The following is a 72089-nucleotide window of genomic DNA, read 5'->3' on the forward strand; positions in this document are numbered from 1 at the left end:
TAATAAATAAGAGAGGGGGGAAAATGCTTAAAAGCATTGTAAAATAAATATGGAGAAATTCTTCATACAACGTTTGTAACCTGATTTCTATTAACAAATTCAGCTCTCACTAGCTAAACAAATGTCTCAACAAAAGTGAGATATTAATATGAAGTACATAGTAGAGCAATAAACTTAATATTACTGTCAAAGTAGTTGATATGACACAGAAAAACAAATCTACATTGTGTTTGTTGCAGGGGGAAGGGCGGTCCATGTACATATTAATAATACTCATGTTCTTACATGGAGACCAGAGAAAGGCATCACATGTCTTTCTCTTCAACCCCACCATAATGCCATGAGACAGTATTTTTGGCTGTAATGGAAGCTTATTCTCCTGGCTAGGCTGGCTAGCCCACAAGAGCTAACAAATAGCCTGACTGATATCCCACTGCTGTGTATACAGAATCAGGCTTGACTGGTACCTGGGCCCTTGGGATTTGAATACAGATTGTGATGCATGTAAGGAATGTTTGTACTCAACAAGTCATTGCTATAATATTGGAGAAATGCAATAACCATCTCAAACTGTAATAACAATCACAAACATTTGAAATGAAGTCAAATATGTGTCATGCTATTGATATTCTAGAGGTGTTGGGATATGTGAATATGCTGAGATACATGAATTCATAGAAAGGTATCATTAATCACAAACAAATGGAGAGACTATGAGGAGATATGAAAATTTTGAAAAACAATTCTACATTTGATTGTAAATGACCTTGTCTTCAACAGTTCCATTTGTATATTTACTGTTTTCTAAAGTGTCTTACTATCATGTTTACTGTTTTATTAATCCTTTAAAAGCACGTAATCCTTAAAAATCTAAGAATATATAGATATTGTTTATAAATTTTGGCTCCTTTAAAATTGTTTACATGAAACATAATATCTTCATGGGTTGATTCAGTGGTTAAATATTTGTCACCTAAAAATCTAAAAGATAATCTTTGATATTCCTTAATAACAATTATTAAATCATTTGCTTTCTCATCTGGATTCTTTTTCTTTTCTATTAGTTCACCATTGCTTAAACCATACTGTGATCCTCTGATTAAAACTTTATATTCATACAAATAAAATATTAATTATTGATTTCTTTCTAGTTACCTATTCAAAGAAATAAGCACCACATTATATATTCTCTTTGGAAGCCAAATAATATTGTATTTAATAGAAAATGGGGTAACAGGAAGAATTTTGATAATTCATTTAAAATGATGGTGAATCATGTGGTTTTAATGAGTGCTTACTATGTCTCCAAACGTTTACTAGATTTGAAATATTATAGTAATTTTATAACAATTTTTTGCTCACACAAATAAATTCAAATTATTGATATGATATATAAAAAAAGACAGTGTCCATTAAATGTCACATGTTTGGGTATGATATGATTAAAAACTTTGAGTATATTCTCCTATCTAAATTAACATTTGTTTGCCACGTTTGAAACCATCTCCATAAGTACGTTCTTTGATGCTCATCATCCCCTTAAATGTCACTATGCTACCATCTACATAAAAAATGCCAAGCTTGGATACAGGCACAGTCAAAGGCCATACTTTGCCAAGACAGGGTAAGCATGTCTCAATAGTTCCTGCCTTACAAATATGTCTGTCAGATATATTTAGCCAGAAGGCTGAAGATGATGCTCCAACATTTTAGGGAATTTTGGGTGATCATTCAGGAAGCAAACTTTCATCTTCTTATTGGTAAAACTACAAACTTGCACTCCTAGTGTTCTCAGGTAATCAATTTTTTTCCTTCTCCAGTCTCTGATGGAGTTGAAGGCCAGATAATTTAGTTTTATAATTAAGCTTAGCATTTTAGGGCTTAAGATGTTCTTAGGTCTAGATAGATATTTTAAGTTGATAATAACGAGATATGATAGATTTCATTTACACTCAGAATTTTAGATGCACCAATTTAGGAAAGATGTTTTCTTTATGGCTGCCATATACAAATAGCCAAATTACTAAGAATATAACATTTATATCATTCTTGATTGTGTCATATTTTTCCTTGCTGTAGGTAGATTGTTGTATATATATATATACATATGTAATAGTATAAATATAGTTGTAAAAATATTAATAAAAATTAACATTTGTTGTGAGAAAAAGAAGAAAATTTATCCATAAAGTCATTATAACAATTTTTGTCTTTTCCATCTTTTCTCATATTCTCTTCCTATAATATACTTAGTAATTTTTTTAGCATCCTCAATTACGAGGGTATATTAAAAAGGATAATTTTGCCAAATACTTTTCATGAAAATTTTCCCTCTGTTATTTGTAAAAGTGAATTAATTCCTAGACAATTATTTATGAATATAGGGGCAGTCCAGAATAGTACAGGTGTTTGTGAATAATAGTAATGTTGTGAACCAGGAAAATGAAACCAGGATTGAGCACATATTATCCCTTGCTTGTCCCTTCTCATTCCTCCCTCCCTCCCTCTCTCTTTCACCCTATTCCCATCCCCTAGGTCTGTGACAGAATGGGACCTCCTCCCCCACCACGTGGTCACAGCCTATCAAGTCTCATCTTGGTAGCCTTCCTTTGAGTAAATATCATTCTAAAGAAGCTTAAACAGTATTCTCTAAATGTTTTCTTGTGAAATGTACTTACACCATTTTTGTATTCCTTTCTTCACAGGAACTGAATATGATAGACTGAAAATGAATCATAATGGTGAGTATTCCTTGACATTCCATATCCGATACTCCAAAGAAGTTCTTTCAATATCACTTCACTTGAAGTCAAAGTTATTCATAAGTGTGCATATGTGCATGTGTATGTGTGAGAGACAGAGGTAGAGAAGGGGAGAGAGAAAAAGAGAGGGAGAATGGGCTGAATAAAAATAATCAGGATGATATCTGAGATTTTTAAAGGATCAGTGTGAGGCTCATCCTCTGTGACATTATTATTTGGTTATACTCCACCCTTGCTGATCATTTTAATATATGTACATTCTAATATCATGCCTGTGATATTGAAATTATATTAGTTAGCTCTGTGTGTGTGTGTGTGTGTTTGTGTGTGTGTGTGTGTGTGTTGTGATCTAACAGAAAGCACTGATCAGTCTAGGCTACTACTCTACCAAAGAGCTGAAGCATAGAACATGTTATATATTTTAGTATAATTTTAAGTATTTTTAAATTAGCTTTACATTAACTGTCAGTTGATTCTTTTAGCTTTTTGTCAAATAAATAACCTTTAGAAGTGATTGTAATTTTATGTGTTTTAAAACAATTTACATCTACTTAGGTTTATTGAATAATGTGATTTTTAGAACAAACATAATATTTATTTTTCATATGAAAATGTGTTTTGCTTATCTATTTGTTGCTAAAACTTAACTTATTTTTCCATCTTTAGTTAAATATGTTGGCTGCTCAAATAGTTTCTGCATAAAAATTGACAATATGAGTAGTGACAGGTCCTTAAGAATTCATATAAAGTCCTAATATCCATGCAAGGCAGAATTCTAGTGAGCAGGTGGTAAGATAGAACTGTTAAATGTGCATCTTAAATACATTAATAACATCTGGATGAGCAATCTAAAGAAAATTATATCAGATAAAAAAACAAAAAACAAAACAAGCCATTAAGTACACCTTCACTCAAAGGCTGATGATAAGTTTTTTGTGTTTAGTACAAAAAAAGGTCCTTGAGGAAATAAATAAATTATTCTTCAATATAATTTTAATTTTATTTCATTCATTAAAACTGAAAAAATATAATCATTCATATATTTGTATAAAGAGTAATTGCATTTAATCGTTATTTTAGAATTTGATTGGTATGATTTATAATACTTTTTCAACATATTAAAATTAATCAAATTATATTGTCTTGTTTTAAAAAATCCCTAAATATATATTACCGGCCAGCAATGTTTTGATGTTTTCCAAATGCCTAGCTAAATAACTTATCTTCCAAGATATATAATATATTATTAACATATATATATGGTTTTAATTAAAATATTATTATATCCTTTTTCTGTCATCCCTTGTTGCTTCCTATGCCCCCTTACTCTCTTTCAAACATGTGGTCTCTTTTTTTTAATATATATATATATGATATATGTTTTATAAATTAAGTGTTTTATGTATAGAACAATACAATGTATTTATAAATGTGTATTTCTGGAGCAAACCTCTCCATTACTCATTCTTAAAATACAATATAATCTACCCTAAAGAATAGGTTTCAATTTTAGCATTTAAATCATCTGTATTTAGTGAAACGGATTCAGTATTTCATCCCCAACATAACTGCAAATCTTTCTCATCTCTCTTTTATTCCTCATTGCCCAAATGTAATTGACTAAAATAAAATTAGTTCAGCAGATCTTTCCTCAGATTGTTGAAGTCACAAGCATTGATTCCTGACAACATTTTTACAATAATGAAAGATAAAGATCAGCATCATTAGATAATGGAAGATAGCTGTCTTGATATTCTTAGAGAGCTAAATAAATTGAAAGTGGTTATTAAGACTCTCCACATAATAGTTTCTTGAGACCTCATAGAATATATGCTGCGAACTTGGATGCAAACCATTACTTTGCTATTAAACATTCTTATCTTAAATGTTTATAGTTTAACACATTATTTTCTCATTACACACAATATTTATTTTATATACTAGGGTTCAATTGGTTTTCTATCAAAAATGGAACATAAATCACAAATTGCATAGCCAAAAAGTTCATTAAATTAAGTGGAAATAAAAATTTGTATGAATGAAACGTAGTAGACAAAACAATCATTTGTGCTACTATTTAGGAATGGCTATAAACCCAAAATATAAAAATAACTAATATAACTGAATAAAGAATCAATTGAGAGCATGGATAGGAATCAACTACTTTAAATTTTCAGTGTGTTTGCTACAGTTACTCGTGAATTATTTCCTGTATTAACTGTCACCAAATGACATACTCAGTCTAATTCAGACACTGAATTGTGAGTAACCCAAATAGCAACATCCAGGAAGAATTGAACTCTTTTACATGTATGGGCATTGCTGTGGCCTAAATGAAGTGATCTGACACCAGTCAGTCATTAAGTGTTTTGTTTATTCCTAAGTAAAGAGGAAAGCTCAGAAACAGATTATTGTGTGACTATCAAAACAGCTTAAATCTTCAAAGCTCTCATAGTAATGTTGCATATGAATGGTCTTTGAAACGTAATACGAAAATGAAAGGGGATGCTGGAGAGACAACTCAGTGGTAAGAGTACACAGAGTTACTGTAGAAGACCTCAGTTCTGTTGTCAACAAACACCTTTAACTCTGGCTCTAGGAATGCCCAATGTCTCATACCTCCTTGGGTATAAGCACTCGTAATCACATACCCACAGGGAAACTCATACATAATAAATTTGAAAAGTAAAAATAAAAATATCTTTAAAAGTTAAAAAGATATTTGTATACACATTCATACATTTTATGGATGAAAAGACTTTTAATTTAGTTATAGCCACCGATCGAAATTAGTTTGTCCTACAAGAACCAAGTTGAAGTTGTTCACAAATCACAAAATTATTCAGATCCAGAGTCAGAGAAGGCACAATTAGCTAAGTACAGATGAAGATATACTGAAGTTTATTAGGGTCAATAGGACTATTATAAGAAAAATAAATGCAGTGTGACATTGCCATATCAAAATCAGAGTGTGAACTTGACAGCTTCCAGCCAAGCTGTGTAAACAGTGGCTGCGTACTAAATGATGTGTGGAATTTTTGGCATATTTTCAAAACACATTATGGATCTAATGCCTTGACTTTATACTTTTGCATTCAGGGCTATGAGGCAATAGCTTTCTTTTTTAATTATTCCATCTATATTTTTATGATGGTGTGTTAGTTACATTCCCATTTACACCAATACCAGTGAGGGTATCTGTTTCACTAAAAGACGTGGTATTAGACTCCTGCATCATCCCTCTACTTTTAATTTACATATTTTCTTGCTGGACTTGTATGTCATATGTAATTTACTTAAGAAAGTATTTGTAGATCGCCTTTAATTTACTATGCTATCCAGAATGGCCTAGAACTCACAAACTTCCTATATTTGCCTCTCTACTTATAGAAGGAAATTCATTTACAATAACAATACCATTTTTATATAACAGATTCACATTTTTATATTTTCTTTTTGTATAAATTCTACTGTGGTATTTTCATTGAATGATTTAAAATTTTTAACAATTGACACTTCTGTCTTTCTTCGATCACTTTAATGGTAACAAGATTTACAAACCAATGGACTATCTTCTCCTTAGGCATAGAGTAATCCTGTCAAATTTAACTCCTTCAAAATTGGACTCTAGGTCCCAACATACTCTCACCATTCTTCGTCTCATCATTTTGTCACAGCTACTGTGGTTTTTTCTATTGCTAAAGTCATGGCTCAGCAATGACTGTCTTCACTTCTACTTAGAGCTTCACATTCCTACATTCCTATACCTTTACCTGGTGTGTGTATGTGTGTGTGTGTGTGTGTGTGTGTGTGTGTGTGTGTGTGTGTGTGTGAGAGAGAGTGTGTGTGTGTTAAATATCAATATGTATCATTTTGATACAAATATTAATTATAATAATATTTATATAGTGCAATGCTATCATACTATACATTCAAAATGCTAATATAAAATCAAATGATTAAATATGTCTGAAATTAACAATATAGGCTATTCCAGAAAATACAAATTTCACACTTAGTACAGAAACACAAGTATTTGTATGGAGCTAGAGACAATTAATTTGACTGAGTTACCCGAGGCTCAGAATGCCAAAGGTTGCATGTTTTTCCACATTTGTGGATATTAGGTTTTAATCCTCACATACATCTCTTTCATTTGGAATACATACTGAGGTCAAAAAATTAATTAAAGGCCATGAGATTTCAAAGAAGTAAGACAGAATGAATTGCTTATAAAGGAGTAAAATGGAATAATGATACAGAAATGTTTAAGTTGGGTTTGGAATAGGTAAGTGGGAAAAAGATGGGGACATGCAGAAAAAAAAAATAACACTAAAGACCTTTCTAAAACATCATATAGAAAGCTACTTAATTGTGTGCAAATTAACAGTGCCCTCCAGGTACAAAAGGAGAGCTGTAGATATGAAATCATATGAACAAGCCACCTGAAATCTCAAGCTAGATCAAACACTAGTGTGGATATGTATTCCCACCGCTAGCAAAGAAATATTGGAAATGAATTGGTCCTGGGAGAGGGAGAATTGGTTCCTTAAGAGTGTAGTCTCTGATAGATCAATCATAATCCCAGTCAGGCCACACATTCATGAATACAGGGAGAGCAAATGAACATGACAGGTTTCCTTTTTTAAAAGGTACAAAATTGGGTGGGCAGTAATGGGGACATATCTGAGGCAAGATGAGGAAGGAGGTAGATATGCCCAAAACATGCTAACTTCAGACTACTAAAGAACATTGAGGCCAGGCGATGATGGTGCTCACCTTTAATTCCAGCAGTCAGGAGGCAGAGGTTGACAGCTCTCTTTACATTCAAGGCCAGCCTACACTACAAAACTAACCCAATACAGCCAGAGCAACATAGAGAAATTCTGTCTGGAAAAACCATTAGAAAATGTTGAAAGTGGAGGAAACAGCCTAGCAATTGTTCAGCCAATACTAAATGGCAAGTCCTGGCAACATATGCACTCAAGGAAACTTTATAGAGACTGAAAATATTGCATTTATATATTTAGGAACACACATACAAATACACATACACACACACACACACACACACACACACACACAAGAAATGACAATTAATGAAAAAAGAACACCATGAATTTGGAAGAGGAGTATATTGAAGAATTTGGAGAGAGGGAATGAAAAGGAAAATACTTATATTATAATGTCAAAAATTACTTAAATGATTTAAAAATACACATGAGTTATGAAATATTTATCAGGTTAATTTTAACAGAAAATATGAGAATATTTTATATACAATGTCACCATAATGTTTTAAGACATTAACATTTTATGACATATTGTTTTATTCATTATTTTTTTCTATTTTTATATAGCCAATTGGTTAAATATTTATTATATGACAAATAAATTGATCATGAGTAGAAAATAGAGGAGTATGAATTAGAATTTTTGAAATAACATAATTGACATTTATAAATTAATTTTAATATTTCACCTGAAAGAAGGATTCATCACCATAATTTCCTTTATTTACATACAAATGTGTGTCTGGTCTAGAAATTGAGACAGTTATGTAGCTTAAAAAATTTTAAATGCTATCAAATATTTAACCAACTAATTCAGAATATATAAGCCACAATTACCATAAATTAGATGCTAGATCTTACTCTTAAACAATTAACCATCCATTTTTAATGGAATATGTGAAGAAACTTTGCAACTCTTGTATTTGTTAACTGCCACAAAATGAGCTAAAACCTATATGAGAAATACTGGTTAGTTCAATGTTCACTAATAAAAATCAATGAACCACATCAAGTAAATATACAACCAGTAAGTAGAAAAAAGTATTAATTATCATTATGAATTCATTAGTACTTGACAAAATTGAACCTAACAGATTCCCATTTCGATTTATCTTCAGAAGTTATGGATACGGACAAAGAGGATTTTGCTCTGGCCTCTCCATTTGCTTTAATCCCCATTTAAAAACCTACTCTCTCTCTTTTTTAATTTAATTTTATTAATTTATTCAGAATAGAACTCAGTTGTTAACCCATCACTTGTATCTTCCCATTCCTCCCTCCCTCCCACTTTTACCCTAATTCCCTCCCCTAGGTCTAAAACCAAGGGGGACCTCCTCTCCCAGTATAGGTCATAGGCTATCAAGTTTCATCTTGGTAGCCTGCTTATTCTTTCTTTGTGTGCCATCAGGCCTCCCTACCAAGGGGAAGTGGTCAACTATGGAGCACCATAGTTCATGTCAGGGTCAGTGTCCACTCTCCACATAACTGTTGAGAATGTCCTGTCCATTGGGTGAATCAGAGTAGGGGTTTGATGTTTACTACTTGTATTGTCCTTGGTTAGTGCAATAGTTTGAGCAGACACACCTGCGTCCCGATCCACCCATCATGATGTTCTTCTTGTAGAATTCTAGAACCCTTGGGCTCTTTCTATTTCCCATCTCCTATATTTCTCTTACCTAGAGTCCCAGTAGCATGTCCTCACATCTATCCCAATCTTATGGTAAGTGAAGACTTTTGTGGGACATATCTTTTGGGCTAGTGCCCAATTATAAGTGAGTATATACTATGTGAGTCTTTCTGCTTCTGGGTTAACTCACTCAATATGACCATCTCTAGTCCCATCCATTTGTCCACAAATTTTGGTATTTCCTTGTTTTTAATAGCTGAGTAGTATTCCATAGTGTAAATGTCTCACAGTTCCTTTATACATTCTTCAACTGATGTCTCACAGTTTCTTTATACATTCTTCAACTGAGGGACATTTAGGCTGCTTCTAGGTTCTGCATATTATGAATAAGGCTGCTATGAACATGGTTGAGTATATGTCCTGGCTGTGTAGTGGAACATTATCTGGGTATACTCCAAGAGGTAGAATAGCTGGGTCTTCAGGAAGCCCTATTCCCATTTTTCTGAGAAAGTGCCAGATAGTTTTCTAAAGTGGTTGTAGCAGTTTGCATTCCCACCAGCAATGAAGAAGTGTTCCTCTTTGTCCACATCCTCGCCAGCATGTGGACTCTCTTGATTGTTTGATCTTAGCCATTCTTATAGGTGTAAGGTGGAATCACAGAGCCAATTTGATTTGCATTTCTCTGATGACTAAAGACATTGAGTCAAAAATGAATACATACACATATGGTCACTTAATTATTGACAAAGAAGCCAAATCTATTCACTGGAAAAAGAATAGCATATTTGACCAATGGTGCTGGTCTAACTGGATGCCTATGTGTAAAAAAATGCAATTGGATCCATATTTGTCACCATGCACAAAACTCAAATCCAAGTGGATCAAACATAGAACCAGAGATACTAAGTCAGTTAGAAGAAAAAGTGGGGAAGACCCTGGAACATATTGGCACAGGAGACAACTTCCTGAACAGAACACAAACAGCCCAAGCCTTAAGGTCAACAATCAATAAATGGGACCTCATGAGGCTGAGAAGCTTCTGTAAGGCAGGTGACACTGTCAAGAGAACAAAGCGACAGCCTACAGACTGAGAAAAGATCTTCACCAACCCTTCATCTGACAAAGGTCTAATATCCAAAATATATAAAGAACTCAAGAAATTTAACACCACCAAACCAAATAACCCAACTGAGAAATGGGGCTCAGAACTAAACAGAGAATTCTCAACAGAGGAATATCAAATGACTGAGAAACACTTAAAGAAAACATACTCTCTCAAACAAAATAAATCCACAGAATTTCAGCAAAGGAAATTATTTCTAAATTCTTACAGCTGAATCCTGAGAACAGCAAAATTTTGGTGTCTGCAATGGAAATTATGATTCTGACCTAGGTGGATTGAAATGAAACTGAAATCAAGGGTTACCATCTTGACCTGTGGTCTCCTGTGGTCTGTGTGCCTGTTTCCTTCAACACAGTTGTCCCTGTTCTCTTAACATGACTTCTGTGTCCCACCTAATTGTGACTACCCATTGGTCATGAATTAAATCTGTGAAGACAGGGTGTTTAACAGCAACAATTCTGATGATGCCTTTATACTCACTCTTGTATATAAACCAGTGGGGGGAAAATCAGCAAATATCAGCATTCCCAGGGTCTCCACAGTAACCACACTTGTTTACAGTAATGGAGCCAATAATACTAGAGCCCTGCTCTCATAGAACTCAACAGTTACAATCATTTTTAAGATTTCCCCCAACTCTTAACACTAGTTGTATCCAAACCATTAAAAACACAGAGCCTCTGAAATTGTCAGACTTTATCAGAATGAAGTATTGCTTCATTCAACAATTTATATATGAAAGAGATGAGGAAAAACTCTGCTTCATTTTAATGATCACATCTAAAGCAACCAAAGTATCCATGATAGATGAATAGACAGTAACATAGAACATTCGTAAAGTCGAGAGATGTAGCTTGTATTTTGGACTAAGAAAAGGAAATCTATAAAACTTACCACTGTGGTTTAGGTTTTCATGGCTTTACAATTTGTTAAAAAAAAATTTTAAAAATTAACTAAAATAAAATTAAATCTATTCCATCTCACTTTTTTTATTCCTACATGACCATGTCTCTCCCTCGCTTCCAAATTCATGGGATCAGCCCCTTGTTGTCAGAAATATAGTTGGAATAAAATATTATTTTTATTCATCATACACAGATTTTTTTTTTTTTAGTTCTATCACTTGGTTGTATCTGTAAAGCCAGATACTGCTCTGGATAATATGGATATACATTTGATGTCTCAATTTGAAATCCAATGATTAAGTAATATAAAGACTGGAAAAATATCTTACTTCCTCTTTTCATTTTTGCTTAAGTATCTATTCTATTTGCATATAACATTACCAGTTCAAGCATGTGCACAGGTTTAATATTTTTTGTGACAATGGACAGGATTTCAAATGTTTTCTTTTCACTTTTAAATTATTTTTCTTTTGGTTACAAATCAAATCATAGTTTGCAAAATGCAAGGTGAATATGGGACCAGGTTTCCACATTTAATTACAGTTCATGTCACTCACTGACCTCAGAAGTTGAGAAGGATGTTGCATCAGGTAGAGAGGCCTCATTGATTTCACAAAGGCTTCACAGAAATGCTGCACCCTTTCTGGTTTCTCTCCCAAGCACTCCTCGCCTATATTGATTACTTCCTCTCCATTGCAGTACTAAATTGCTATTGTAGAAGCATAATGATGCTGAACATTCGTGGCACAGATGATAGGGTAATGCTTAAAGACTGTGAGCCCTGTTCTTTGTAGATGTACTAATAACCTCTTTAATCATTTCTGTTCAAAATACCACAGTTTCTGAAGCAGAACTGGCTTAATGATAAACTAATATATAGAGCATATCATTTAGCAATTTGAAAAGAAATAATATCAATTATTTTTCCATCCATTACACTGTAGGCCATTTTTTCTAACAATGTTTCTAATAGACCTGAAATAATTCTTGAACACTTGAAGTGGGTACTGTCTTATTTTCCTCAACAATGTTGGCACAGGTAATTATTTATACTTTGTAACACAAAATATATGCTCAATGATCCCTTAAAAAATAAAAAGTGTCTCCAAATTAAGTGTATTTTAAGATTAAAATCATTTTTATATGTAGCAATTGATCTTATGTAAAAGGAACTAAGAAATAATTTGCAAATAAGATCAAGTTGGAAAATAATGAGAGGTTTTTTTTTTGTTTGTTTGTTGTTTTTATTTGTATGGTTAGCTGGTTTTTGCTTTGCTTTTAATGTTTCATCAAAATGTTAGTATCAACTTCCAGACTACAGTGGTATATTCTGACTCAGCAGGATTTATCCTTGACTTTTGGAACTAGCACTCAAGGTCTCATTATTGTGTAGGAGACATATATTGCCTTAACTGTCTCCCTAGATCTGTTTTATTTTGAGTGTGTCTTGCTAGGTAACTTAGCCTATTCTTGAACTCATAATCTGCTTCTTTAGCCTCACAAATGCAGAGTCTCAGACTAATACTACTCTACACAAGTGATAAACTTTTAAAAATGTATTTATTCACTTTACATCTTGGTGTTAGCCTCATCCATCCTCACCTCCGCGTCTCACCTTCCCTACCTCTGCTACATCCCCTCCCATAATCCTAAGAAGAGAGGAGCCCACCTTCCCAATCCCTCCAACCCCCAGGCTCATCATGTCTATCAAAACTTAGTGTTTCCATTGTGGTATATAAAGGCAGTCCTGCCAGAGGGAAGTGATTGAAAGATGGAAAAAGTGAGTTCTTGGTTGGTGCCTCAGTCTCAGCAGGCCCCTTTGGGCCTGGCTTAGTTTGCTCTGTGACTTCTTGTGAGGCTTGTGTCTACTCCATGTCTTCTTCACCTTCCCTGTACTTTTCCACAAGGTTCCCCGTAGATCATCCTATGATTGGCTGTGAGTCTCACCATCTGTCTGGACCCCTGGGCCCAGATATGCCCATCATAATGTTCTTCTTGTAGGTTTCTAGGACCCTCCCTTGCTTCTCTCTCCTAGAGTCCCAATAGGAAGTTTTTTCCTCTGTCCCACTTTATTGGTAAGTGAAGGCTTTTGTGGGACATGCCCCTTGGGCTAGTATGTAGATATAAGTGAGTATATACCATTTGAGTCTTTCTGCTTCTGGGTTAACTCACTCATTATGATCATTTCTAGTTCAATCCATTTGTCCACAAATTTTGGGAATTTCTTGTTTTTAATAGCTGAGTAGTCTTCCATAGTGGAAACTCTCAGAGGCAAATGCTTGACTCCTGTCTGCAAGCAAAACAGAGTATCAGCAATGTCAGAGGTAGTTTCCATAGGGTGGATCTTGGGTTGGGTCTGACAATGTTTGGAACTTCCCTTAATCTCAGCTATATCTGCACTGTCTTTATCCTTGCATATCTTGATGGAGGATTGTCTTTTGGGTCGAAATTTTTGTGGGTGGATTGTGTTCCTCTCCCTCTACTAGTAGACTTGTCTATTTAGAAGTTGTCCTCTTCAGTCCTATGACCCTAGTCACCAGGAGTCTCTGCTGGAGTCCCTCTCATATTCCCCCAGGAGCCTACCATAACTCAGGTTTCCAGCTTGGGACAGATATGCCTCTGCACAGAGTTTCTCTTTTATCTACAGGCCTTTTGTTTTTTGTCCACTCTCCCAGGCTTGCTCTCCTTCTTCATCTCTCTCTATGTTTCCTCTCCTACTTTGTTCCTCCTCTTCAACTACTTCCTCTGTCCATTATATTTCCTATTTTGAGTGAGGAATAAGCATCCTTTCTTGAATCCTTCTTGTTGCTTATCTTCTTTGGATCTGTGCATTGTACTATGCTTCTCTGTAGTATATGGCTAAAATCCATGCATAAGTGAGGACCTAGTATGTGTGCCTTTCTGAGTCTGGATTACTGCACTCAGGATGTGACTTTATAGTTCCATCCATTTGCCTGTAAACTTCAAGATTCCTTTGTTTTCATTAGCTGAGTCCATTTGTCTGATTTTAGCCATTCTGCTAGGAGTATGATGAAATCTGCGTAGTTTTGATTTGCACTTCCCATATGACTAAGGATATTGAACATTTAAGTCCCAGGCCAGTCGAGATTCCCCTTTTTTTTCTGTTTAGCTGTGTACCCTATTTTTAATTGTGTTATTTTGTTTGTCAGGGTTTAATATTTTGAAGTCTTTATATAAATTGTAATCAGGATATATGTGGGAGAAACACCGTGAATCTTGATTCAATGTGTATTTATCAATAAATAGCCTTACATGCTACCATTAAAGACAGTTTATTATGTCTTCACCAAAGCAAGTCCTTAAAAAGAAACCTATAATGCATTAATCTCATACCGTTCTTGAATTTTCAAAGTCATTCACCCTTGAGTTTTTTGTAGAACAGTATTGTTAAAAGAAAGAAAGAATGAACACTTAAGAGTTAGAAAGCTTTTTTCTTGTATTTTAATGGTTTTCATAATGACATAAAATAATTGATTTTCATATACATGAGCACTTTATTTTCAAGTTTGTTCTGTTCCTTTTCTCTTTATTGAAAACAGATGTTTCTCACACATATCCTGATTACAAATTCCCCTCTCTCTTCTTTCATATCTCATCATTATCAATTTACAACATCTATCTACACCTAAAAACATCTTAGCCCCTAAACAACTAAGCTTAATTGTAAGACTAAACTATCTGATCTTCAACTGCAGTAGAGACTTGATAAGAAAAACTTATTTCCTTGAGTAAACTGGAAGTAAAGGTTAGCAGCTGCCAATTTATGATTTTATATATATACATATATATGGTAAAATAGTTAGATAAGGTCTTCAAAAGCCTCAGAGACCCAGAGAATGTGGCATTTAAAGGTGTTTTTTTAAATTATTTTAAAGATTATTTGACAACCAGACAAATCAATTCCTGACAACACACGGTCTACTTCCAAGAAGATAATGAGCATCATAGAACCTCCTCTATGGAGATGGCTTCAAATGTAGTAAACCAGCCACTAGGCAAAATGTCCTCATTTCTGGCACAGACAGAATTCTGCCTAAAAATTGGCAAGCTTGGATGCAGGCAGAGTTGATGGCCAAACTCTGCCTAGACAAGGTAAGCAAGTCTGCCATAATTCCACCCTCACTAATATGTCTGTCAGATATATTGGGCCAGTAGGTTGGAGATGATGCTCCAATGTTATAGAGAGGTTTTGTGACTCTTCAGGCAGCCAACTATTCTGTCATATTTTCATTTTGGAAACTGCTCAACTGCTATGTTTTAAAAATTAATTGATTACAGAGCAGTAGTATTTGGCTTTACCTTAGATCCCTGACTATCTCTTTCAGGATTTTTGTCACCCAAGCAATGCTAGATATGTTCTGTCGCATGGTGTTGGCTTTAAGCAAAATCAGATACTAGTTGGTTATTTCTACAAGCTTTGCACACAGTTACTCTAGCATATCTTGCATGCAGGACACCATTGTGGATCAAGAGGTTTGAGGTTGGCTTGCTGTTTATATTTCTCCCTACGAACTGAGGGAGATGGGACCAAGAGTAGGGGCAAGTTGAAACATGTAGTCTACTGCAGAGATGGGGCTGAGGCTGGGAGTGGTCCTTAATGAAAGCTGGAAGTTAATGATTTTACCTTATAGCTGAGCCACAACCTTGAGAGACAATAGCTCACTGTTGGCTTGGTCAATAAGGACCAACTATTCTGCCAAGAATGAACTTGATATAGATCGCCCCAGTAAGGTGAAGTTCTTTTACTACATCTTCTCATATACATTTGCAGCCAGATGGAGAGCTCTGTGATTCTCAGTGTTTACTGGAGTCAACATGCTCTTGTTGCACTGCAGATGGAATTTAGGTATAAAGCAATGGTGATAAAGAATCAATATACCGATGTCACGATATGTCATAGGCTCAGTATCTGCAAAGTGGTTACCCATTATCTTCTTAATTATATCCAATAGTATGTACCAAATTTAACATATCACAATCTCAAAAATATAGGATAAATTTATTTATATATTAGATCATAGATATCAATAACAATTACTTCCTTTGTTTATAATTTCTTTTTAAAAAAATTTATTAATCTATTAATATTACATCTCAATTGCTATCCCATCCCTTCTATCCTCCCTTTACTCCCTCTCTCCGGCTTTCCCCCTACTCCCCTCCCCATGTTGGTACCCTTGTTTCTAATTTCTGTCTTTAGAAAGAATATAGCATAAACTATAGAATATTTACTATGAATAGATAATTTGTGATCCCTTTTATAAAAAAATAATATAGTATAACTTTTTATTAAGATTCTAAACTAAAGCCTGGAGAGTTCGAGATTGGAAATAGATATAAAAATAATATATCTACATTACCTCTGTAGGATAACAGCATAGTTCAGGATTTGTGTGTTCTATATAAATTGCAACAGATTTAATTGCAAGAATATAATATAAATGTTAGAAAATATATATTCTCAGTAAATTCAAGGTCTTACTAAAATATTCATAATAAATCATCTGGTTATTTTGTCTCCAATTATACTTTATTAATTAAATATATGTATTTTTTCAGTGATCATTAAAATTGTCTCCATTTCCAAATGAGAATAGAGAAACAACATATGCAGAAATCAAGCACATTTAGAATGTGTTTAATAACATTGTCAGAAATAATCAAACTCATTGGCAGTAAGAGACTCTCTGTTAATGTGACAAACTGAGCATGACTTTCTTCACTTTTAATCAGTAGAAATCTTATTGTACACAAATTGAAGTTATCATTAAAACATAATATATTTTTATTTAATATGCTTTAGATCATTATAAAGTTTTCTTTTATTGGCTTTCAGATTCTATTTATCTTTTCTTTTTTGTGTTTCTCTTAATTAATTTATTACCTTTACATCCTGGTTGCAGCCTGCATTCCTATCCTCCCAGTTCCCCCTAAAAAACCCTTTACCCCATTGTCTTCTCTTTTTTCTCCTCAGAGAAGGAAGAAGTTCCCACTATATTTTTACGTTTATTATGTCATTATTTTTGCAACTTGTTGATCAAACCTACACAAAGAACACATAATGTAGCTATATGTAAGTCTGTATGTTTAAATCACAAATAATTAGGATAAATATTTGATATATTTCTGGAATATCTGAACACTATATCATTACGTTCAATGGGTAGATGTTAATAAAATAATCTCAGTATTCTCATGATTTTAGAGATATTTTACATAAATATTTTCCACATTAATAGCATTTTGGAATTTTATAAATTAGAAAAATTAAGTAGCAAGGATTACATTTATCAGTATAAAAAATTTTAGAGTATTGTTTGGTTTTTCAGAACAAAAATCACTTAGCTATTTCCATTCCTAAAATAGAATATGAAATAATCACTTGTGAAAACACCAAGAAATGGGTTTAACTTTTTCATTCAAAACTATTAAAGTGAATATCATGATATACCTTAAAAATGAACTTGTAGATATAATACAAGAAAATAAATTTATGTAATAAGCATTATGAAATATTTTAACACTTGGAAAATTTAGTAAGTTTGTAACTTAAGGGCTGTCTCTGTTTTGAATAAAGTTTAAATAAACATATTTAGAACATAATACTGATCTTCAAAAATCTATCAATTTCTTAAATGTTTGTGATATTATAATATAGAATTTTTAATTTCCCCGTATAAGAATCACAGAATTATATTTAAAATTTTAGTAAAATAATCATTTAAATGAAGTACACTTTGACCTACATATGGCACATAAGAATAACAGAAACAAAACACAATACCTGAACATTAAATTAAGGAGTACTTAACATAGTTCATATTTTATACTGCACATATATTCCCTACAGAGACTAAAACTTGTGTAAGACTGCAGTTCTGCTTAGATTTATTAAGATATTCAATATGTATATACAAATATATAGTTAACAATAATTGAAAACTTGGAGCTGTAGAAAGCTGTAGAAGTAAGTAAAATAAGTTCAGCGGCATCTCACTTTTGACAATGAAATAATAAGAACACTAATAATAATAATAATGATTTAAAATATAGGAAAACGTCATCATTATGTACAACACAGTGAAATATTCTACCGGACAGGAATACAAATTGAATTCACTAAGAAGTATAACAAACTTATGAAGGCTCCACTGCCTAAAGATATAGCATTTTGTTCAGATCTAGTTTCTAAATTCGAGAAAAAAGGAATAGTGGGTAACTTTGTGCCTCTCCATCAGCACTCTTCATAAAATTATTGCTTCCTAATGTCAAAAACAAGATAACTAAGAATAGCACTATTCATAAGTTTCAACCAAGTGTAGTATATCTATTATGTAATAAGTTTATATAATTTCTAATTTATTTTAAAAAGGCTATGACATTAACTTGCAATTATCAATTAATTGTGGTGATTATTAGTTTATTTTCCAAATATCAGAGAACAAAGTAATTAGTTACAGAAATTACTCTCCAAGTGTGGTTTTCTTACTATATCTTTCCCATTTGTTCTGGACAAATATAATAATTTCACCTCTTACAAAACCAGAATGAGCCTACAATGTGTGGTAGTGCTGAAGGGCATACATCACTGAGAGAAAGTTTTGAGAGTTTAAAGATCAATGCTATTTTCAAGTTTACTCCCCCTGCGGTGTGCTTCAGGTTTAGGATGTGAGTTTTCAGTTTGCTGTTCCAGTCAGCAGCTTGCTGCTTTCTCCCTTGATGATGATCAACTCTTAACCCTTGAAATTGTAAATTGCAATAAATTATTCCTTCTATCAGTTGCCTCGGTCATAGTGCTTTATCACACATACAAAAGTAAATAACATATCTATTAATTCCATAGCCATCATCAAACTACTGAAAAAAGCACCTGTGTAGGATTCTATAAGGCCTACATCTGGGCAAGGCCAAAGGAAGGGGCTAAGCGAAGGTTCATGGGCAGAGAAGGATCTTGGGAGAGAGAAGCAGACAGGTACTGGAGGAGTAAGAAGGAGGACTGCCATGAGATAGGAAAGAACTTTTTGGGCCAATAGGAGGAACTCTGAAGTTCCATATGGAAAGAAATGGCCCAGATGAACAACATAAGTATTTTGGGATTAGAAATGGGATGCAGCCAAAATAGAAACTATTAGAAGCAAATGGCATGGGATGAAGACTGGCATTTAATGAAATATGGCTTAGGAGTTAATATCTCCCTTGCCCCAGGTAAAATAAGGCTTTTCTAAAAATATATCAGGTGTCCTTCCTTACTGATTATGTAGCTAGATTAAAGAATAACACCATAACAACTATTACTACTACTGCTACTACTACTACTACTACTACTTATTATTATTATTATTATTATTATTATTATTATTATTTTACTTTATTAAGACATACCTTTAAATTAGCAACAACAGTCAAAGTTGACATAGATTTTAGGCAAAGTGTATGCGCAGATCTGAAGCAAGAGGGATAGAATTCAGCCTCACAGCATGATTTTTATCCTCTTACCCTTTACAATATTTTGTAAGGTAAATTTTCATATAGTATTTTCTTCTTATTAATATCTTGCAAACAGATAAGACTATTAGACCCTCAAATGACACATGTTATTATGACATTTTTATCTTTACCTACATACAGTAGTTTTGATAGAATAGTTCTTCCTATGATAGCTACTGGACTAGCAAAAACAAATATTTGAGATACATTTTAATTTATTCTCGTGAGAGGCAAACACACTATAGAACAGATACTAAAAAAAAAAAAAAAAAAAATCAAAGTATATTTTAACTAACTCACTTCCTTCTTTGTATTCCTCTGATTGGCTATATTCTTCACCAAGTAATTCCTTATCTCTTTGAAAATCATTGATGCTTAAGTTGCTGGCTGCTGTATTTCACTGTTAGAGACAGTTGTAGTGTAAATCAAGCATCAAATAGACTGTAATTCACCCACTTTTTCTCTGTCCTCCTTTTACTGCAAGGTTATATAGATGTCATAGAATTCGTTGATTAACATTCTTTTGGGGTGAGCAATACTTCAGCGCAAACTCATGGAGCTGAACTGAATCAATAAAGTTCTGTTGGTATGAAAATGAACTTTATTGAACCCTACAGAGCAGTGAGCATGAAAAAATTCACTCAGAAAGTGGTTGTTTCTTGTTTAATTTTTTACTTTGAACATCATTACTTGAATGTAATTTTATAATGTCTTTTTCTCATTGGAAAGTAGTTATTACCACTCTGGTATGGACTGGCTATGATTGTGATAACATACAAAATATCTGAGCAATGATACATTTCAAAACTTTTAGTCATCAAGGAGGACAAAGATGGACAGGGTCATTTAAAACTTTATTTTAAGTCAAACTTTTCCCTCTAATCTCTTATGTCAACCTTTTTTCTCTATATTGATTTCTCCTTCCTTACTTCCCACCAGCTTTTTAAAACAGGGTTATTAAATTAGAAATAAGGAAAAAATATTGCTCCAGTTTAATGGTTCCATAAAATGATTTCCAGCACTTTCATTATTGAACTAAAAACAAATGATGAGTTTATATATTCCCCCAAATCTGTGGCTGTGACGATTTATCTGGTCTTTCACTTGTCCATGAAACCATCACTATGAAGCCAAACACAGACAGTTTAATACCTCACTAAAAATATCTGCTCTCTTTAATTTTTAGTTGTTTTGTTGCTGCCTAGACCTGGCAACTATGTTTTGCTGTGCTGGGGAGAAAATTGAAATTCCTGAGAGATATCTACAAACTTACTCTATTAACTAGAGACGAAGGACATTTCTGTAAGTAAATAAATTCCTGTATTTAATATAATTAAACTACCATTTAATATAATTTTATTCAATGTTAAATGGCTCACACTGTAGAAGAACTGCTTTCCTCAACAAAGTGTAAAGAGAAATATCCTGTTCCTAGGTGAATTTTTTTAATAACTTGTACCTTCTCAGAACATCAATGTCTACACACACAGCAGAACCTCTCTTCAAACTACTTCCCTTTTAAATCGTGTATCTTTATTACCTTACAAACTATTATTTTTGTGCCTCATTTATATATCTACAGTTTTATTTTATTCATCCTTATCTATTTCTTTGCCCTATCTTCCTTGCCCTATAACCACTTAAGCCATTAATCTCCTGTATTTTTTTACTGTTATTTAATATGTGTGTGGTGTTTTTATAATTACATTTTATAAAAGGGAGAAGTTCAAATTGTAGGGAAGGAATAAAGAGCAGGTATAATCAAGATACTTTGTATACATGTATTAAACTTCAGAGGAATAAATAAAATATTATTAAGAAAAGAAGATTGAATGTCTCACTCTTTTTTACTGGTAAGTGAGCTTAGTGAATTTAAGTATTATATTGGAAATGTTTTATTTATACATCAAACTTGCAGAAAATAGATTATAAATATTTTTCCACAGACGTACATAGTTACTGTGTGAAGTAAATGAAGTGGTAGTTACATTTTTTGTGGCAACCACCTCACAATGCATTTCATGTGAAAACAAATGGAGTATACTTTAGGTATATGAAAACTCCTTTATCATTTGTACATTTTATATATTTAAATTTTTAATTTACATTCATCATTTTAAATATTCAACTCCTTAAAGTGATGACTGTTAATACTTCAATAAATTCATATACTTTACTGTGTGAATAAAAATACAGTATTCTTTAAAAGAACTAATATAAAAATCATGGATAACATGCAAGTATTTCCTCATAGTTGTATGGCTTAAGGGTTTTGGAGACAGGTTCTGTATAAATCAACACTATTAGAGTGCTGCTTAACTCAGAAGACTGAACTATTACCACTAAAGCCATGATTAGAAGCAACAGTAACATACTTAACTGTCTCTACATAATTAATAAGTGCTTTTTTTGTCTTGACAATAAAATACTTTTTACAAAAACATTTTCAAGATTATACTTTTCTCAAAAATGATAATGGGAGATTTCTGAAATATCTATCTTCTATCTATCTATCTATCTATCTATCTATCTATCTATCTATCTATCTACATGTGCCTGTATATAGTATGTGTGTCCAGAGAAATTTTTATTATATTCTTGAGGGGGCCTCTATCATGTTAATTTGAACATAGTATCTCTCACTAGAATGAGAGCTCAAAGTTGTCTAGGCTCACTGACCTCTGACAGAAAGTACCCATGTATCTTCACTTCAGTGCTTAGATTATAAAAACACACCACCAAGCTATGCTGTCTTTGATTGTTGATAGTGGTGGTAGTTTCAGTGGGCTCAGTGAAGCAAACTCAGGTCCTTAAAGCTTTTAAGGCAAAAAATTAAATACTTTTTAAAGTATGTAAATTTTAGAGTGAGTTAATCCAAAATAGGATTACAGCACGGGGAAGAAAGATAACTCTGTGTAAATTATATCACGTTTGGTAGTAACAATGACCTTATAGTAAAAAATATTTATTTGGACCAATTACAAAATGAACAATTATATAATTCTGTTTTTTAAATTTTGCCAATCTGTCTGAAACAAATTGTACTCAATAATCTGTTTCATTCTCAGTTAGATTTTTGCCATTTTATATTGATATAATCTTAGGAATACTGGTATAAATCTCCAATTTCATGTGAGACATTGTTATCCATTGTAAAATGTCATTTAGTATAAATAGCATCCACAATATTGATGTATATTTTATAATATTTATTTAGTTGCATTTTATAGCAAATTAGTTATTTTATTGTTCTAACTAGAACATATATATGACACAGTTAAATCATTCTTCAAACTCAAATTATTTTTGTCAATACTACATTTAATTTTCCAAGATACTCATTACCATTACTGTCTTATTCCATCTGTCTGCTTAAATAATAAAATCATGATTGTTTCTGTCAGTTTACTTACTCTTCCATCTAACTTTTTCACTCTTTCTTCCAGACATCTACTTTTTTTCTGAATAATAACAATAAATATTTCCAAATCTGAGGATATATATTAATATCACACAATTGAAAGAAATAAAAATGGAATATTTGATGCTTGAGAAAAAATAAAAATAAGAAAAGGATGCTTTCTTTATACATCATTTGAAAAAATGTAAGCAAACAAAGATTAAAATGTCAAGTAATCTCATCAACATAATCTTAAAATGAATCTCTGTGTTTATTTCTATTCCTTTTTATTTGAGATTTCTCCTTAAAATCATTAGTGAAATGGAAAAGTTGAAGAAAACATGAGCTAGACAATATTGAGCAAGTGCCAAGCAAGGGAAGAAGCCCAGGATTTCTTGCATGCAACTCACTAAAAAGAAATTATCATAACTTGAGTATCAGCCCAATGTTACTAAATAGCCAAGTGATTTGTTTCTAAGTGGTAAAATTTCTACTCTATTAACTCAATTATTACAATGTATTTTATTAGTCAAGATTAATTTTAGAGGCATTTATTCAGAGACTGTAGGTAAATGGGTAATGGAAAATGCTATTGCAAATGATGCAAATATTTGGAGGATTTCTACTTATTTAGACGTGTTCCTGATAGGATTGTACAATCAAAATTCTTGAGATATATTTTGTTACTTGGTTTGCTTATATTAACAATGGAGATAAGAGGATAAATTACTGATAATATCCATATATTAAGATTATTTTAGACAACAGAGTAACACATGCAAATGAAATAATTATGGATAATTATTTGTAAAAGAAATCATTTTAAATATAAACATAAACTACATTTCCTATCATTTATTTACTGTTTACTTTTTAATTTGCAATGAAATTTTATAAACCATTTAACAATAAATGGACTCTCACAATTTTAACAGCATGCTTCTGGTATTCTATATCTTCTCTGAAGTGGGAATTGTGGCACTACCAAAAATAATGCAGATAACTACCTTTTTGTTTTTGGTTGAAAATATTTCTCAGCCTGTATTTATAATAAAAATGTTACTGGTACTGCAAATTAATAACAAGTTTATGTTATAGTATGCATCAAATATTAAGTAAGTTGTGCCAGTCCACGATGAGGTTTATTAAGTAAATACATTTGACTTACAGTTCTAAGAAACAATGAGAAAAGAAGATTCAGGACATTGCCTGAAAAATACTAATTTATTCTCAATTGCTAATTGAGATTCAAGTATTGCCGATATTCAATAAGATTTGTCTCATAATAGGTATTAATTGTGTTTCAAATGAAAGTAGACAAAAGGAAATGAAAATTCTCTCAATTTTACTGCATCTATAGATAAATTAAAGAACAACAAAAATTGGCATAAAAGCATATATAGGGACTAGAATAACAATTAGAGGTTTTTTCTACAATTTATACGTATTTTAGTCTTCCCATTTTGCTTGACTGTTTTGATGGCTAATATTATCATCTATAACAGAATCTAGAACAATATAGGAAACAGAGTTCTAGGTGTGCATGTCAGGCTGTGTCTAGATCAGGAACAACTCTACACATGGGCAGCAGGTCAGTAAGCCTTGCTCTTTTCCTGCAAAGAATGTCAAAGTCACCATGAGTCATGCTCTGCTAGCACTGTGCCCGAACAGTGTGAACAGCATCCAGCTATAGGCACTACTGGTGGTCTATAGCTTCAATATGGAGGAAGGAATCAACTTTTCCTCCCCTGACCTGCTTTTATCAGGATATTTTACTCAAATAATGCGAAGAGGAACTGAGATAATTTCATTTACTTTCTTTTATTATTTGAGATTTTATGCCAATTACAACATTTTTAAAGCTATGGAATGCTCAAGTATTGAGTTCTATATGCATAAACATGAGTATGTGAAAGGTAGAGTGTGAGGGGCCAGAGTAAAACAGTCAGAGCTTTGCACAGAGAAGGCAAGTTTCCTGTCGCTGATCAGTATTGAAAAATCTTGGAATTTTCTGTTTCTTTCTCTCACCAGAATCCATAGGACATGAGTAAATGAATAGCTGAGGTATTGTTTCCCATATGTTGTTAAGAACAGTATGCCTAGACACTGTAACATGTATCCTAGTTAATAAAACACTAGCTGCTGAAGTAGCATTGAAATTGGGTCTTTTGGGGAAGGGGTGCTTGGTTTTTTTTTTAATTTTGTTTATTAATTTATTATTGTTACATCTCAATGGTTATCCCATCCCTTGTGTCTTCCCATTCTTCCCTCCCTCCCATTTTCCCCTTATTCTCCTCCCCCACGACTGTTCCTGAGGGGGATTACCTCCCCCTGTATATGCTCAAAGGGTATCAAGTCTCTTCTTGGTAACCTGCTGTCCTTCCTCTGAGGTGCTTGTTTTAAAGCATGTGATTATGTACATTTGTACCTTGTCTGGAAGAACTATAACAGATCTATTTTAGAAATTCTTTTGTCTGTGTGTGTGGCCAAGGGTGCCATAGCTCGTGCTGCTTGCTCATGAACAGATGTTGACAATGGGGAATTGTATTCTTTCATTGGTCCGTCCCTCTTTTTTGATAAAGGATCTAATATTGAAATCTGAATCCCATTCTTTGGGCTAGACTTGCTGCTTGGCAAACCCTGGGAAACATCGTGTCTCTGTTTCTGTGTGTCTGGAGTTTCAGGCCCATATCACAATGCTAAATTTTAGTTTGCTTACAAGGACCAAAAGTCAGGTTCTCTTAATTGTCTGCAGATACTTAACCTATTATCCCATCTCTTCAGCCTCTAGAATCTATTCCATGGAGAGTCTCTGCTGGTTTCATGTAGTGTGAACGATAGTTTTAATAAAGCATGTTTTTATATTTAAAAAGGTATAAAATATCAGCTTTCTTTTTTTATGTCTTTAAATTAAAAATATAATTTATTCAGATTACATCCTGATTGTTATCCCCTCACATATATCTTCCTATCCCCTCCTCCCTCCCTCTCTTACCCTGTTCCGCTCCCCTAGACCTGTGACAGAAGGGGACCTCCAGTGATGATGCCACTGGTCATTGTGTGAAAATTAACACCTCATTGCATTTTCCTTAGTATTTTTTCCTTTGTGTAGCTGTGGCAGTCCTGGACTCTCTTGGTAGACCAGGCAGGACTCAATTTCACAGATATCCATCTATCTCTGCCTCCCCAAAATCTGGGATTACAGGCATATATCACTGTTACAACTTTTCCTATTAGTTCTAATATCACAGGTTTCTGTTTCCATATAGAGAGAAAAGGAGTGGGTAGCATCAAAACAACAACAACAAAAAAAAACAAAAAACAAAAAACAAAAAAACAAAAAAAAAAACTCTTGAACATCTACTAATGTCTGTAGCACATGCCATTTATATGCAAAAGTATTTTAAGATTATCTGGGAGATATGATATATATATATATATAATATATACTATATCTGTGTTAGTTTTTTGTTTCAAATGGAAACTGGGTAAGACATTGAAAATTACAACTAAAAGAAATCACAGTTATTTTCTGATTTCATATACATTGTACAAATCCTTCCACAGCTATCAGATATAGAATTCCACTTATGATATTATCCAACAAAAAGCAATGCTGGACACAGAGATTGGCATTTAAAAATTTGAACATCCATTTCATATGAATTCTCAAGGAGAGTAACTTCCTAGAGATGTAATTAGGGAACAAACTGTGAAGATAATATAAATTTCTGGGCTGGGCAATGGAAGACAGGGCTGTGGTATAAATATGGAGACTTCTAGAATCCAGAAATGTCCAGGAAGCACCTTTGTGGAACACCATAAAAGAGTGTAGTCTTTCCAGCATCATTGTTTTATGACAGAACTATTTCAGACATTTACAAATGGAAAATGATTCTTTCCTTATGGTAATACAATTGGTAATAATTTGCATAATAGTCTATAGCTATTATGATTATATTGGTAATCACTATAAAGATGATAGAGCGATGTTCATCACATTGGTGTAAAATACAAATGCTGCACGATTTATGATGGTTTTGACTTTTACTTCTGCTTTACCAAGTGTAAATGCGACATATATTCTGTGTGAACCACATTTCTAGTTTTGAATTTTGATCTCTTATATATGCTTCACATTTCTTAGGATACTAGTGTTAGTAAGAAGCTCAGCTCCTAGATGATCTATGTAGCTAACCATGGATAAGCCATGGTGAATCACACAAGTCAGAAATGTATTTGTCCAACTTCAGTTCTGGATTTAAATATCTTATTATGGTATATATTCCTTTTCTTCTTATTTGATAGTATTAACTCTGAAAAGGTAAAAAATAAGTTTAATTACTATTTGTATTTTACTATTTATTTTACTTTAGTGTGTGTGTGTGTGTATGTGTGTATGCATGTGTGTGTGTATGCATGTGTGTGCATGCATCCAAAAAGGGTAGATGATGCCTGACACGCTGGCTCTGGAATTATAAATTGTGAACATTCTGATGTGAGTGCTTAGTCTCCGTAAGAGTAGTAAGCACCTCTTTAAACACTGAGCCATCTCTCCAGTCTACAAGCTATAGTTCATTTGAATGATATTAAGGAAATTAACACTTTATACATGAAAATACAATTTTCCAATTAAAGATTCATTACATTTATACTAATTTACATTTGCTACAAAAGTTACCACTGTCTACTTCATACTCTGTTTAGTTGACTTTTTTTCACTCTTTGAAAATAATATAGTCTTTAAAAGAAAATATTAAGTCCAGTTCTCTGCTTCTTATTTATATTGGTCATACTAGTTACTTTTTATTATTGTAGTGACTAAAACATCTAACAAAAACAGCTTAAAGGAATGGTTTCTTTGTGTCATCATTTGAATGTGAGGCAAGCACGCACAGTGAGGAGCACTAGTAAGTGGCTGTTAAAGTTGTGTCTGCAGCTGATTGGAAAGGCAGAGAGTTATGGTGTTCCTCAATTTTTTTTGTTTTGTTTTGTTTTGTTTTGTTTTTTCTAATCAAAGGTCCAAGGATTGTACATCCCAGATTCAGCACTATCAATTCTTCCCTAATGTGTTTGTGTTCGAAACAAAATGAACCCAGAATAAAAAATACAGGAATTTAGGGGGGACATCTCATTACATTAACATCTTCTATATATACATGAAAAAGACACCATCTTATATTTTAGGTAGCCATCTTTACAATACCAATGTCAGTATAGAATACAACAAAATGTAAACTCTACATTGTAAGTATGGGAAGTTAACTTTAATATTCCCTTAAACATTTAGCATGGAGACAGATAATAAAGTCTACATGATACACTAACTACACACTTTTGAGCAAGCCATGATTTGTATTTATCTTAGACTTCCATCTGTACATTAATCAGCTTAAAACAAACATAGACACATTTGCTGCATTTAACATTCTTTACATGGATAACTTCTGAAAACTCTAATTACAAAAACATTTTCACAAGTTATACAAGATCCATAATGAAATTTAAACAAAAACATCCATTCAGATACAGTCATTAACACAGTAATGACAAACTCCATAATTCTCTTAACCTGAATATTTCCTTTGTTTTGGAATAACAAATGGCATACTATGATTATTGTCATTCACTGACATACTTAGAGAGATTATTTAATTATGCTACCTTCTATGTTTTCACATGAGTGGATTAAGAAAGATGTTGTGGCCAAGTGTATTGTATTTTGCACAATCTGCATAAAGAAGTAAATAAATCAAACAATTATTTCTGAATCACACGAGCAACCATGGACTCTGCTAGAAAAGGCAGCATCAGTAATCACCTTCTTGGGCTAGCTATCTAATTTATCAAGCTGGCAGAATGAAATTCAAGTTTCCACACACGCTCTCAGGGAAATAGACAAGGTAGTGTGGTCTGAAATCATCAGCTATTAGTAAAATAATGTAATAAGTTCCAAAGGTGTAATGAAGTATTCAAGAAGAGCTGCTCCTTAAGTGTTTATAGTACATGAAACAAGGCAAAGTTATTTTATAAGTACTATGATTCATAATACAAGTAGTGATTGCTATGCTAAATATAAAAATAAAAGTTGATAAATATTAAAACTACCATTCTCAGATATGGTTTTTGTCAAAATGATTAGGGAATATAAATATTAATCAGACACATTTAGATGCCTAACACACTATTTTTCTTTTTTTAAATTAAATTAAATTTAATTAATTTATTTATTTTTAAATTTTTATTTTATTAATTTATTCATATTATATCTCAATTGTTATCCCATCCCTTGTATCCTCCCATTTCTCCCTCCCTCCCATTTTCCCCTTACTCCCCTCCCCTATGACTGTGACTGAGGGGGACTTCCTCCCCCTGTATATGCTCATAGGGTATCAAGTCTCTTCTTGGTAGCCTGCTATCCTTCATCTGAGTGCCACCAGGTCTCCTTATCCAGGGGACGTGGTCAAATATGGGGCACCAGAGTACATGTGAAAGTCAGACCCCACTCTCCACTCAACTGTGGAGAATGTTTCAAATGTAAAATTAAACATAAACATGTGGAAAACCTGCAAAAATATCACATAAGAATTTATACTATTTATAGATTTTATTTCCAAATATTTCATACATTTTAGAAATACTAAGATTGTTTTTTGCATATCTTTGTCTGTACATACATATGTGCATCATGTATGTGTCCTATTCTCACCAAAGTTTTTAAGGGTATTGGATACCTTGGCATTAGAGTTACAGATTATTGTGAGTCACCATGTTTTTTTTTTTTTTTTTTTTTTTTTTTGTATATATAATCATGTTCCTATGAAAGAACAAAACACTACTAATTTCAGCTGCCAGCTTGATTTGAGCTGGTCTCCCCAGCCCAGAACTTCTATGTATTGACTATGAGGAAGCACTTCCCAGGAGACTACCTAAAATGGTGGACATTTTCGGCCATAACTAAACAGATTCCATTGTCCCAATAAAGCAAAGCCTTTCATTCCATAAATTCTTAATCCAAGCTATCATACAAACAGACCTGGTACAATATTTGCTTCCTTATGAAACCTCACATGCCAAGTTCCAATCTCCCCATTTTCCCTAACATCTTCATATTCTGTCTTTCATAGAATTGCTTGTTAAGCTTTGAGAACCCAGTGTCTTTTCTAGTCCATTCTAAATGATCATTCAATACTTCCTAAAACAATATCATCATGTTTATGACAGCAACAAGGTCACTCTTCCTGTATAAATTTCTATTCTAGATTTCTTTCCATTACTTTTGTAAATACAGTGACCAAAAGCCCATTGTGGGGGAAAGGGATCATTACACATAACAGGTAACAGTTAATCATCCAGCATAGCAAACAGGAGCTCAAGGCAGGCACTTGACTGAGAAGTGACTGAGGAATGATGCTTATTGGCTCACTACACGTTCGTGGTCAGCTACCTTTGATAATAAGCACAAGCCCAGAAGTGGCACTGCCCTCATGAGTGAGTTCTTTTATATCTATTGTTCATTAAGAAAATGCTCCAAAGATATGCATATAGGTCAGACTGATGGAGGCAACTATCCATTGATTTTTCTCTTTCCAAGTATGTCATGTTGACATCCTGATTAGCTGTTACAGATGGGAACCGAGAAAGATACTGACTCAGTAAGTTCTCCTGAGTAGCCTTATTAGAAATCAACAGAAACCCACTATATGAAGTTGAAGTAGGCTCTGCCTTCTAAATATCACAAGTATCATAATAAGTACCCACTGTGTAGAAATAATAGTAAAAGGTAAGAAAATTACTTAACATAACAAAGTCTCCTATAAATTTAAATAAATTTTTATTGATACGGAAACATAGCACCTTCCCCTCAATTTTATACCTCCAGACTTTACCACACAATTCCACTCTCAAGTTGATAGCCCTATGTTTATTATAGTTAAACGTACATGTATATACATATAGAAGTATGTGCATGCACATATCATGTTGCTGGTAGCATAAATTTCTATACTAAAATTTTGGTGAATTAAGATATAGAAACTTATTTCATTGTAATGTACATTTAAGGTCTCATTTTAAAAATATTATGCTCTCTACAAAATATGTGGATTTTGTTTTCAAAATAGTTTTTTAAAATATTTATGAATACCAGTTAAAGAACTAATTATTAAATTTCAAAATATGTTATAGAAAATATATAATTCTAAATAATTACCAAAATATTTTTGTAGTTATATAATAAAGTACAAATTGCTGAATAGACACATTCATATTATGACAACTTCATGAAAATATTCTATACAAGTTATAAACCTGTTTTTGAATGGCTTCAAATGACATATTAGATAAAAATTCTAGCCTCAGGGAAGCAAGTTTTTATATTACTTTTTCTGTGTTTCACCCGATTTTATTATCTTTTGCCAAAGGCAAGTGATATCATTTGATATTTATATTTGTTTTCACATTTATTATGCCCAATTTGAAATGACTCAAAGGCTAATGCATTGAGCTGTCTATACTGAAATAAATCTAAATTATTAGAATGTTGAGAAGAAAAAGTATTTTTATGTTTTATATATATATATATCATCAAGGCACTTTGTATTTCTGCTGACTTGGTATATAAATTCAATGAGAAAAATGTGCCTACTATAGACTCTTTCAATAATTAAAACAAAATAAAGCTATATCAATCCTTACAAAGTAATTTTATTAATAAACTAGAGATTTTTTTTTGTTTTATTGGTATACAGACACAACCATAAGCAATGAGTAGAAACTGAGTGGATTAATAAAAGTACTGAAAATTTGTACCATAAAAACAGTATCACAAATCTGGAACTTAAATGCTATAAAACTGAATTTAATGCTCTCTTGAATCTTCTATAAGTTTTGGGGGGAAATGTCACACCTGTCTCTCATGGCTTCTGTGGCATACTGTAATGTTGTAGCATTCATCTGATTGTGGCAGCATATCTTCTGTCCTCACAAGGTGTTCTCTCTGTGTGTCTGTATCTTTCTCAATGTTTGTCCTTCTTGCAAAGACATCAGTCACCAATAGCATTAGATTCAGGTCTACCAAATTTTCTTTTGTAGTTGTTGTTGATGTTGATCTCCATGTTTAGCTCAGACACATAACATCCCAATGAACTCAGTGTAAATTCTTTGTCAGCAAAGCCCTGTTTGCAAAATAGATGAAATGCAGAGATGCTGGAGATGAGAATTTGGAGATTCTTGGTAAAAAAAAAATTTTTTTTTAATTCACTACAGTTCATTTTTCAAATATAATGTGCTTCTATTACTGGTTGTGATTGTTAAACTTTATAAAAATGTCAGTGCCAATGTTTCTGAATAACTGCAATTTACTCATGATTTGAAGATGTGATTGACATAGATGAATGAAGTGTTCTTAGTTCCCCATAGTAACCTATACGCCATTCCTTGTTTCCCATATAATCATTAATATGGGAATTTCATCATGTTTTTATATTTCCCATCTTATTTTGGTAATTCAGTAAAAGAGGGATGAGATTAAAATACATTAATTTTATATCATTCAAAATTATGAGCTAATGATTCTGATTTTCCATATTGTATGTAAAGTATTTAACCTTTCAAATAGCCAGCCATAGCACATATACTATAAATATCTCCCAAAATTTCTGGCTAAGGATCCAAGTTGATGGGGCCTATTACCCACTGTGTCTGATTGGTAGGACTGAGCCTAGAAACCAGGGTGGGAGCTACAGAGCACCCAAGATGGAGTGGCCTGGGTGACAGGGGCCCACAATGTATGAAGCCTGGTGTGTCTGGTCTCAGACCATCCTGCAGGTCGATGGAGGAGTTCCTTGGTCTCTGTGGGTGTGTGCTCACTCCCCAGAGTCTGAATTCATTCCTGTCTGCCACCTGCATCTACACTCTACATCTCAGACTCGGTGTCTCTGAAAGAAGAGGCCCCAGGGTGTGGAGCATGGGTGGATCTGACCTCAGATCATGAAGCCAATCCACCGAAGGCTCTAGTACCCAGGAAGGCATGGGCCCATTTGCCAAAGCCTAGCTACATGCTGGCCAGCGTGCTGCACCTGCACTCTATCGCAGACTAAACTGTGGGCAGCATGGCACCTGCCTCTGGGGCTTCTATCCCAGCGAATACCACACGATGTGGAATACAGGTGGATCCGACCTCAGGTCACCCGGCCAATCCAAGGAGAGTTCAGAGGTCCAAGCAGGCACAGGAGCAGGAGCAGTCCCCAAATGTGTGAAGGTACTCAGCACACTCACTCTCTATCTCGCACCAAGCCACAAGTAGACAGTGTCTGCGGCTTCTAGCCCACAGGAGACCCCACAGGGTGGAGCACAGGTGGATCTGATCTCAGGACACCCAGCCAATTCATGGAGAGTTCCCTGGTCCAAGCAGCCACAGGAGCAGTCCCCAAATTCTAGCTAGCCACAAGCCGGGAAGGGAGCAGCCCCCCCTGATGACTGTTTCAGAAGGAAGTGTAGGCCAGAAGGCACCAGCGTCTTGGTATTTTAGCCCAGATGAAAGCCCATGGTGTAGAACACAAGTGGTGCTGACCTCAGGCTACCTGGCTAATACATGGAAGGTTCCCAGAGCTAAACTCAGGTCACTAGACTGATCCAGGGAAGGGTTCACTGATCCCCATAGGAGAGGGATCTCAACCTATAGACACTTACCTACAAGATGCTTTCAACAGCCATTGAAGGACAGCAAAAAATACCACCCAAAGCCAGGGAAAACAAAATGAGTAAAAACCAGGGTAAAAACAGAAACAACAGAAGCCAAATAATATGTCATCTCCAGGACCCATTTATCCCAAAACAATCAGCCCTGGAAACTCAAATATAATTGAAACACAAGAAAATGACTTCAGATCATTCCTTATGAAGATGATAATGAAGGAACCAAATAAAATCGATAATCAGATGCGGGAAAATACAGATAAACAGATTGAGGACTTACGGTAGGCCATGACAGTGGTCTATAGAGAGGAAAAAAGAAATCAATGGATGAAATTGAGGAAAATGAAAGCAATCAGGTGAAGGAAATCAATAAAAAGTTTCAAGATCTAAATATGAAAATGGAAAAATAATCGAAGCACAAATCGAGGAAAGCCTGGAAAGCGAGAACTTGCAGAAGAGAACACAAACTGGAGAGGCAAGCATCCCCTATGAAACAAAAAAATAGAGGAAAGAATCTCGGGTGCAGAATATATGATAAAAGACTTTGATGCAACCATTAAAGAAAAAGTTAAATCTAAAAAATTCCTGATGGAACAACAAAGATATCAAGGACACTATGAATAGACAAACCTCAGTATAAATAAAAACTGAGGAAGTCTATCCTTCTTCTGCTACCAAGAAGAGACTTGATACCCTATGAGCATATACAGGGGGAGGAAGTACCCCTCAGTCACTGTCATAGGGGAGGGGAGTAAGGGGGAAATGAACTGAGGAAGAAGAAAATTCCTGGTCCAAGACCCAGAAAATATTTTTAACAAAATCATACAAGAAAAATTTCCCAATTTAATGAAAGAGATGCATATAAACATACAAGAGGCCTAGAGAACACCAAATATTGTAGACCAGAAAAGAAAATCGTCCTGCACAATAATAATCAAAACACAAATGTATAGAATAAAGAAAAATATATTAAAATCATCAAGGGACAAAGGCCAAGAAACATACAATGGCAAATATATCAGAATCACACCCTACTTTTCAGCAGAGAACATAAAAACCAGAATGGCCTAGAAAGTGGTCTTTCAAACCCTAAGAGACCACAGATGCCAGTCCAGACTACTATACACAGGAAAACTTTCAATAAACACAGATGGGGAAAACAAGGTATTCCATGACAAAAATATATTTAAACATTATCTATCTATAAATCCAGCCCTATAGAAAATAGTAGAAGGAAAACTCCAACCCAAAGAGTCTAACTACACCCTGGAAGTAGATAACTTCAATTTAAGAAAACATAAACCAGACAAACTAACAAACACACAGAACCAAAACCAAAATCAAAATAAAAGGCACTACCAGTCACTGGTCACTAATCTCTCTCAACGTCAATGGTTTCAACACTCCAATAAAAATGCATAGACTAACAGAATGGATGCATAAACAAGACCCAACACTCTGCTGCATTCAAGAAACACATGTCAGCCACAAATATAGACATTACCTCAGAGTAAAAGGTTTGGAAAAAAAGATCTTCCAAGAAAATGGACACAAGAAACAAGCTGCAGTAGCCTTATAATATCTAATAAAATAAACTTTGCACCAAAACTGAAGAAAGAGATGAAGAATGACACTTCATACGCATCAAAGGAGAGCACAACAAATATGACATCACAATTCTGAATATCTCTGCCCTAAATACAAGGAAACATCATTTGTAAAAGAAACAGTATTAAATAGTAATCCTCACATAGATCAGTACAAATTATTAGTGGGAGATTCAATATAACCCTTTCACCAAAGGATAGGTCAATGAAACAGAAGCTAAACAGAGAAATAATGACACTAACAGATGTCATGAACCAAATGGACTTTTCACCCAAACACAAAATATTATACCTTTCTTCTCAGCACATCATAGAACCTTTCACAAAATTGCTCATATAGTAGGGCCAGAGGAGTAAGACAATAATAGGATATCAAGGGGATCCAGATGGGAAAGGAAGAAGCCAAAGTGGCACTATTTGTAGATGTTATAATGGTGTATGTAAGTGACTCCCAAAATTCTTCCAGAGAACTAAGTCCTACAGCTGATAAATTCCTTCAGCAAAGTGGCTGGATCCAAACTCAACTCAAAAAATTCAGTAGCCCTCCTTTATATAAATGACAATCACACTAAGAAAGAAATTAGGGAAACTTCACCCTTTACTCTAGCCACAAGTAATATAAGGTATCTAGGTGTAACTCTAACCAAGCAAATGAAAGACTTTATGAAAAAAACTTCAAATCCCTGAAGAAGGAAGCTGACGTCAGGAAATGTAAAGGTCTCCCATGCTCGTGGATTGGGAAGATCAACATAGAAATATTTCCTTCTTACCAAAAACAATCTATATATCCAATGAAATCCCTATCAAAGTACCTACATAATTTATACAGACCTTTAAATATCAATTCTCAATTTCATATGAAAAAAAAAAAAAAAAAAAAAAACAAGAATAGCTAAACAATCCTGTACAACAAAACATCTTCCAGAGGAATCTCCATGCCAGATCTCATGTTAGAACAACAGTAATAAAAATGGCATGGTCCTGGCATATAAATAGGCTGGTTGATGAATGAAATCAAATTGAAGACCCAGGGATAAACCCACACACCTGTGGAAATTTAATTTTTGTCAAAGAAGCCAAATCCATACAATGGGAAAAAATACAATATCTTCAACAAATATTGCTCTTCTACCTGGATGTCCACATGTAGAAAAATTCAAATAGGCCCTTATGCATCACCTTGTACCTACTTTCTTTCTCAGATCTTTTGTTGTTTGTATTCAGTCCAACAATTGATTTTTTAAAAAATTATTCCTGTATCCAGCCACTTTCTGAAGGTGTTTATCAGCTTCAGGAGTTCTCTGGTGGTATTTTGGTGTTCATATGTATATTCATATCACTTGTAAACAGCAGTAATTTGACTTCTTTTCTAATTTGCATCCTTTTGATCTCCTTTAATTGTATTATTGCTCTAGCTGGAACTTCAAGTACTGTATTGAAGACATACGGAGATAATGGACAGCCTTGTCTAGTCCCTGATTTTAGTGGAATTGCCTTGAGTTAATTTAAGGTTACATATCAGCTTGCTGTATATTGCCCTTATTATGCTTAGCTATGCACCTTGTATCCCTCATCTCTCCAAGATTTTATCATGAAGTGGTGTTGTGTTTTTTCAAAGGCTTTTTCTTCATCTAATGAAATGATCATGTGATTTTTTTTTCTTTCAGATTGTTTATATGGTGGATTGCACTGATGGAGTTTCATAGGTTGAACCATCCCAGCATCCCTGGAATATAGTCTATATGATTTTAGTGGATGATGTAATTGATGATATCTTGGATTCCATTTTCAAGTATTTCATTGACAATTTTGCATTAATGTCATGAATAAAATTGGTCTGAAATTTTGTTTTATTGTTGAGTCTTCATGTGATTTAGTTATCAGGATAACTGTGGCTTCACAGAATGAGTTTGGCCATGTCCCTTCTATTTCTATTTTGTGGAATAGTTTGAGGAGTATTGGTATTAGCTCTTCTTTGAGTGTCTGGTAGAATCCTGAACTGAATCCTTCTGGCCTTGGGCTTTTTATGGTTGGGGAAATTTTGATGACTGCTTTTGTTTCATTGAGTGTTATAAGAGTGTTTAAACGGTTTATCTGACATTGATTTAACTTTGGCAAATATAGTCTATGAAAAAATCTTTTTCTTGTATATTTTCTAACTTGTGGAATAGCGGCTTTTGAAGTAAGACATCATGAAATTCTGTAGATATCTGTTGGGTCCATTTGATTCATGACATCTACTAGTTTCTGTTGTTCTCCATGTAGATTCTGTCTCAATGATCTATCTATTGATGAGAGTGGGTTGTAGATGTCTCCCATTATTAATGTCAAGGGTTCAATGTGTTATTTAAGCTTTAATAAGGCTTCTTTTATGAATGTGGGTACTCTTGCTTTGTGGATATAGATGTTCAGAATTGACATGTCATCTTGATGATTTTTTCCTTTGATGAATAGGAAGTGTCCTTCCCCATTTCTTTTGATTAGTTTTGTTTAAAGCCCACTTTTTAGAGAGTAGAATGTCTACTCTAGCTTGCTTATTGGGTCCATTTATTTGGAATAGCTTGTATAGCCCTTTACTCTGAAGTAATATCTAACTTTATTGTTGATGTGTGTTTCATGTATACAGAAGAATTATGTGTCTTGTTTTAGCATCCTTTTTCTTAGCCTGTGTCTTTTTATTGTGGAGTCGAGTGCATTGATATTAACATATATTAATCTTACTGACCAGTGGTTGTTAATTCTTGTTATTTGATGTTTGTTGTAGTAGTAGTAGCAGCAGCAGCAGCAGCAGCAGCAGCAGCAGCAGCAGAAACAACAACAACAGCAGCAGTAGTGTTCTTCCCTTCTTTTGGTTTTGCTGATGTGGGGTTATTAATTTCCTGTGTTTTTCTGGGTATCCTTAGCCTCCTAGATTTGGAGTTTTCCTTCTAGTATTTTCTGTAGGGATTGATTTGTGGATGGGCAGTTTTAATTTGTTCTTGTCATAGAATATCTTGCTTTCTTCTTCTATAGCGATTAAAAAAAAATTTTAGGTGTAGTAGACAGAGCTGATATCTATCGTCTCTTAGGGTGTACATGGCATCTGTCCAGTTCCTTCTGGCTTTCACGATCTCTATGAGAAGTCAGGTATAATTCTGATAAGTTTGCTTTTATATGTGACTTGGTCTTTTTCCTTTGATGCTTTTAATATGTTTTCTTTGTTCTGTATATTTAGTATTTTGATTATTGTGTGGTAGGAAGATTTTCTTTTCTGGTTCAGGCTATTTGGAGTTCTGTAAGTTTCTTGTATGTTTATAGGCATTTATTTAGGTTGGGTAAGTTTTCTTCTGTGATTTTGTTGAAAAATATAATCTGGGCCTTGGAACTGGGCATCTTCTCCATTTTCTACTCATATTGTTCTTAAGTTTGGTCTTTTCATACTGATCCCAATTTCTTGGATGTTTTGTGTCAGAGACTTTTTAGTTTTAACATTTTTTTTAATTAGACATAAATTACTTCAATCTTATCTTCTACACTTGAGATTTCTCTTCCATGTCTTGTATTCTCTTGGTGATACTCATGTTTGCAGTTTCTGTTCTCTCCCCACCTCCAGCATTGCCTCAGATTGTGAATTCTTTTTTTTTTTTTTCCTTCTAATTCCATTTCTAGGTCTTCAACATCTTTATCAAATTCTTTTCCCCACTTGATTGCATTTCCCTTTAATTCTTTAAGGATTCATTCAATTCCTTCATCTGCTTGAATGTATTTTCCTGTATTCTTTCAAAGAACTTTTCCCCTCCTTTACAGACTCTATTATTTTCATAACTTCAAATTTAAAATCATTTTATCGTGCTTCAAGTGTGTTGGTATTTTCTGGGCTTGTTATGGTAGGATAACTAGTTTCAAATGGTGACATATGGCCCAAGAATTTGTTGCTTGTGAGCTTAGGCTGACCTTTAGCCATAGAGTTACTTCTGGGTATAGCAGGCTTGGTAGTCCCTGAAAATTTGCAAAAAGAGTTTTACTGTGTCATCCATTATGACACTGAGCATTCCATATAATGGAGGCCAATCTCAATTTAAAATTGTACATGCACCAGGTCCTCATTTCTTTCCTCAAAGGTACATACTACCACATCAAGGTCTATTTGAACATTTTCTTGTATGTATAATATGTTTTCTGATATATTGAAAAAGCCACTGTTTTCAAAACCACTATTTTGATATATGATATAATTCAAGCAATTAGTTTAAACTTCTAAGTCTTAGGTAATTTTAACTTGGTACAGACCCTTAGAATTTATAACAGAAAATTAGTACATCTATGTTGAACATTAGTGAGATTATCATATTTTTGTAAAAAAAGAAATCATTGTATATACTGTTATGACTACCTATGATTTTAGTTAACTAGATGTGAATTTTTTATTGGATAATTAAATATATCAAGAAAATATGTCATTATATTTACATGTATGTAATAGAGACACATATATACTTCTATAACTCCATTAAGTAAAATGATAATATATAATATTTTCTATTCTTTCTATTGCATTTTAAAATTATTAATCAAGATTATAATATAGTTTCGTATACTATAATCCCCTTCTCTTTCTTCCATACAATAATTCACACGTGTCCACCATCCTTTCTCAGTCTCGAATCCATTTTCTGTGTTTGTTGTTTCACACACTTGCTTATGTGCATATTCCTAGACATGTAAACAGGCTTCCCTAGTTCATATAATGTTTATGGTATATATCATGTTATTTTAAGGGGAGGCCTGGTGGCATTCAGAGAAAGAATAAACAGGCAATCAAGATGAGACTTGATAGTCTATGATCATATAGTGGAGGAAGAGGTCCTCCTCAGTCACAGACATGGGGGAAGGGAATAGGATGAAAGTGGGAGGGAGGGAAGAATGGGAGGATACAAGGGATGGGATAATAATTGAGATATAATCTGAATAAACTAATTAAATAAAAAAGAAATAAAATTAAGGAAAAAAAAAAAAGAGAGAAAGCGATATTACCATAATGGTAACTCAGGTTAGTTTAGTGTGGGAACTCATGAAATGTCATAAATTAGCATAAAACTAAGAAAAGGATAAAGTACAGAATTATTTTCTCTAAAACTTTTCTTCTTTCCTTTTTTAAAAGATGTGTTCCAAGGCTTTAATCTCTGACAATGTTCGTAAGGCACTATATATCATTTATTTGCCAAATTGATTTAACTTTTAAGCAATCTTTAGATTCAAAGAAAATTCGGTATTCTGCTGACTGTAGCTAAATGTTATTCTCATAAATCAGCAAAGCACATTTCTAAATCATATGAAAGAAAGTACCTGTAATTTATACAACTGCCAAAATCATATCATTAGTGACTGTGCATGCACTCAATTTAGGTGACTTATTGTAATGAGAGGTTTTTGTGCTATATTTTAAAAACCCAAGATTGGCATTTAGAGTTTTACAGTCTCATACAAACTGTGAACAACATTAAGATTACATCAGTAACTACCAAAATATTTTCTGTTTTGTGCAATTTTTTCTTTTTACTGTTGTTTGATGATTTCACTGATTTATATAGTATATTTTAGTCATTTTCGTCCATTCCTCTTTCTCATACCACCATTCCGTTTTTCTCAAACCCTCTAACAAGTATCAATTCATCATTTTCTGTTTGATCCCCTTAGTTCCCTCATGCCTGATCATGTGTGGTAGGCTATTTACTGTAACAAGCTTATCTCTGGTATTATGACTGAGGTAAATAATACTCCCTCCCTATTTACGATTAACTACCAATAGATTCACTGTTAGTTTTAGGGCCTTATTGGTACCTCCCTATGCAACACAATTTTGTATCTGTCTGCTAAGAAACAAAAGTCTATGTATATCCTGATGCTATGAGTGTCATTGAAATACATATCACACCTCTTAATCTGCAGAAAAATAAACTAAAATGGAATTGGTATGGAAAGTCATTTTAGTAAAAAAAAAAAAAGTATTGCATTTCTTTTATAAGATTGTTTATTTATAATTATATAAAGATAGGCTTATTTATATTTGATTGCTTTACCTGCAAGTATGTAAGTGTTGTGTACTATTTGTGGAGGCAAGGAAAATATATCAGATACCCTGGAACTGGAGTTACAGTTGGTTATAGGACATGATATGAAGATGAATACAGATCTTCAAGTACTTAACCACTGAGCAATCTCTCCAGCTCTTTATTTATATTTCATTTCTGTCACCTACTACCAAGTGTTATTTTTTCTATAATGGGATATTAAAATAAAACCACATAACTATTAATTTAGATAAATTAAATGAGATACACACTGAAATTTTATGTTGTACATGAACAATATTTTCCTATTGTCTAAATAAAAACAGAAAGATCCTTTTTTATATATGACGAAATTAAAAATTTTAAATTCCTTACTTTTTAAATGTATTTACCTCCTAAAGTTAAAAAACAAAATAGGTATAACTCAGTAGATAAAATTAATAAAAATGTACACTTTAAGACAATTCTGTCTAAAAATAGGCAAGCCTGGATGCAGGTAGAGTTGACAGCCAAACTCTGCCAAGGCAGAGTAAGCAAGTTCTCAATAGTTCCACCCTCACAATTATGTCTGGATGGTATTTTGGGCCAGAGGCTGAACAGACAATGTTCCTATGATACAGAGAATTTTGGATGACTGTTCAGGTGGCAAACTGTTTCTGTCATTATTTTCAGTTTGGAAGCTGCTAACCTGTATTACCTGTTTACTTAGGTAATTAATTTTATTCCTTCTCAAGTCTCTGATAAGGTTGAAGAGCAAATATTTTAGTTTCTCAATTAAGCTTAGTTTTGAACCCCACAATTAAGGTTTTGAGATGTTTTTAGGTTCAGATAGATGTTTTAAGTTGATAGAGATGAGATATAATAGATATTGATTTACATTCAGAATTTTAGACTCACCAAGATAGGAAAATGTTTTCTTCTTTGTTGCCAAATACAAATAGCCAAAACATTATGAATTTAACATTAATATAATTCTTTATTATTTCATGGTTCTTCTTTCTCTATGTAGTTTATTTTATATATGTGTAATAAAATAAATGTATAAGTAAAAAATACATAAATAAATAAAGCTTAAGAAAAACAAAAAGAAGATTCTATAGTCTTTGAATCTGAAATTAGAGTTTGGGTATCTTCCAGTGTCTTTGGGAGAGAATCCACTGTACTCCTTTTCTAATATTTCTGTAACAGTTTTGGCACTTAAAGTTTTCTCCTGTGGCTACATGACCCTATCTCTAGATAATCATATAGGGTTTATCTCTCAGTGCTAGTGTATCTTTGACCTCACCCAGAGTACTGGTAACATTCTATAACAACGTATACTATGCTTGATGTCCTATAGAAACTGTGTCTCCCAATGAAGTCATCTTCACAGACATCTGGAAATGTTCTGTTAGAGGAATGGTTTGAAATTCAAGCTACAGTATTTTTATTTCTATCAATCATATTTTAAGTGAAGGCTTCCCATTTACATATATGCTTGGTCTTTTAATTTATAACAAGTTAACCTAAAAAAAATTATCAGATGTTTAACTTTGTGCTGTTGCTAATTGATTCATGCTTGTAACACAAATGTGATTATAAAAGATACACTTTAAAATGACTCTAAGATGGGTTATTTGTTAAGCCTTAAAGTATACAGGATGCATTGAATATTTTAGAAGCTAAAAGTTTGTCTTTTTTCCATCAATATTTGATAGAAAGAAAAAAACATTCTTTCCGTTTTGATATATTGTGTCCTCAAAAACAACAGTCAAGTGAACCATTAAAAAGTAAAACACTCCACTGAACTGAAAAACAAACTCTGATTAGGAAAGCTAATGCCTCAGGAAAAAAGCAAGTTTTGCAATCTCTGTTTTTATGTCTCCTGTGTCTTTGATGGATTGCAAACGTAGCTAAGAATCTAAGTTTTAAACAAAGTGCTCCAGTGACTTATATGCCATTACTTGTTTACATACCAACTAAAGTTTTAAGGAATTCTCAATACAGGCAATATGTCAAATATCAGGATGGTAGGGGAAAATAACCATTAAACATATCATCCTGTAGTCTATTTCTTCATGGAAAATTAGATTTAGTTTATAAACTTTCAATAAACTTGACAAAATGACAAAACAACAAATATTCTTGAATTACGCATACGGTGCAATGATTACATTCTTTGATCAAAATCTAATTTTATAATAATAAGAGAATTAAGAATATATATTAATATACAATTATTGCTATTTTGTGTCATTCTAACAGCAGATATATATATATATATATATATGATTCACAAAAGATAATTTATTAATGAAATATAATGTGTTTTTAGAATGTTTTGGCTAAAGAGCATGAGTTAAGAGACATTCATATTTTAAATGACTGATTTTGTCAGACTATGAGCCATGACTCTGTGTAGCTTACTAAAAATAAACTTAATATAAAAATTAGAGCTATTGAAATGGGAATATAAATATCAAGGAGGACAGGAATAGAAAGGAATATTAAATAAAGTAAATAAGCAGATGTGGATGGAGACAAAAATATGAGAAAATAGTAATGAAGGTTAGTTGATGGGCAAGGGCAAAAACCAAAATGAATTAACATCTAAATCAGGAGTTCCTGGTGGACGTGATGGAGTAAAAAAGATGAAAACAAAGAAGTGTGAAGGAAAAGCAGAGGAAAACATCACAAAATGGCAGGCATCAGTTTACATTTTAACAACATTTTAAATTTGTTTTTTCCTATCTTTAAAAATCCAAAACAGGAAGTCTTAGTATTTTCTGTCTTGCTTACATGAGCAGTTTCGGTTGCTGCAATGAAACTGTTTTATGGGGCAATAAGCAATATACAAAGATCTATTGCAAACTTGAGAATGAATCCTAGAAAATACTGGTTGTAGACTATATCACCAGAGTAGATATTGGAGGTTTGTGGTAGCATTTTATAGATATGCTAGCTATCATGTTCTGATAGCTATAGACACATGTGAGAGAAAAAGAAGAAAAGCAGGTTGGTAGGATCCAGCTATCATAGAAGTAAGGGATAAGAACAAAGCAAGGGAATCACCATGGTTACCCTTCCATGCTAAAATACTAGAACCGTTCATACCACATCCTCCAAATATTATCATACTAAAGAAGTTTACATAATATTTTATAGCTTATAATATAAAAAGTTGAATCAAATATACAAATTACTTGAAGAAAACTAAGATTTATTAATAAAGAATATATTCTTGAATGCAGGCCTATAGAAGCATAGAGCTGGAGAAAATGTTTTTACCATACAAGACATGGGAAAATAAGGTAATAATCAAATATGCATATATAATTATGGAATTAGGATGAGTGGAAAGATGAGATGTGGTCTCTATGTTTATAGTATGTGCAGAATACAATAACTACATGAAATTTTAGTAATGACTGAAAGCATATATTATAGGAATACCATATGTCAATACAGTAGCAAAATAGTTTGTAAAATCCAATAGAAGGAAAAAGGTAGCAATATATGATCCTAATCATTTATTATATATTTTATGTTTTTAAAGTATTGCAATAAGTAATGAATAGGACTTTATGAAACTGAAAAATTTCTGTAAGGCAAAAGACACTGTCAGAAGAGCAAAAGACCACCTGCAGGCTGGGAAAGGATCTTCAACAGTCCTACATCCTACAGAGGGCTCATATCCAAAATAGATAAAGAACTTGAGAAATTAAAGACCAACAAACCAAATAATCCAATTAAAAATGGACTGTAGAGCTAAACAGAGATATCTTAATAGAGGAATATTGAACTGCTGAAAAACACAACATCAAAACAGTTCTGAGAGTCTATTTTATACCTGCCAGAATGGCTAAGAAGAAAAACTCAAGTGATGGCTCATGCTGGCAAAGATGTGAAGAAAGGGAACTCCTCTATTGATGGTGGGAGTGCAAACTTGCACAATCATTTTGGAAATTAATCTGAAACTTTCATAGAAAATTGGGAATAGTGCTACCTCATGACCCAGCTATGCCATTCTTAGGTATATACCTGAAAGTTGTTCCACATTACAAAAAGAACATTTGCTCAACTATGTTCATCACAGTCTTATTCATACTAGCCAGAATATGGACCTAGATGTCCCTCAACTGAAGAATGGACAAAGAAACCGTGGTACATGAGGAATACTACTCAGCTATTAAAAACAAGGAAATCTTGAAATTTGCAGGCATATGGATAGAACTAGAAAATGTCATCCTGAGTGATGTAACTGACTCCATGGTAACTGAGACACATGGTATAAGCTCACATATAAGCAGATATCAGTCACATAATAAAGGATAACCACACTACAATACAAGACCTAAGGAAGGTAAATAAAACGTAGGACCCTGGGGATTCTGGCTAATTCTCCTTCCATAGGGCAAATAGAAGAGGCACACAAAGTAGTCGAAGAGAAGGAAGATGATGGGAGCCTATCATAGAGGTTCTTTAAAAGATTCCACCAACAGGGGATTCAAGCAGATGCTGGTATTCACAGCCAAACTTTGAGGCAGAGCACAGGGAGACTCATGTAACAGGAGCTCCACAAAAGAATAACAAAGTCAACACATCTGGGCCCAGGGGGACCTGCAGAGACTGATGCAGCAACCAAGGACCTAGACACCCCTGCTCAGGTATAGTCAATAGGCAACACAGTCTCCATGTGAGTCTCACAGTATGACTACTGCTTTTCAGGTTCATCAAGATAGCCTGCATCACCTTCCTCTGTGTCAGGCGCCAGAGTTCATGTCAAAGGCAGTCCCCACTACCCCCACAACTGTAGAGAAGACCTGCCCATTGGATATACCTGAACAATGTGTCTAGGTCTCTGAATGCACTGTCCTTGGTTGGTGCACTGTCAAGACAAAAAAACAATAGCCTACAGACTAGGACAAGAATGTCACCAATGCTAGGATCCAACAAAGCGCTAGTACAACATATGTAAAGAACTCAACTTGATAGCCTATGGCCATATAGTGGGGGAGGAGTTCCCCCTCAGTCATAGACCTTAGGGGTGGGGAATAGGGTGAAAGAAGGAGGGAGGGAGGAATGGGAGGAGATAAGTGATGGGATAACAATTTAGTTGTAATCTGAATAAATTAATAAAATTTTTAAAAATAAAATAAAAGTAAAAAAAAAAAAACTTTAATTACAGTGGTTAGGCATCTCTGGACCAACAGATTGGCATCAGGTGAGCACTGTCTTTCTACAGTGGTCCGTGGCATAATAGAAAAAGGCAAATAAATCTGAGAAAGAAAGAAAGAAAGAAAAAGAACTCAAGAAATGAAACGCCACAAAACCAAATTATCAAATTAAAAATTGGTGTACAGAGCTAAACAGAGAGTTCTCAACAGAGTTCTTCTTAGCTTTCAAAAAATCAGCCTATGCTTGCTAGAAACATTACCCTGTTCATTCATGTTAAGCAGAGCCGTCCTTGGCTCTACTGGAGAACGAAAACAATCTTCTGCTTTGGACTCCTTGAACATTCTCAGTGCAAAATAAGAAAACATTGTCTTTTGAGTTGTTTAACTTTTCCATACTTAATTTCACTATTAGTTTTATATTATAGGTAGGGAAAGATGAACAAAATTGAATAGAGTGGCGTATTTTCTGAATCCAATACTAAAATTCATACTTCAAATATAATACACGTATATGAATTCTAAGGCATTTATGATTAAGTCCCTGTGCCTTCCTGGTTCAGATATATATCACAAGAACACAGTAGCAAATGGTAGAAAAATCTGTTTTATCATGCACCATGATTTGGTGTTATTAAAAGGTGATAACAGGAGTTATTATAAAATTATGGAAAAATACATAGATTATGAAAATTTAAAGACTGGGAAATATTTAAGTATATTTTATTTAGAACATAGTTCATTAATGGAGTGTTGATTTAAGCTAATAATCCTAGATAAAAATTATAGTTTTCAGAAATTGAGTCACAGAAATATCATGAAGTTATATCAAAATAAAAACCTACACTGTACTTAACTTGAATTCTGAATTCATCTGGATTTCACAAAAACAAAGACTTCAAAGAGGAACTGCAAATTAGGGTGCCATATATTTTTTATTTTCATTTATTATATTTTTTTCAGATTACAATCCAATCATTATCCCCTCCCTTGTATCTTCGAATTTTCACCCTCCCTCCCTCTTCCACCTTATTCCCCATCCTAGGCCTTTGACAGAAGTGACCTCTTCCCCAACCATATGACCACACCCCATCAGGTCTCACCTGGATGGCCTGCTTTTCCTTCATCTGTGTGTTGCCTGGTCTCCCCTCAAAGTGGAAGGGATCAAATAAGGGGCATCAAAGTTCATGTCAGAGGAGCCCATGCTTTCCCCAAAATGATGGAGAATGAACTGTTCATCTGAACAGGAGGCCTACCTTTACTGGATGCATTGTCCTTGGTTGGTACAACAATTTTTACAGGACCCACTGCATCCACATCTGCCAGCCTTCGTGTCTTGTTGTACTGTTCCTGAACCCTCTGGTTCTTTTCATTCCCACAGTATTTCATACCACACTTATCCAGAATACAGCAGTTAGTCCCGCATCTGTGTGATCCTCCACTGGGTGGAGTCTCTCAGAGAAATTTATGCTGAGCTGTTATCTGTTTATAAGTGAGTAAAAGGAAGCCTACTACTATATAAAGGATGTAAATGCATGCATACATATGTGTGTGTTTACACATGTGGGGTTAAGTTTACATGCACATATCTATAGATAGATAGATAGATAGATAGATAGATAGATAGATAGATAGATAGATAGATATAGGTATATGAAGTTTAAATAGAATTACTCTATAATGAGGGTGGCTGGTGATAGGTTAATCTTCTCCTGGACACTATGATCCCACTCCATAAGATGGAACTCATTGTGTCTTATAAAATGCCTGCTAAAATGGAATCAATACTAAGTTGATCCTTTTGAGGAGCCATGAAAAATGGATCTCGAAATTTCAAATAAAATCACAGATGGTGAAATTTACTCTTCCAACAGCCATGTTTCAGTAGTTGAATTTCACCTATTGTATCAGTGAACACCTCAGCATTTCTAAATGTACAAATCAGCAGAAAAGCTGTGATATTTTATGTGTAAGACTAGTTGCTAAAATATGCTAGGAATATAAAGCCAACGCATTCATTGCGTAGTTTATTTCTAGAGATCAATATACTCTACCCTTAGGGTTAATAAAAAATTTCCTTGACTTTTTCCTTTCTGCCTCTATCTCTCTTTCACTATGTGTGTGTGTGTATGTGTGTGTGTGTGTGTGTGTGTGTGTGTGTGTGTGTGTGTGTACTTTTTGACCATATTACAATTTTACCAATGATTTTTATTACCTACTAGTCTTGGAAGAAAATCAATCAACAAATTTGAGTGAAGTAAATATGTTCCATTCATTATTAATCTATTTTAATCATTTCACTTTTTTGGGTTGCACATTAAAATGTTGAGGTTTGAAATTATGTGAATTTTTGTACTTTTTCCATGCCAAGCTTTACTTTACAGTTGCTCATTTAGTATTCTCATTTTCCTTGAAACTGAAGCATCTAGGTTTGTCATGGGAGAAATCAGACCTTTTCCATTGGCTAATGCAAATCTTGTAATTCTTCCTTAGTGGCAAGAGTTTCTGGCTTTGATAGGAAAATAGTATATACATCAATTTACATTGTAGGATCTAGTTAAACATCTGGTGAGGAATTTTCAACTATTTTCTGGTTAATTAATGGGATTATCTCTGATTGTAAGAGTTGCCATCCCTGCTTCTTCAATCTGAGAATTCATTCCCTGGTGTTTAGCAGCCAAGCTCTGTGGCCTCACTTTTACTGGACCCCATGGACAAGACTAAGGTACATTTGAGAACCTCAAACATATATATGAATATTTAAAACCTTATTCTTTTGCATTGAAAGAGATGTCTTCTAGAATTGTATTTTATGAAAAAATTGTTCAGTTCTATGAGACCAAATATGAGAGTCAGTCTACGTGACTTTCAGGCTCCAACCACTGTTGTCCATGTTTAATTTCATTAGCCAAAGACCATTGCTGTTTCAAAGGCTTAACAAGCAATTTCAATACTGTTTCAATGTATCCCTGATAGATAATGCGACATTTTATTGTAATAGTGTCCACTCACCTATGTGGATATCCAACTATTTGTTGCTTTCTTAAAAAATCTGGTTCCTAAACAGTTTGGCATATGTTCTCTCTAATATTTTTTGAAACTATATTTTTTTAATTCCAGTAGTTATTTGTCTTATATGTGCTAGAAAATTTTTCATATTAATTGTCTTTTTCTGTTGCACTATATCCTACATGTAAATAGATAATTGTGGGAGACACTTGACAATACAAGGTTAATGTTAAATTGTATCAGAATTAGGTTTGGCTTCCTCTATAGGAGGGAAGAGTATAGCATGCTGAAATTTGCTTCATTTAACTGGTGTGTTTAAGATAAATGGAAACATTCCAAATCCTTATATGCTTTCATTTCCTTCTTCACTTCTTAGTGAAGTGAGTACTTTATAGATGGTATAAAGGGGTCACTTTTTCCCATAGCTTTTGTAACTCTGAACCATTGGCAAGAGCAATGAGATGGTTATTATATGACTCTTCTTACCCTCTAATTACAATTTTCCCAAACTCCCAAAATATTTTACTCACTTTGGCATAACCTTTATCATTACTTTAGCTCTCACCTTAACAAAGGTGTGCTGTTATAGCCCAAACTAAGTCTTCATATTGCTTCTATTACAAATACCAGCCTAGTCCATGAAAAGAATCCTGTCAACTGAAATCGTAGCTCATGCCAGTTATTGACATCACATTACTTACCATCAGCATGGGGAGGCTTATTGGAAAACTCAAGAATCTATCATTTAGTAAATAATGTCATTATGCCATTGTGCTCACTTAACTGATTCCAATTTACTCCAAAAGACCAGCTCATAAATATTTCACATTCTTCTGGAACAGAAGCAAGAACCTAGCAAATGTGTAATTCTCATGAAAACAAACACAAAACAAAACAAAAATTGGAAGGTTAATTGGAGGGTGAGTGGTTTGCGTCCTCATCTCAGTATACACTTGATTTATACTCTTATTAGGAACTTTTTAGCACTCCTTTTAAAATATACTTCATAAATATCAAATGAGAATCAATGAAGAGAAAATGCAAACCACAATCTCTTTAATCATACATTGTAGCATGATGTTTAAATAGTCTATCATTTTTAACTGTCCATTTATGTATATTTGCTTTACACATACATATAACTTTAATGGTATTATTTTTCTATTTTTAATTTATTCTTCTCTTATATATTATATTCTGAGTACAGTTTCTCCTTTTTCCATATCTGTTGAGGAATTTTACTTTGGAAACATGGCTTCTGTGGCAAAGAGTCACATCCAAAGGCCTTCTAGGTCTCTATGACCTAGCTGGAATGCAGACACACTCTAGATTAAACAGGAAAGAAAGGCTATCAAAGAGCAGCTAAAAGAGAAAAGTTTTAACAAGATTTTCTTACAGGACTGTTTTACAGAGACAGGTTGGAGAGAGAACAAGATAAAAACAAGTGAAAACAGAACAAATAAGAGAATGAGAAGGAGGCAGAATATTCAGCCATTTTGCCAGAATTAGTTTAAGGCCAGTAGAGCAATTCAGTCAGAAGCCAAAAGAAGCCAGCTTGAATTAGTCAACTTGGAGAAGAGTTTAAGTCAGAACAGCTGAGTTGAACCAACCAGTGAAAGTTCAGAAAGAGCTAGAAAGGTTAAGGAATTGCTCCCATCTTATCCCCTCATCTGAAGAAATAAAAACAACATTTACATACTTCTCCCAGTTTCTACCCCAACCTTATCTCTCCTCCAGATCCATTCCTGTATTCTCCTTCAGAAAACATCAGCCCTCCCAGAGAATTCAACGTGATATTGTACATCAAGTTTCATTAAGACTAGCCCCACCCCTTACATTCTAAAGCTGAACAAGGCAACCTTGTATGAGGAACAGGGTCCCAGAAGCAAACAAAAGAATTAGAGACATCCTCCTACCTCCTTGTTAGGTGTTCCACAAGAAGACAGAACAATACAGCAATAACATACGCAGAAAGCCTAGGTCAGACCCATGCAGGGTCCCTGATTGTTGGTTCAGTCTTTGTGAGGCTCTATGAGCCCAGGTTAGTTGCTCTTGTAAGTTTTCTTGTGGTGTCTTTTACCTGTCTGGCTACTACAATCCTTCCTCCCAGTCATCTGTAAGATTTGTTGAGCTCTGCCCAGTGTTCAGCTGTGAGCCTCTGCGTCTGCTCCCATCACTAACTGGGTTAGGCTTCTCTGATGACTACTATGCTATATCCGGTCTACAGGTACAGCAGAACAGATAATCAATAGGAATCTTTTCCTTGACATTTTATTTTCATTTTATTTGACAACCATGTTTGTCAAATATATCCACGGTCTCTGTGCTATGCAGTCTCTGGTTCTGACCCTCAAGGTATGTCAAGCATGGCTCTGTCTTGTGGTGTGGGTCTCAACACCAGTTGCCCACTCCCACAAGTTCTGTTCCATCTCTACCCCAACACATCTTGCAGGCAGGACAAATTGTAGGTTAAAGGTTTGGTGGCAGAATTGGTATCCTCAACTCCCCACTGGAAGTGGAGTATTGAAATCTCTTACTACAACGAGTGTGGTTTCAATGTGCTTTTTAAATTTTAATAATTTTTTTTCAAATGTGTTTGTCCTTGCATTTATGACATAGGCATTCATAATTGAGATATCATATTGGTGGATTTTTTCTTTGATGACAATGCAATGTCTTTCCCTATCTCTTTGATTGATTTTGGATGAAAGTCTATTGAATTAATTACTAAAATGTCCACACCAGCTTACTTCTTGGGTGCATTTGACCAAAAAAATCTTTTTCCAGACCTTTACTGTGATACAATCTTGAGGCATGTTTCTTATATGCAGCAGAAGGATGGATGACTTTTTTTTTGCCTTGTAGCTTTTAGTATTTGTTTGTTCATATGCTTAGTATTTTGATTATCATGTGGTAAGAAGACTTCTTTTCTGGTCCCATATTTTTGGTGTTTTGTATGCTTCTTTTAAGGGGTAGGAAATATTCTTCTTTGATTTTGTCAAAAATATTTTCTGGGCCTTTGAAATGAGTTTATTTTCCTTTTTCTATTCCTATTACTCCTAGGTTTTGTATTTTCATAATATTAGAAACTTCCTGGATGTTATGTGGCAGAAATTTATAAAATTTATCATTTTTTGAAAAATATAGCAATCTTTTCTATCATATCTTCTATGCCTGAGATTCTCTTTCATCTCTTATATTCCATTGGTGATGCTTGTGCCATCAGTTCTCTTTGGTTACCTAGATATTTCCATCTCCAGGATTCCCCTAGTTTATGGGTAGTTTTTGTTTGTTTGTTTCTATTTCCGTTTTCAGGTCTTTTTTTAAATGAATATCTATTTATATATATTTATTATTGATAATATTCATATTACATCTCAGTTGTTATCCCATCCCTTGTATCCTCCCCTCCCTTCCTCCCTCCCCACTTTCGCCCTATTCCCCTCCCCTATGACTGTGACTGAGGGGGACCTCTTCCCCCTGTATATGATCCTAGGGTATCAAGTCTCTTCTTGGTAGCCTGCTATCCTTTCTCTGAGTGTCACCAGGCCTCCCAATCAAGGGGATGTGGTAAAACATGTGGCACCTGAGTTCATGTGAAAGTCAGTCCCCACTCTCCACTCGACTGTGGAGACTGTTCTGTTCATTGGCTAGATCTGGGTAGGGGTTTGATGCTTACTGCACATATTGTCCTTATTTGGTGCCATAGCTTGAGCAGAACTCCTGGTCCCAGATTGGCCCATCATAGTGTTCTTCTTGTAGGTTTCTAGGACCTTCTGGATCTTTCTATTACTCCAATGTCCAATACTCTTCTCACCTATAGTCCCAAGAGGATGTCCTCACCTCTATCCCACTTTCCTGGTAAGTAAAGACTTTCATGGGGCATGCTCCACATTTTCAGGTCTTAAACAGTTTTATTCATTTATTACAATTATTTCTTTGGGTTTTTTTTCTTGGCCTTTTAAAGGCATTTATTCATTTATTCTTCAAGGATCTCTATGATCTTAATAAAATTTAGGGTCATTTTCTGGTGTTTCAGATGTGTAGGAATACTCAGTGCTTGCTGTAGTAGGATAGCTGGACTCTGGTGATGCCATATTGCCCTAGTTGTTGTACACTGTGTTCTTATGCTGACCTCTAGGTATGTGCGTGTGGGGTAATTTTAGATTTAGATACTGATTTATGAGTTTATCTTTGTTGGATGGATATTTTTATCTTGTTTCTGTGTCTTTTCTGGTCTTTTTGGCCTTAGTGTCCTTTAGTTCTGGTGACCAATGAGTTTTCAAATCTAGTAAAGTGTTTTCACTGCAGTCTTGGCACCTTGTGGGACCTCTGGGGTTTAAATACATGGTTTCTGGGGTCCTGGGAGCTGCCTTGGCTTCTGGGGTTCTGGGTACCAGAGTGGCCTCTGGTAAAGTAATGGCTTCTGCTAGAGTTGTAGGCTGGGATATGGATATGAGAAGAGTTGTACTATTGTGGCAGCTTAATGGTACTATTAATACATGTGTGTAGGCATAATGTTATTGTCTAATTCAAATGTTGATTGCTGCAATGTACCATATCTGGTTGAAATCCTTGTCTGAGAATTTTCTGTCTCAATGTTGTGTAAACACTGCGCCACAATTGTCCTTTGATACGCCAATAAAGTAACGGTCCAGGAGAGATGAAGAGGAAGATTTGGGTGGAGCAGAGAAAACAAAAAAAAGTAACTAACATGGGAATTTTGGCAATAAAGGAAGCAGGACCATCCAAGAGGGTTAAAATAGACTGCTCAGTTATTGTGCTGAAAAGCATGATAAAACATATAATAGACTCTCAATTATTTGGGTCCTAGTCATATTAAGATAGAAATTGATTTTAAAAAACACAAATTTATAAAACTAAATTCAACAGATATGAGCAGCATAGTTTAAGATCTACTTTATATTTAATTATATATACATATATGCTGTATAATGAGAGAAAATTTCAATGAATACATAAATATACCATAGAAGTAGAGATAAGAGATGGAACCCAAGGGAAAAACTGATCAGAAAAATTATTTTGAAATCATGTGAACAAATATAGGAAGTAAAATCATATATATATATATATAATATATCCAGTGACAAGTATATTTACGACAAGTGCTTATGACAAAGAAAGAGGCAGAGTATTAGGATACTCAGATTCCAGTAAATGGGATTACTTGGAGAGAGGAAAAATAGGAACTAACCTCCGATGTTTTATATATCGTCAAATAATTTTATCTTACATAAGTGAGGAGATAAAGAGAAATGAGTTCTCACACTCAATGTTTGAGTAGATTGACATGAACTATACTTGCCTTGCTAAGGATTACTAACGATGCATGTGATACTGGTTGCTAAGGATTACTAACGATGCATGTGATACTGGTTGCTAAGGATTACTAACGATGCATGTGATACTGGTTTCCAAGGATGTGATGTGAAATAAGTCCATACTGATATGTTTGCATTTGTGTACATGATATTATCTCCACTCAATACACAAAAAAATTGAAGTATTATATAGAAGTAGGTTTATTTGTAGTGGGATTTCCAAGGCTAGAAAAAAGACTAAGATGATAGGATATGGAATTATTGTGTTAATATACACTGGAAATTAACCAGGGATTACTAAGAAGAGTGAGTAGAAGAAAGTAGTCATTACATAAACTCGAGTTTAAGATGATGGAAAAGATCTGGTTTCTTATATATTTAAATCCTGAAATGAGGGAAAACTAGTTTGAGAGAAATACACTAATTTATATCAATGGGTATATGAATTTGTACTTCAACATATATTGTAGTATGTAGCAAAATAACAATAAAATGCCAGAGCATTAGGATATAAATAATAAGGTAATACAATGTAAAAATTAAACAATTTAAAAATTAAAAAAAATATTACAACCTTAAATGAACATTTTTACCACATGGCATGTGTGTGAATAGGAAATGATTTTTTTTTCTTACTTCATTGTTGGCTGTTTGTTGTAACAGGAAAAGTAAAAAGTACTGTACTTAATGTATACCATAAAATTGCCTTTTTCATTAATTAGCTTAACATATTAGGATGAAAAGCCTTCATTTTACTTTTCATCCCATAATTCCATTCTGGGTTTTAAGCATTTAAATCTGCAATACTTTTGTCAATTGCTTTGTCTAATGTAGCATTAGTATTATCAAGACAGAGATCTGTAATAAATTGAGAACTGCAGTTGACCTGATTCTATAATACCTTTAGGATCTCAAGTGTCATGAGGAGCCTAGTTTATGCATCTGCATAACAAAAGACATATATAACCCAGGTTCCCAATTTTCTATCAAACTGCCAACTGTCTTACACTGTCTTTTCATCACAAATCAGTTAATTATTCTCTTACAGCATAAAAGAATGCATAGATGGAGTTAGAAAGAACTTGCTTAATAGTATACAAATTTAGAGCTCCACATCTTATTTTTATTTAAATTATAATCTGTTTGTATGTTTGTGTATTTGTACATGCATGTGTTCATATGGTATGTATGTGTCCATGTCTATAGGACAGAGCTGTCCATAAGGTGTCTTGCACTATTGCTTTTTATCTTCTATTTTTTAAGCAAGGTTCCTCTTACTTGATTCAGTGATAAGTGATTGGGTAGACTGACTAACCAGCGAGCTCCATTTTATAGCATTTCTAGTGACAGCATTACACACGTGAGATTACACCCTGGCATTTACAATGGTACCTCAAAGGAGTGTCTGCATGCTTTTCACCAGGCTTGTGTTCACTGAGCTGGTTTTTACTTTGTTATAGTTTGAAGGCAGGTTGTGTATAAGAATAGATAACTGGTGTATAATTAGATGTGTCATTAGCATTGTGAAGAAGGAGATTAATATCTTGGAAAAGTAGTAAAGAAAAGCTGAAAAATTATTTCAGAAGAAAGCCATGTCTGACTAATGATTGAAAGGTCAAAGTAATGCAGAATGAAGCCATGTCATCAAAAGTGGTCTAACTATATGTGGTGGAGAAGTTGTAATTCATACTACTTTGTAATAAAATATAGGCAAAACTATAATCCATTCTGCCTTGTAAGACTTGTATATTTATTTAATGCAGGGAACTATTATTTTCTTACTTCTGGATATTGATACACAGAGGTGAACAGGTAATTTTCCTGCTTCCGTGCCAAGAAGTTCATTAATACTTTATAATAATTTTGGATCATAGTGCTTGAGAGTTGGATCATCTGTTAAAGTCTAGGCTTATGACAAAAAAAGAATAAATTCAGATGATAAAACCTTGAATTTCATATAAAAGCCAGAAGTGAAAAAATTAAAAAAGTCAATGGACTTAAAACAAATGGGCAAACAATTTTTATGTATGAAATATATAACTAAACTGTAGTTATAGAATGGTTGTTTGGTTGGCAAGCCACAAGTCTCTTCATTTCTGAAAATGGTTATGTGATTTTCTTTGTTAGTGTTTGTGAAATGACAGTGAAGACTGTAAGTGCTCAATATATGTCTGGGTATTGAGATGACTTCTCTTAAAACTTTTGTAAGCATATAATCAGAATTAAAAGAACCTTAAATTAGCTTGATGGGTGATTATAAAACTAAAATTCAGGTTTGTGTATTACCCCAAAAAATAGCCTACGCCAGTCAGTCATAAAGAAATATGGACATCACTTAGTGTCCAAAGTGAGCTCATCCCTACATTGACGAAATGTGAGTTCTGAGACAATGAAATCTCATTCACCTCTTGCTGAGTGTTTCCTAGTCAGGGCCAACATAAAGTATGAAGATTACATGGTTAGTGTTTAATTCTCATGTCTGGGATACTATTTTAACAAGTAAAAATGACTGAAATTTTTATCTTCATGAATCACTCTGATGTCAGCAGGCTTTGAAACTACTGCGCATTAAATTGAATCCTAATCATGTTATAATCTTTTTATAATGTGGTAATAACATTGTCTTTTAACTTTCCATAATGATATAGATAAACATAATTATACCAGTGTCGAGAAAGATTAAGAAAGCTCAAAAGAATCAAATCCATCCTGCTGGCCTTTTTTTATACTATAAAAGATTTGAAGATTTATGGAAAATGTTTTAAGTTTAAGCTTTAAGATATCATTATACACACAGTAATTATCCGGTTATCTATAGGCTTCCTTATTACAAGATGAATCTTTTATTATAATGATAAAACTCATTGAATAAATAAGCATTAAATATCCATGTTCGTTGTATTATATAATTAAGATTGGTAATTTTTTTGCATTTCTTTCACTTATGTTTAAAACCATATCATTATCTATGCTTAAAGGCAGTGAATAGGTCTCTTGTACAGTAGCTCACAACAAATGTCTGTGAAACAGTATAGAAATGTTTTATTTTAGTCTTCCAGGGTATAAAAACCTTTTAACAGATTCTCCAGAGGTTACATACTCAAATTCCTACCAATTTCACTTTGAATTGTCAGCCAGAGTGTTCTTCTCATCTTCAACACATTTCAAAGGATATATATATATATATATATATATATATATATATATATATATATATATATATATTATCAATTTTCCATAACCTCTACCTACCTAGAGACAATAAAATTATTTTGGTTTTATATTGAAAATAAAAGATGCATATTGTAAAGGAAAAATGGATTTTGCAATGTTTTTACTATTCAAAAGATTTTAGACTCAAGCAACACAGGATCTTCACAGAAACATTTCCTATAAGACTAAAATCAACAATTGTTCTAAGACACTATATATTATAGATTGGGAGAATAATAAATTGAGATTACAGTATTCTTTTCTGTCTCATGCATGCAGTGCATGACTATTAAATAGCATCCTATGTCTGCAATGCAAATAAGAGCCTCATAAATCAACTTTCTAAAGAGGAGGCTCTGTAGTGGTCTTAAAATTCTACTATAAATATCAAGCATAATTTATTTATTTTCACTTCTAACAGATTAGTTCTCTATTTTTTCTGAGGCCTGACGTACACTGAAAATTAAAGAAATAGCTGTCTAATACTTCCATAATTCTTTCTTCAGCTTATGTATATATTAATACATGATCCTGTATCCTACACATTCTCTCATATGTGTGAGAAAATTTGATTTTTAGCAATAGTTGGACAAAGTTTAAGAGAAGGAAATTGTTAAAGTGAAGTGCATACAAAATGAGTACTTAGTAAAAAGGAAGTGGGAAAACATTAATGCTTGTGAAAAAGCAAATTGCACTAATAAATCAGTTTAAATACCCAAGATCAACTATCTTTTCAAGTGAAAATCTAACTCAACAGGAAGTCTAGTTTAAGTGCAGAGTGGATTGTAACACTCTAATTAGAGAAATCAATCTAATCAAAATATTTTATTTACCGCAATAATTGGACAAGATTCAAAGTCAAAGTTGCAACTGTACATGTTTAATTCCAAAACTTGTGATGACTGGAAATTTTAATGATACCCTGGTATCAAGTGCTCATTAGGCTGAATGTTTAATTAGGATTGAAAGTTCAAATTAATCAGGTAGCAACATTACAGATGAAAAAGTGTGGAAAATTTTGGTAGTGGTATGGTACATCAAGCAAGGCTGACAGTTGAATGGGATATGTATGACTTAGGCACCAATTTAAGTGCCAATGATTTTAATTTATAATAGAAATTTTTATTGTAATCAGGATTTTTACACCTAGCAAAAATAAATCAGAATGAACAATAAATTGGATATTTTATAATCTATACCTCATTGGTCTACTCTAAAATCTGACATGAATAGATTCTAGAAAGTCGTTCTGAAAGACAGTGATGCAAACCTGAAATATTAAATACAGCACTTTATTGAATGATAATGTCATTGCTGATTTGTTTCTATATTGATAAATGTATTTTATTAAAAATACATAATTGTATTCATTATTAGAGACCCATAAAATATGTTAATACATGTATCCATCGGACAATGTTAAAATCATGAGAATAATTTAAATCTCTTTCAAATTTACTATTTATTTGAAATAAATATGTTTGCAATATGCACCATATTGTCACTGTATATATAGCCATTCTACTGTGCAATTGGCCAGAAGAAATAAATTCTTCATATCTAGTCTTAATTAAATATTTTCCTATTGTCTTTCCTTACTCTAATGAAAACTCAGTTTCCAGATTCTATAGGGTCATCTTAAAACTCAACATACACATTAAAACGCACTGTGATTATATTTCTATTTCACTTAACATAACAGTGGTTCCATGAATATTGTCAGATATGGAAAGGTTCTTTCACTTTGTAGCTTAATAATATTTCAATTTGAGTGTGTGCTATGTTTTTTCCTCTTAATATATCAGTGGATATGTAAGCTGCTTTATACCTTTTTTTCCTTATAGGTATAGTTCTATAGTGAACATGAGAAGTACAGATATTGCTTTGAAACATGGCTTTAATTTATTTGGGCTTGCATCATTAAGAAAATTACTAGAATCACAGTGTGGTTAATATTGATTTCAAATATTTCATATAATTCACATTATTTTCCTCAATGACTATACTAATGTATATATGTACCCAAATTAGGTGCTCCAGGATTTTTATATCATTATTAAAAATTGGTATTATTTTTAATTTCATAATTGCCATTCATATCATTGGAGTGAGGATAGGCAGATGCAGCTCCACTGCGCATTGTTTACCTGGCATGCTCAAGTTACTGGATCCAGTCTTCAGCACCTTCAAAACAAACTCAAAAAAGAGACACATCGTCATTATTTGTTTAAATTCCATTTTATGCATGATTATTAATGTGCTTTTTACCACCTTATATATTTTTAAGTAAAATCTTCTTTAGAGTTGGATTAATGTTTGTCTATTTTTTTCCCTGAGATGTTAGATGTATTATCCATCAACAAGCAAAGCTGTATAAAAAAAGTTCTCTCATAGGTTTTCCTAAGTGTTTTGAAAATTATAATGTGCCTACAGGGGTAAGTGTCCAGTGTCTTGGGCAGGGCTCATACCACACATTGGTTCCACTTATTTTGGCAGGTATTTTTTACCCTGGTTATTGGCTTGGCAAAGATTTGTGATTTCAGAGATTCTCAAGAAATGCATGCTATAATCAAAGGTAGTGCATACCAGGAAACCTACCATGAGTGATACAGAAATTTAAGTTATTAAAATTTTGTCAGTGTTTATGTGAAATATTTTCTTTCATGGCTTGGTGGATAATGGAACAGACAAACACTTATATGACTATTTCCAAAACACATTCAATAAAGAAAATGATGCTAGCATTTTCTGGATCCCTAAAGAACATTTTAATGGTTTGTTTACTTTTTATCAATGTATTATGTGAGTAGTTGCATGTATGTATGCACACTGCATACCTACTTATTACCTAAAACAGAGAAATGTAAAAGTAACTTTTATTCCCTAGATGTAATTGTCATGTCAGAGTCTTTCTGCCTCCATCTTCTTTTTGTTTAATATTTTATTAATTTATTCATATTACATCTCAATTGTTAGCCCATCCCTCGTATCCTGCCATTCCTCCCTCCCTCCCACTTTGCCGCTACTCCCCTCCCCTATGACTGTGACTGAGGGGGACCTCCTTCCCCCTGTATATGCTCATAGGGTATCAAGTCTGTTTTTGTTAGTCTGTTATCCTTCCTCTGAGAGCCACCAGGCTTCCTCATCAAGGAGACATGGTCAAAAATGGGACATCAGAGTTCATGTGAAAGTTAGTCCCCACTCTCCACTCAATGGTGGAGAATGTTATGTCCTTTGTCTAGATCTGGGTAGGGGTTCGAAGTTTACTGCCCATATTCTCATTGGCTGGTGCCATAGTTTGCGCAGGGCCCCTGGGCCCAGATCTGCCCATCATAATGTTCTTCTTGTAGGTTTCTAAGACCCCCTGGATCCTTCTATTTCCCCATTCTCCCATGCTTCTTCTCTCACTTAAAGTCCCAAAAGGATGTCCACCCCCACCCCCCCGCCCGCATCCCACTTTCTTGTAAGTGAAGACTTTCATGGGACATGCCCCTTCAGCTAGTGTCTCGATATAAGTGAGTATATACCATTTGACTCATTATGCTTCTGGGTGAACTCATTCATTATGATCATTTCTAGTTCAATCCATGTGTCTACAAATTTCGGGAATCCCTTGTTTTTAATAGCTGAGTAGTATTCCATAATGTAAATGTACAACAGTTTCTTTATCCAATCTTCTACTGAGGGACACTTAGGCTGTGTCCATGTTCTGACTATTATGAATAAGGCTGCTATGAACATGGTTGAGCACATGTCCCTGTTGTGTGGTGGAGCATTTTCTGGGTATATTCCAAAGAGTGGAATAGCTGGGTCTTGAGGAAGCCCTATTCCCATTTTCCTCAGAAAGCACCAGATAGATTTCCAAAGTGGTTGTACCAGTTTGCATTCCCACCATCAATGAAGGAGTGTTCCTCTTCCTCCACATCCTTGCCAGCATGTGGTGTCACTTGAATTTTTGATTTTAGCCATTTTGATGGGTGTAAGATGGAATCCTATTGTCATTTTGATTTGCATTTTTCTGATGATTAACGATGCTGAGCATTTCTTTAAGTGTTTGTCAGCCATTTGATATTCCTCTGTTGAGAATTCTCTCTTCAATTCTGAGCCCCATTTCTTAATTGGCTTATTTGGTTTGGTGCTGTTTAATTTCTTGAATTCTTTATGTATTTTTCTACCTCCATCTTCTAATGTAGGCCTAGTTCTGGAATATTCTAGCTTTGTAATCTAATCTAGGCCTAAAATGTTTTAGCCACTGAGACTACTGTTCAAAAAAAAATCACCCATTCTTGTTCTTTCTGAACATATGGCTCAAACTCTTCTCCAAGGTGACTGATTAATTTTCACGTCTCTAGGCTCCTTATTGAACTGCTCTGCTTGGCTTCAACCGATCTTTGGTGATTTGTTCTAATCTGGTTCTTTCTTATTCTCTGGCTTCAATCATCACTGCAGAAACTCACTAATAAACTCAACTCCATTGTACTTCACTCACTCAGCTGACTTTCCACTGACCAAGATCAACTCAAGTCCACTCTACTATCTTCTCTACTGTACTTTACTGTATTGTCTTTACTACTTTCTCTCTACTGTACTCCAGTCTCCTGCCTTAACTCTACTGTACTTCTCTTAAGTAGCTTCTCTTTCCTTTCTTGTCGCGCCCGCCTCGCCAGCAAGGAAGACGCCACAACAGGATCCTTCTGAAGCACGCTTTATTGGAGATACATCATGATGCCTGGCTGCGCAGCTGACAGCTAAGAACGGAAGACCCAGAGCACAGAACTGGCTCCGCTTCTATAGAGCAAAGGGAAGCGTGTGTAGATTCCATTGGTTCGTGTCTCAAAGCTTCATTAGCATGGCTTTTGGCGGGCTTCACGCATGCGCATAAGAGTTGTTTACCACTGCTGAGTTCAAGAAGAACACAGAAACCGGTGCCATCTTGCAATGGCGAATGTCGGCTCCTGACACTTTCTGTTCTCAAGAGAGTTGAATGTATCTTATATCTGACTGATTCTGCCAAATATTTCTCTGATTTGTTGCTTTGACTAATAATACCTTCATTGTTTGGGGTTAAAAGTGTGTGCAAAGTAGTGTCTGTATTCCAGCTAGGGGAATGAAAGGTGTACAAAATTAAATTTCCTCTACGTAGAAGGTATAATATCTCACAGACCGGAAGTCAGCAGGTGTTGTGCTGAGTCCCAACCATAAAATCATTTTTATTGCACTTCTAAACTATAATTTTGCTACTGTCATAAATTATATGAATTATAATATAAGTATATGTTTTCCAATACTGTTATGTCACTCTTGTGAAAGGGTTGTTTGGCCTCCAATGGGGTTGTCATCCACAGGTTAAGAAACAGTGGCCTAGAGAGCCCTTAGATCTAGGGTAAAACCAAAAGCTTCTTGTCTCAAAGGAAAAAAGTAGCAATAAAATAATCATGGTGATGTTCTGCTATACTCACAGATTTATGCTTTATTCAGCCATCTTCAGAGAGCCTTCCTCCTGTAGTAGATGGCCGACCCACAGTCAGAAATTATTCAGAGAGCTCTCTTGGCATATATGGCAGTAAAAGATGATGTTTCCATCAAATCCCTTCACTAGACATCTGGAAATCTTGTGGATGAGGCAGAAGGAGTGGCAGTTAGGGAAAGGAAGGAGCACACTTGAAGAACAAAGCCTTCTAAAACAATAAGGAAAGCTCCAGTGAGCTCACAGAAACCGAAAAGCAACCACAGAGCCTAAATGGGGCTGTACTAGTTCCTCAGATAATATAGTTTTTAGTTTCGTGCTTTTATGGGACTACTGAATGTGCAAACTAGTAGGTGTCTGATTCTTGTGCCTTCTCTTGGGATTCTTTCATGTTCCTGATGGCATGGTTTGTCCAACTGCAGTATGCTGGCTTTCATTTTATCTTACGATATTTTATTGTGTTGTGTTTTGTTGTTTTCTCTTAGAAGTTTATTTATTTCTAATAAGAGACAAAGATGGAATAGATAAAATGAGAGAAGAGATAGGGAGTAATGAGAAGGAGTAGAGGGAAGGGAAAGTGCATTAGAGTTACATCATATGAGAAGAGAATCTGTGTTTAATATAAGAGAAATAAAAAAGTAAATAACTGACAAGAAAACAATACTATTAATATGTAGGAAGATTTTGCTAGATGTGTTTCAAGATTAAAATAAGTCCATGTTAAAATGGTTATTTATGTTATTGATAATTTTTGCCAACTACAGTATCTTTTTAGAAATGGAGATCTATAAAAGATTACTAAGTAAAAGTTTACATGTACCCTATGTTTTAATATAAAATAAATGACTTATGCTTGATTCACCTTAAAAAAAAACATGCATTTAAAAATAGGAAAAACTTCACATTGATAGAATGTTGACTATCTTGAAATTGAGCCCATATTGTTCAGACAACCATAGTTTCTGTGAATTCATTAATGTTCACCCTTTAAAATACTGAAGGTTTTTTTAACAATTAAATCTGAAACAAACAAACAAACAAACAAAAAGTTAAATATTTTCTTACTCTAGTAGAGAAGGACCTGATACAGTCACATTCAAATTAAAGCAAAAACTCCAACACTGTACATTCTCCACTGTCCAAATATCTGAAATTCATTCATTATCTTGAGGACTCCAAGGACTTTGATAGCTCCAGCTCCCTGTATCTACCATGGGAAGCACTCATAGACTGTGAGAAATTTCAGATTCTCCACTCCACAACTTTCACCGCCATTGATGGTCATCTCACAGTCTTGGCATCTCTGATATACACGGGTCTCCCCACTGCCTTGCTGTCATCTCTTTGGAGATTCTGACCCTATCTTCTGGTGCAAGGACATACCTTTTTCCTATGAAACCTCTACCCCTGTGATGTCATTGCAGACAGACATCCGTAAGTAAAAACGTGTGTGTGTTTATTTTTATATCTTCTAAAATTGTACATATCCTTACTTCACTCTTGACCTAAAATTTAAATCTGGCAAAAGCTCTCATACTCTCTAAACATAACCTTATGTGAATATCCAAACATTGTACTTTAAAAGTCCACATTTTAAGTAAAACATTAGCTTTCCTATAACTTAACAAGTTCTTCTGTGATTAAATTAAAGAGTAAATACTAAGTGTGAATGTCAATTAGGGTGAATCTCTCTCTTCAAAGAAGAAATAAAGTAGTACTCGATATGCTTGGTTGCAAATTTAGAAGGAGACTTCAATTTCTAACACCTTGCTTTTTCTCTGGAATCAAACTGATGTCTTTTATTAGAATGTTTTATTAATTTATTCGTGTTACATCTCAATGGTTATCCCATCCCTTGTATCCTCCCATTTTTTCCCTCCCTCCATTTTCTCCTTATTCCCCTCCCCTATAACTGTTCCTGAGGGGGATTTCCTCCCCCTGTATATTCTCATAGGGTATCGAGTCTCTTCTTGGTAACCTGCTAACCTGATGTCTTTAGTGTTAAATTTCAGAGGCAATGTGTATTATAGTGAAGTATCATTGCAAACAGGAAGCCAACTGTCAGGAACACGTATTTTATGCGGATGTAGTTCAACACCAATGGGAAACTGACAGTACCTGAGCAGATGAGATTACTATTATATGTCCCCAAACAATCCATGATGAGCTGCATACTTTCTAAGTTAAGAAAAATTGACTGTATATGAATCTGAGAACATTTTTGCAATAGGTCCAGAACCTGAAATGAACTATGTCTAGTGCAATTGTAAATGCAAAGTTTGAAATTAAATCAAACACAAACACTATATGGAAAACAAATGAGCATTTATAAGAATATGCATAGGGACCATGAGTTTGTGGATCAAATGTTAAAAGCAGGCACTACTTTAAATAATATGTATGGTCTGTGGACTACAGTTGGTATACTATGTGCTGGAAATCTAGCAATGTGTAGGATTTTGTCACTTTTATTAACTCCTCACACACATGCACTGTAAATTTATACAATAAAAAGAAACAGTAGATGAATACATCATGATGTTAACCATACCTCACCATATTGTTTGAGCTTAAATTCATTTATGAGTAAATAATAAGATTCTATGTTGATATTAAAAATAAAAATTGAAAGATTGATTGATGTGTATTTTTGTTTTATTTAAATGTAAAATAAATACTATTGCATTTTTCTGAGTCATAGAAAAATATTTTATTATTTTAGGATGTAAATATATATGAATTACTTATCAAGGGTAAAATAATGCAAGGTCACAATTAATAAAATGTATTCATGCATTTGATTACTTAGAGAAGCTTCAGTCAAAAACTAATATGGACATAGCACAGTTTCAATGTCACTTTATATGCCATACAAGTACTAAATATGACACTTCATAATATTAGGTTATTTGGATATTGAAACTTCCTATCTCTTGAGACTCAATGTTCAGCTCTAGTGCTTGAAGTTGAGTTTGGTTAGTAATACTTTAAATATTTCTTCTTGTATAAAAGTTTCCTATATTAATCACACCCATACCCCTTGTTCATCTCTTACGTATATCCGACTCCTAGCAACCATACAACTTCTTCTTTCCAACTCTTCTTTATTTCTTTGTTCTAATTTCAAGAAGTAGGTACACATTATTTGTGTGTGTATGTGTGTTTCACTCTATTTAATTAGACATCAGTAGAAAATTTTCTTCAGGAAGTGCAATTTGCCAGTGACTTCATAGTTGAAGAAAATGACTTTCCCTTTCAGAATAACCATTAAGTACTTACAGGTCCTCAGTGTGGTTCACCTCTCCATTCACTGTGAACCATTGATGCAGTGTACCAAGGCTTGCAGCCTGCCACAACCAGAAGACTATTTTGCACAGCACTCTGACACATCCTCTAGAAGGTATCTCATTCTGTTGCTTCCTCAGTGGTGTCCCTTGGGTCTTTGGTGGGAATATATAGATATCTATTAATATTTTAAGTAAACCATATCTTATTTGACCAAATTTCCTAATGTCTACTATTCTAATATTACACATGGCTAAATTAACATTTTGAGGTTTTCTCCTACTTGTATATATTAGTGGTTTTCTTTTGTTTTCTTTTGGTGCTGGTGCTGCTAATGTTGATAGATCAGTAGATTTTGCATATACTGAGAAAACACTCTAATATATTCACTATATACCTAGCCTAAGTTTGATTTTGCTAGTATGATTTTTCAAAAATTCCATAAAATAGAACTTTCAACAAAATGTGCTTTTAATCTAGTCAAGTATGAAATAAAATTATCATACAATAAAAAACTACAACGACGTTCTGGGTGATTTAATAATGAGTTTGTATATTTTCTCTTTTTCACTCAAATGAGGATATGTTGGAGTTACATTTCAATTGTATTTCTATGAAAATAAAACAATAAACAAAATTATATTTAGGGATTGCAAATTTAATGAAATAACACTGTAACAATGTAAAAAAGCAGTGAGAACGTCATCCATCCCTAAACAAAATCTAATAAATTTTTATTTAAAAGTTCAAAATACTAAACAAACAGCTTGTGTGGTGAAAGAGAAAAGAAATAAGGATACTTGTTACTTATATATATATATATATATACATCAAAGAAGTAGCATGGAAGAGCCAGATAATTCTCTATAATTCTCAATTTCCACTAATGCCCACACAGGGAAAGTGAGTCGATCTCCATCATGAATAAAAAAATCGAATTAAAGGTGTGTGTGTATATATATATATATATATATATATATATATATATATACATATATATGTTTATATATGCATACATACATATATACATACACACACAAATGTAAATTTACGCACACACACATACACACACATATATCCAAAATTTTTTATGCTGAGTGGAAGAACGGCAGTACAAATATCTGGGTTTCATTTTATCTGATATTTCAAAAATGACATGTTCAGATTTTAGAAATTATATAAGAAACTAAAAAGTTAAAAAAATAGCATGTCATATATCTTAATTTTCTTCTTTCATTTATCAATGTATTTGCTCACATAACCAAAAGAAGTACACATTGGAAAACCATTCACCTCTCAAATATTAACAAGAATTTGAAATGAATCTAACTAAAATGTTATTATGTTTTTTAAAATTTTATTAATTTATTCATATTACATCTCAATGGTTATCCCCTCCCTTGTATCCTCCCATTCCTTTCTCCCTCCCATTTTCTCCTTATTCCCCTCCCCTATGACTGTGACTGAGGGGGACTTCCTCCCCCTGTATATGCTCATAGGGTATCAAGTCTCTTCTTGGTAGCCTGCTATCCTTCCTCTGAGTGCCATCAGGTCTCCCCATTCAAGGGACATGGTCAAATATGAGGCACCAGAGTATAGTTGAGTGGAGACTGGGGTCTGAATTTCACACGTATTATGTTATTTTAGATTAAATGTAAATAATAACCAAATACAAGTATATGTCGGGCATAATCAAAAGAAAAATACAAAAGAAAGGGGGATTTTTAGACGTGAAAGTAATAAATTAACAATCAACTTCAGGAAAAATTAAATCAAAAAAGTGTTTAGGTGGTCTAAAATTTGGAAATAATAATTACATATATACTGTAACATTTTAATAAAGGGAAAAATCTAAAATAATGAAACTCAAATGAGATTATAGTAGCAAGGTTATACGTTTTAAAAGCTGAAGTTATAAGTAATTCATAAGAACAATAAAAGTGCCAACAGAAAGCAATGCCTCAGTATTCGTGTAATTGAGCCCATCAACTAACGAGAAATTATCTGTCTTAAACTTTTCTGTTCCCCAGTATAGACTTCATACAAGATACACTACACATCGAAATGCCCTATACAGTATGTGAAATTAGACAAAATGAGAAAGCAAAATAAAACAAAACAGAAGCCACCTTACCAAAATTGTTACAGGCCATAGACTTTTTTCAATCGATTACCCATATTCCAAGCCAGTCTATGGTTTGGACCAGTGCTTATATTATAAATTTGACATACTTAACTTACACAAATCATGTTCTTAGTACACTAAATTGGAAATCAGTACAAAAATACCACTGCTAAGGAAATCAAGAAAAGGAAAATAAAAAGTCATTTGTAGTGAAAAGTTTATAACCATTGTATGTTAGAGTTTCTGGGGTGCTTCTGAGAAAATAATTATGGGGTAGAAATAAATAATACTAAATCCTGTATCCATATTTGAAAGAAAAAACATGTCTCTCTTTCTACATAGGTACTGGGAAATAAAAAGCTGAAAAGAAAGGAAATGAAACCAAGGAGTCCATTTTTGTTTCCTAATGGGTCAGAGAGGTAGAAAGCAAGCAAAAATCCTCCACCTGACCTGCTGCATAACCAGGGCATTGAAACCTCAAAGGCTAACTACAGTCATACCCTGGGTGTGAAACTACACCTATACTGAAGATGTATTATATTCATTATAGTAGAGATTTTTTATGAAAAAATAAGTCACTTTGAAGACATGCCCGTTATCTCAATGAAATGAATAAAATATTTTACACTGATGATTAATCTTTACTTGTATTTCCAAAGTTATTAACATATTAAATCCTTCTGTCCTGCCTTATAAGAAAAGGAAATGTTGGACACACGTATACTCACTCTGGAGGTAAATCACTGTATTAATATGAATGAAGATAGCATCTAGCTATTTATATTACTGAATTAGGCACATAGGTAAATAATTCCACAAAATAATCCAGTAAATACAATCTCTGTGTAACTGAGTGCTATAAAACAGATATTTTTCAAAAATTAACTTAAGATAAAGAATCGATTTTCTCCACTCATACCCTTATTAAAGCACTATTCAGAATGGTTTTCAGATGTGCATATAAAAATTCATTAAAATAGACAAGGACAAAATCACCAACAGTATTATGACATCAACAAACACATTAAAAGCTTTCTTCTTTATGTTTGTTCCTATTTTAACTAATTGAGTGATAATTCCTCTCTTTATGTAGCTTCTGAAGGTGGATGGGCTTTTTTTTTAATACAGCCGTTTTTATCTCTTGTTGCCTAGTAACACTCAATCACAGCAGCTCTAACCTTTTCTCTCACTAATCATCATCTAATTGCATTTGGAAATTTAGGCATTCATTTTGTTTTTCAAAACATTTTTACCTCTAAGTAACTAAAATTATTGTTTAAGGAGAATATGCTGAAATGGTGCCACCTATACCATTTTACTATAAAAGCTTAATTTCCATGTATGCTGTTACTTTTCTGAGAACCACCAGAAACAATTAAAAAGTATATAATTGACCAGCCTATTTTCTTCATCTACACTAGAATTATTCCATAAATTTGATATTTCCAGCAAACTCACTTCATTTTAACTTTGCATAGTGAAAACATTTCCTTGGATTAATATAAATTATACAAGAACCAGTAAAATAATTATTATATTATATAAAAACACTGCCCAAAATGTATTCCCCCCATCATCACTCAGCAGGAATCAATCAGGTTCTAACCAGTTTTTGGCTTGGATGACTATTACTATCGCATTTTAGAATGTGTAGTTTATTTTAGACACATTATACTATGCTACTGAGAGACACAGCCGTTATTTACAACAAAAGCTTAAAACGCTAAAAGGCTCACTTGTAATATTTGTTGTATTTTAATAACATGTATTTCAGCATTCATTGTCTCAAAGGAGTATGCATATTTATGTAATTTTTCAGTTTTCATTTGATACCATTTGTCTAGCCTTACTCTTTTAATACATAATGTGGTTTTATACTTCGATAGTTCTTAACTACTAACTAATATTAACTATTTTGTTATTTTACCCTGGACTTCTTTGGTTTGATTTTTCTAAAGATTTCTACTGAACTACAAATAAAAATGATGATGCACCGTAAAAACGAATAGAATTTTATCATTTATCAGCATTATTATTTTTTTTTTTTGCAAATATAACAGACTTTAAAGCTGGAATTTTAACAAATCATTGATTTTTCACTTTAATGCACATAGTAATGCAAATAAGATAAAGCCTGGCATCTTTTCCATTGGTATGCAGCTAGGCCGTCAGCTGAGGTCGTTCATTTATCTTTGCACCTACTCTAGCTAATCATTGAAGTCTGTCAAGACTCCTAGCTGTTCTATCCTATCTCATTTTTTAAGTACTCCAGTGTAAAGATAATGGTAACTGTGGCATTAGCATGTCAGCTCTTCCCAGTGTCACATGGTCCCAAAAAAAGTGACTAAAGGCACTTGTTCAATAGTTTGAAATCTATTCTATACTTTCTTTTACATTTTGTGATATTTTGGCTCTGTTCTTTAATTAATAGCTCTTACAGTAAACTTTGCTGTAGTTTATGGGCTTTCTAGCAGGGCAGGACTGTTGTCCACTTCGCTCCTTTAAGTTTTCATAGTACCTTCTTTTACCATGAAAGCTGTTCCTCAGGAAGAAAGTTGTGGGAAATGATGTCATTATAATCTCAATACTTAAAAGAAATATTATAAAAACTATTATCACAAAATATCTACATAAAAAGTAAGCTTGGTAATAATTAATATGACATCAAGTATTAATTCCAAGATACACAATGGTAAAGCAGAATTAGAGAGTGCTAACTGTTACATTACTGGACCAGTTATGGTGTAGGAACAGATAGGCAAGGAGACCAATTCCTCAAAAGGGATTGTGAACTTTTTCCATATGGTTACATTGCTCTCTAAATGTAACAAACCCCGCTCTTGATTTTAGTAAAAAATAAAATGAAATCATGGAAGAAGTTTAAACATGCAGTCTAGTTGGTAAATAACTGTTTCTCTAATATTCACTGAAATCCCAGGAAGACTTAAACTTCTTCTATATCCTCACATATTTCAGATGGATTTGAAATCTATGCATAATTGGGTTCAAGAGGCTGTCT

This window comes from Acomys russatus, chromosome 8 (genome assembly GCF_903995435.1).
Source record: "Acomys russatus chromosome 8, mAcoRus1.1, whole genome shotgun sequence".
Taxonomy (NCBI): Eukaryota; Metazoa; Chordata; class Mammalia; order Rodentia; family Muridae; genus Acomys; species Acomys russatus.